We start from the raw sequence: 72,089 nt of genomic DNA, 5'->3' as shown, positions 1-72,089 counted from the left end.
AAGGAATAAAAAGGTTTTGCTAAACTCTTTCTTTTAATTTCCTTTTCTCATTCATTCTTCTGGTCTGATTGTCTGATTGAGAACATATTTTGAACTTAGTTGATTGTTTTCTTTGTCACAACCTCCCATTAAATTTGATTGGAAGTTATATATTATTTCCCATCAATAAAGTAATTAAAATTTAGTTTTGAAGGAATTATTCCCTAGAATCTTGACACAGAAGCAATAATAACCTAATCAAATGAATAAACTGAACTGATTAATAATAAGCAGGAAAGTGAAAGTTTTAGAAAAGTTTAAGTATTACTTCTGCTCCATTGTCGATTTCACTGTACCTCAAAAGAAAGGGATCAAAAGTGAATATATTTGTAAAGTTTAGAATAGAGCTTGTAATTTAATTTTCACTTGAGGATAAGGCCAACAACTAGGGGCTAACAAACTGGCCAAGGGTATTAAAATTGTCTTATATATTTAGTTATATTTCATTTGTTAGTATACTTACAAAGTCAACTGAGGGAGGTTTTCAATCTTCAACTTGAAACAGACTAATGCATATTTGTTCTTATGCATCTAATAAGAAAAGCATTACTCTTAAGATATAATGATCACAACCCAACATTTTCTTGGGTATCTAAAATGATTAACTTTTATCTAAAATGCTTTATTGAGTGTAAAGTATTTTGTGCTTTGTTGAATTTTTTGACTTCTAAATATTTATATTATGAAAAGTGTAAGGGTGATGAAACATAGGCAATAATGTGAGGCTGACATACAAGTGTTTTATTAACTAAAGATTAGGATTGTTTAATCTTGTTGATTTGATAAGGACATTTTCACACATCCATCAAGTATCAAATCACAGTATAGAGTTTAGATATCGTTCCACTGGAGATGGCTCTTGTAATGTTAGGAATTGATGTAAAGTGGAGTTAAACACAAGCTAAAACTGCCATTTTAGAAGCTAGACCTATCGATAAGGAGTTGGTTTGATATGATTAATCTAATAACAAATAAGACAAGTAAAACAAAGGACCGGGACTTGGTTGATTCAAGCTAAGATGCCAAATATTGTACTAAGGACTAGAGAATTAAATCGAGGCATAGGGTAAGTGAGATGCACAAAAGTGTCCAAATACCACTCTCGTAGCTATTTGGACTTGCAACCTCACCTTAAACTCCACTGTCGTGGCAATTCAACCCAAGGTTGCCCAAGCAAGAACACAATGCAATAATTCTCCTTAATACCCGAAATACTCTCGTATTAGGCATTAAGTGTGTGAATGTGTGGCTAGTGTATAAGCTCTACTCTCGTAGCAACAAACACACTCCAAATCAAGCATATAATTGGGATCCAACAATTATACACAATTTCACAACATACCCAATTCACACAACTAACCCTAGAACACCCAAATAATCCCCTTTATGCAATCCAACTCAGATAGGCATCAATAGCAAGAAATCAAACCAAATCCTAGTCCCAAAACACTTCGCTACTCATAATATAACAATGGAAACACAATATTAAAAGAGAAATTGAAAGCATAGATGAAAAGTTAAGAAGAGATAAATAGAAAACTTCTCTATTCAAGTCTTGAAATCCAAGATTTGCAATGTTCTTAAGCTTGGAAATGGAAAGAAACCACCAATCTACACCTATCTAAGCTATTCTAAAGTTAACCCTAGCTATGGAGTGAAAGAGAAATGAAAAAATGTAATGAAAGATGTGTTTTCAGGTGGAAAAATCCTCTTAAAAGGGGTCAAAACGCGCTGCAAAAAGTTGCAGAGGGCTGGCCACGGGTGTGGCCACGCCCTTGGCCACACCTGTGGCCAGAAAGGCCGTGTGTACTGCCCAGTGGCCACGGGTGTGGCCACGGCTGTGGCCATACCCGTGGCCACCAGGCAGTGATTTTTCTGTGCACTGTGACTGTCTTCTAGGTACTTTTTGACCCTCTAAACGTTTGAATTAGCCTTTGGTTCTTGAATCAAAGTTGTAGCCCTTCAAGTTAGCTTTCCAATGATATAAAATTCACTTGGTTTAAACATTTCTGTGCAGAGATATGATCAAAAAACCGAGCAGTGGACGATTTGTGCGGGAATTTCAACTTCTTGCTCTTTTGCTCCACTTTTGCCTTTGTTTGTCCAAATGACCAAGACCAATAAACACACCATAATTTGGCTCTCTAAAAGGTGTTTCTCCATATTCATAGCTTCTCATTGACTCCCATTGACTCTACATGCATCCGAAATAATCCAAAAACCATTCAATTCATCTAAATCATCAAGAATTACTCATAAGCACACAAATGAATCAAATGATGATACTTTGGGCAAAATTATAACAAATAACAAGGAAAATAAGCTTAAATGCAAGGTGATATTATAAACTTTTAGACTCTTATCAACTCCCCCACACTTAAACCTTTGCTTGTCCTCAAGCAAAAATAAGAACTAAATCACCAATATAGCACTGAAGTTGATCATACTCCCACTTTGCACAACTTAACAAACCACAATCGAACTCGACACAACACAACTTGTTTCAAGAATCATCTTAGCATTCCACACAAGTTCCATTCTCAAGCCAATAACCAAGCACCAAAATTATTATAAAACGTGAGGATCAAGTGTGCACAAATACTAAGTTGAGATTATGCAAAACTTGGCTTTGAATGAGATTCCATAGGCTTGCCCTTCATACTCCCACTAGTTCAACTCTAAGATTGCATGCTAAGATCAAGTAGGACTTTTATTAGGCTTGTAATGGGGCTAAGGGTGAATGGTTGACAAAGAAGGGGTAAGGAAATCAAACAAAAGAGAGAACTTCACACTTATTCACAATTGAGATTGGAAGAGATATGGCATCAAAGAACTAAGGAGCAACTAACAACTAAACACAAAGCAACACCCTAAAGTAGTGGAGGTTGAGAACAATTTTCAAAGCAAACTATCCAACTTTTATTGAACTTCTTCTTTTTCATTTCTTCATCTCTTTTCAACATTTTCATGACTTTTTTTTTTCAATTTTCTCATCATTTGTTTCTCTCTTTTTTTTTTCTTTTTTTTTTTTTTTGAAAACAACAAAGAAACTTGATCAATAAATCAAGACCACCACACTTAGATAACATTAGAGAGAGTGTTGCTAACAGAACAAGCTCCAAAAAGACAAAGAATCACTTCCAAGAAAAAGAACAAGTGCACTATTCTCTCAAGGGTGGAGGGAAACATTTTGGCTAAGGTTTAAGGGTTAAATAACAAGGGTTAACACAAGAAAAACAAACACAAAGGGGATTAAGTGCTTAGCACTTATAGAACAAACACAAAAGGCTCAACGGGGACAACTAGGGGTAAACAAATATGTACAAGGGTAGGTTTAAAGGCTTGGGCTAAACAAAAAGGGCCTAAATCATTTCAAAACAAGCAAATCTTAGATTCCACTTGGAGAGTAATGAGGCAAGTTCTAGCAAAACAACCATTACCGGAATCTCACATAAGCCTTCACTAGCAATGCACAACACAAAAGATCAAGAATTTATTTCATTATTAAGTGGTTAACAAGACCATTGGCAAGAGAATAGATCAATCATGTGTTACACATTGACTCATCAATCACAAGTTGCGTTGTAACAAGTTCCACCAAGCAAACCACAATCCAAAAAAGAGAGAGTAATCACAACTTCCAGGGCCGGATTTTAGGCTGTGCAAGCTGGGCTACCGCACAGGGCCCCCAATTTTAGAGGGGCCCCAAATTTTATAGGTCCAATATTTAATTTTTACCTAGCTAGTTTAGAAATAAAAATTAAGAGTTTTCAATTAAACTTAAAAGGTTCTATGAAGAGATGGTAAAAATGTATATTTATTGTATTTTAACTTGGAGGTCAAAGGTTCGAAACTTGCATGTATTGATTTTAAAAATTGTGATTTTGGTAGGGCCACATTTATTTACCAGAACAGGGCCACCAAAATTTAAAATACGGCCCTGACAACTTCAAGTGTAGAAAGGCAATTTATCCAACACAAAGCACGATGAGTCATCGAAGCAAATTTTCAAAAATTTCCCCAATTTGTCCACCCCCCACACTTAAAAATTACATCGTCCTCGATGTGAAAGAAAAGGAAGAACAAGGGGGGAAAGGGTAACACAATAAACACAAGGAGCACAATCTCTACTATCTACACAAAGTAAAGCATTATACACAACTTAAAGAAAGTAGAGAAGGTAGATGAGACTTCCCTAATGAATCTCTTGTGCCAAAGAATCATCTTGAAGCCTTCTTGGAAATGAGCATACTCCTTAGTGTCATTCCTAGAGTCAATAGAGTATATACATGAAAGCACAAGTGAAAGCATAATAAATCAAAATTCAAAATATAAAGAAAAAAAAAAAGATAAAATGCAATAAATAAAAGATAACATGGGGTGCCTCCCATGAATCGCTAAGTTTAACGTCGTTAGCTCGACTCAACCTCTCAAGTGTTCAACCATCAATGGATTGGAGGAGAAAAATTCCCATATTTCTATCAACCTTTGCTTCTAGGTATTTCTTCAAGTGGTGGCCATCAATAAATTCCTTTAAGCTCATCTTCACCACTTGAAAGTTTAAGACACTAAGTTCATCCAAATCAAACTCCAAGAATATCCCTTCCTCAAATCCATTTTTGATCCATAAATCAAATGAGGTCTTCTTCCTAAAGATTGGGTCTTGATAATACTCAAGAGCTTGATCATTTCCTTGGTCTCCACTTCTTTTCTCTTCTTGACTTTCCTTTTCATTTGCAAATAAGGAAAGTCTTGGATCTTTCTCATGCACTAATAATAAGTGGGAATCCTTTGATTCAAATATAGGCCAATGCGGGCCTCCACTTTTAAGAACATCAACTCCTCCCGGTTCCCACACACTTCTAAAGTCTTCACTAATGAGAGTATCATCCATGGGAGAGCATTCATCAAATTCATCTTGCATGTTATCAACTTCACTCTCATTAACTTCTTGTTCTTCTTCAAACGGGTCATATTGCAAAGGTTCCTTGGCACCATTATCTTCAATCTCAATTTGATCTCAATCTTGTCATCTTCTTCATTCAAATGATTGGATTCAAGACACTCCTCAAGCATTTCATTTTCAAGATTTTCGCTTACATTCTCATCTCCATCAACCTCATTCCATTCATTAGATAAGGGAAACTCTTGTTGAACCTCTTCGTTGGACAATGAATCTTGAATCGGCTCTTGAGTTGCCCAACATTGTACTTGAGCCATCATGTTTTCCGATTGAGTTTGTAACTCATCCACTCGTGAAGACGTTTCCATTATCAAACTCATCAACTTGGACATCATCTCGGGCTCTTGATCAAGGGATTGAAATCCTTGTTGAGGCTCTTGGTAAGAGGGCTCTTGAAATTGGCACAAATGTTGGTAGTTAGGAGCCAATATATAGCAATTTTCGGCATCATGTGCTCCTCCACAAATGGTGCACCATAAAGGTTGTGGCATAGTAAATGGTGGTGTGCCTCCTTGAAAAGTTTCTTGACTCATGTAGGCAAGATTGAGATGTGGTTCTTGTTGTTCCATTCCTCCATATGTTTGGCTCATATTCCAATTCATTTCGTATCCATGAGGAGAAATTTGAAATGGTGGTAAGGATCCTTGATACTCATACCCATGCATATCGAAAGTTCTTCTTTGGGTGGATAGAGTACTAACTACTCCTTGATATAGAATAAAAGCACCAAACTAGGTATCTTCATCCGAAAATCCCAAACAAGATTGAGCAATTAGCACTTGAGCACATAAAGCAAATAAAAACAAAGGAAAAAAAAGTCTAGTCTCCTAGAATAGTCATTAACCAATGTTAACTACCACAAAACAATCAAAACCAAGCCATCCCCGGCAACGGCGCCAAATTTGATAAGGACATTTTTCACACATCCATCAAGTATCAAGTCACAGTATAGAGTTTAGATATCGTTCCACTGGAGATGGCTCTTGTAATGTTAGGAATTGATGTAAAGTGGAGTTAAGCACAAGTTAAAACTACCCTTTTAGAAGCTAGACCTATCGATAAGGAGTTGGTTTGATATGATTAATCTAATAACAAATAAGACAAGTAAAACAAAGGACCGGGACTTGGTTGATTCAAGCTAAGATGCCAAATATTATACTAAGGATTAGGGAATTAAATCGAGGCATAGGGTAAGTTGTAAGACTTTCCCGTATAATATATATTATATATTATGGGTCTTACTTATGTGGTGCAAGTGGACTAGGCCCATTAAGTAATTGGTTGGGTTGGACCTTTAGGTTTAAGTCTTATATCCACCAATGTGCCTATATAAAGCTTGTATTGATGGGATACAAGATACATGAATATTATATGGTACTCATACTGCTCAGAAAATACCAATACACCATCTAGGGTTCTGAGTCAAGTATGAGACAAAACGGCTAACCCTATTCTGCAGATCTACAATACAACAGGATATCAACTATGGCTGGAGATCTACAATGCTTCCGCTTCCGCTGCTACAAGTTAAGTTTCTCGTAGATTATGCTTTGTATATTTAAATCTCACATTTGGTATCAAGAGCCTTTATTAATCTCTGTCTGGTTGATTGTTGTGCCTAAAACAATATCAATTTATTTTCATATACATTAAGTTTTTGTATATGAATATTTGGACTGCTGAAAATTATTATTTTTAGCATTAATAAAATACTTTTTTTTGAAAACATTTGTTTGGCTCAATGAGATATACGTTGTATGAAATTTCATTCTTCCCTTCACAAAAATTTCATGCTGATCCCATTTATTGATGATTTTATGGTTGTTGCCTAACCGGAATTACGAGTGCTGCACCATGGGGCGTTGTTGGTGGGAGACCGACTCTCAATCACAAAGAAACTTTAGCCATTGATTTCGCGGCTACATGAGGAGGAATAAAGTCACTGGTTTTCCGGAGAATGGGCAATGGATGCAGTAGACGGTGACCGGCAGCAAGCTACGGCTTTGCGATTTGCAGACGACGGCGGCTTCAGACTCCAGTGGCGTCGTAGCAGCAACGCCATGGGACGCTGTGGGGTGGCAACTTCTTCGCCTAAGCCACGCACGGAATCGATGGAGAAATCACCGGTCAGTTTGTTCGTCCGGTGGCTTCCCTGCTTCTTCGCTAGTTTTCCGGCGACGTCCTGCTTCAGGTGACGTTGGCTCCGGGCTGCGGCTGCTCCATCTGCGCGCTGCTATTAAGGTCAGCGACAGTGTCCTCCTTCAGGCGGTGTCTTCCGTGGATGGTGATGGTCCGACGAAGGCATGCAGCATTCCAGGAAGAAAACGGATGAGTACTACTGGTACATTTCCTTTTTCAAAATTGCAATATACCTTTACTTTTAGTTTTTTATCATATTTAGTTGCCTTATTTAATTAATATTACATATTAATTTTGGTAAATGGTAATTATGTGGTTTAATTATTACCGTATTTATATTACCTAATTTAATATGGTATATTATATTATTTTGGCAAATGGTAAAAATATGGTAATTGCTTGTTTTTGGATGATGCCCTTTAGTTTTCTTAATTTTGGCATTGAATTCATAATTAAATTATCATTCAATTATGGGAAAATATTAAGATTTAAAGTTTCTATGTGAATCTTAATTTAATATTAAAGTGTCTATTAAATTGCCTGAAGTATTGCAATTTGTTTAGGATATTCATGAGTTAATATATATTAATATGTAAAAATCCAAGCATGCTATGTATATTCATAAATTATTTTATTATAATTGTACATTCATAAAAGCATGCATTAAAGTTGGATTAAAATATTATCAACTCATAGTCTCTATATTAAATGTCATTCAATTTTTAGGATCCTTAGGTCAATATTTGACATTATGGTCTGTTAAGACAGCTTGTTTGGTTTCTTATTTAATTCTGAGCATATTTTAGTCCTATTTCTGACTTAGGGCTTTAAAACCTATTTTGAACAAGTTTTTTGGGACCTATCTTGGGTCATTAAGTTTGGATCCCACCATTTTTGATTGATATTTTAATAATAATTATAGCTATTTTATTTTGACTTATAACATGTTTATTATGGTAATAATATTGATTATTATGCATAACATGTTCACTAAGTCTTAATTATTACTAACTACCATATTATGTTAATGGTATTCTTGGTTGGTAATAATATTAATTATTAAGTTTGGATATATTTCAGTACTAGACCATTTTATATCCATGTCACAACTCACTTGGACCATTGAGTTTATGAGTCTAATTTGAGTGATTAAGTGCTATAATTATTATATTGGGTCTATTTATGAGCCATTAAGAATTTAAGGATTATAATTGTTATTTTGGCAATTAAGAATTATAACTATTGTTTAAGTTGATTATATATATTTTAATCTATCAAATAGTTTTCAGGGCCTTAATAATAATATTAATTCCTTTAATGATATAGTAAGCAATATAGTTGGTATATTGCCTTTACAATGGTAATTTGATTATTACCATAATTTCAGTCTCCCTGAAAGACATTATAGTCTTGGTTAATTATTATGTGGTAATATGAGATTGACATTCAGTATCCCCTTAATTATGGTTTTGCGGTTTTGCCATTTATTAAGTTATATTTGGCATTATTAATTACTATTATTAAGTTTAGGGGCTAATCTCGTTTATTACCTTTCATAGTAATTATTATTTCTTGGAAAGATTACCTATTTAGTGTTTATTGTTACGTGACGTTGCATTGAGGTTACTGACGATGAAGATGGAAGAATTATAGCACTATGGGAGATGCAATTTGCATCATTAAGGTTAGTCATTAAGTTTTATCATTATTCATTTTTGGTAATTAGTGCTATAGTTATAGTTTGACTGCTATAATTTTGAAATTGTCACATTTTATTTCTTTAAGAAAAATGGAAACATTAAAGAAGGTATATTACCATACTTTGGTTGTTATTACCAAATATTAATGGTGATTATAAGGTTATTTATTTATTACCATTAATATTTTAATGAGAACAATATTATTATGGTTTATTTATGAATCCCGATTTGTTTCCAATTATGTTTATGTGGCAATGCTTCAGATAAGAAATTTTTTTTTTCTAAGGCAACTGACTATTGTCATTACTGTACATTTATTCCATAATTCATTCAGTCTTTGAATTATGATTAATGTTTTTGCCCATATTTGATTAAGTATGAATAAATTAATATTTGGTGTGATTTCATACTATTTAGATTATTTTATGCATTTGATCATATTAATTAAGTGCATAATATTAAGTTTAATTATGCAATTAGGTTTTGTGAGATTTTGAATTACAAATGACAGCATATCATTTTGGTTTGATATTGTTAGAATTTGTAAATTCAGTTATTTCTCATAAATTTGATCTTTATGCATTAAAACATTTTGTCATGGGTTTACAGTTTAAAATTTCAAAATTATTGAAATCTCATATTGTAAATTGCTTTAAACTATGCAATTTGTTTGAAATATATGAGTTTAATGTCTAATTTTATGCATGTTTGTCCTAAGCATATTATTTTGTTTTAAATTATGCAATTTTGTCTTATTATGCCTTTAGAAATGCATAAATTTAGGATGGAATTATATTATTCCTAATTAAGTTGGACTAATGCATAAACTTTAGTTGCGGTAGTGCCTGAATTTAAGCACGTTTAGTCCGTTAACTTAATTCATCAATTTAAAGCCTTATCCATATGTGAATCTACAATCTTTAGATCTTCCAAACGATTTTACTTCAAACATGAGAACGCATGACTTAGGGAAGTTTCTTGGGGAGGAATACTAGTTCTATGGCCCTGGCTTAAAGGCCTTGTTGCTACTAGTCCCCTTGCGACGCTACTCTGTCTAAGGAGTTGGTATTTAACCGAGCTTCGTCTCGACCAACTTTCCTGGGAGTATATACCTAATAATTGTCTATCATGTGTTGGTTTAATTTGTTTGTTAGGCTTTAAATTCCCCTTTTGCCAAGTGATTACAATTTTAGATTAATTAAAGAGTAGCCTCAGCATCTTTAATTTACTAAAATTGTCTAAGGTTTAAAATACATAAAGATGGCAATGATAATTGTCTAGTGATCTTATAATTTTAATGAGTTGGGGAGTAGCCACAGCATCCTTAATTAGTTAAAATTATATATTAAGCAGTTTATCTTGATCACATACAGTTTTAGACATATCATTTGTGATTAATTGTATGTAATATGATGGAATTTAGCCCACAGGCAATTTCGTTATATTTGTATAGTTAATCAGGATGAAATACTGGACTACGGTCATAATTTAGCCCACAGGCAATTATGTATCGGAATGTGGTTTAGTAGTTTTATCAGTGATGATAGAAATAAATTAATTTTATTTACTTTATGGTTATTTGTAAATAATTCTCATCTCTATCATAAAGTTTAATTTTATGATGTAAATTTTTAAATCATATTTCTTAATTTACCCATAGGGATTAAGGAAATGAACATGATTTCTTAAGTTTTTTTATCATAATAGTTGTTGTGAATCTTATTGAGTAAAACTTTAGCCTACAGGCAAGTTTTATGTCACTTGATTCTTCAACTTATTTGATAATTGTTTCATCATAAAATTTCAGTTAGATCTAATTGAGTAAAACTTTAGCCCACAAGCAAGTTTTATGTCACTAGATTCTTCTGTCTATTTAGTAATTGAGATAACATATTATCATAAGGGTTTAGTTGGACTTAATAGAATTAAAACTTTAGCCCACAGGCAAGTTTTATGTCAATAAATCCTTTAACCCATTAGGTAATAATATTATCACAATTTCTTAGAATTTATAAATTTAGTTCAATTATAATTCTAAGTTTCATGGTTTGCATTGGCAAAACATGTATTCAGTCACTTCCCAAAATTTAGCCGCCTTTATTAATTGCTTCACGAACTTACTTGGTTATTTGGATCAACTATAGTAAGTTATGTGATGTGATATACCTCTTTTGGATTCCAAGACTAAAATATACCTTTTGAGCCAAATTCTAACTTGGTTTTGGAAGGTGTGTTTTATTATTTTAGTATGTCCAACTAATGGTGGGGAATTAATACCTTCATTATTTAGTTGGACTTTAATTGGAACCAAAAATTGATTATTTAGTATGTCCAACTAATGGTGGGGAATTATGTCTTCATTTGTTAGTTGGTCAAATCAATTACGAGTACGTATATCATTAATTTTGCTAAAGAATATCTTAATCAGTGGGAGTGATCATTTAGAAAAAGATCATTAAGATACTCCATAATCAGTGGGAGTGATCATTTAGAAAAAGATCATTAAGATACTCCATTAAAGATTTTGGATTTAATTGGCTTCATGCATCCCGTATTGGATTGTATGTAAAACAATAAGTCCAAAAGATTCCACAAGTATTAATATTGTATTTGTTCATATAAATTCATATTGGTTTAGCAACATATTTATGAAAAATGTTGTAACAATATTGAGGAGTTTATTAGAACAAAACATATAACTTGTGGTGCACTGTTAAGTACTAAATTCTTCAGCACGCATTTAATAGTCTTTAGTTTCTTCAAAATTGATCCTGGGCCATTTTGGTTTGTAAGGCTCAAGACAATTTTGAGAAACATAAAAGTAAGACTCATAATGTTCAGTTCATTTTGATGTGGACCTTAAAGATTATTTGGGAAGTTATGGTGTATGTTTAAGATTCCAAATTTATGTACTTAGAGTTTTGGTTTATTGTCTAAGTTATTGGAATGCTTCTGTGACTTGACTATCTTTTGGCTATTTTGATGAGTGGGAGTGACAGACGTGTCAACTCCAAGCTCTTAGCCGTTAGAGGTAGTACTTATGTTAACTTATAAAGAAGTTATGGAATATATAGTTAGCATTATGCTAATTAAGAGATCTCTACTTAAGGCATGCTTTTAAGGATATTAGAGATCATACAATGAACTCTTTTGTACAATTTGGATGATTTTCTCTCTTAAGTTGCGCATATACATTTTATTTTGAGAAACATCCCTTCAAATACCAAGAATAAACATTGGGTTTGTTCATAAAGGATTCAAGTTGGGGAATCAAATATGCATGTGATCATAGGAGATATTACTCACTTATTCAGTAGATGACATATTACTATGATTCATGTGTTTTGTTCTTTAATGCGAATTGTGCTATTACTTGCACCAAGTGGATACTGTAAGAATTTCCCGTATAATATATATTATATATTATGGGTCTTACTTATGTGGTGCAAGTGGACTAGGCCCATTAAGTAATTGGTTGGGTTGGACTTTTAGGTTTAAGTCTTATATCCACCAATGTGCCTATATAAAGCTTGTATTGATGGGATACAAGATACATGAATATTATATGGTACTCATACTGCTCAGAAAATACCAATACACCATCTAGGGTTCTGAGTCAAGTATGAGACAAAACGGCTAACCCTATTCTGCAGATCTACAATACAACAGGATATCAACTATGGCTGGAGATCTACAATGCTTCCGCTTCCGCTGCTACGAGTTAAGTTTCTCGTAGATTATGCTTTGTATATTTAAATCTCACATAAGTGAGATGCACAAAAGTGTCCAAATACCACTCTCGTAGCTATTTGGACTTGCAACCTCACCTTAAACTCCACTCTCGTGGCAATTCAATCCAAGGTTGCCCAAGCAAGAACACAAGGCAATAATTCTCCTTAATACCCGAAATACTCTCGTATTAGGCATTAAGTGTGTGAATGTGTGGCTAGTGTACAAGCTCTACTCTCGTAGCAAAAAACACACTCCAAATCAAGCATTTAATTGGGATCCAACAATTATACACAATTTTACAACAAACCCAATTCACACAACTAACCCTAGAACACCCAAATAATTCCCTTTATGCAATCCAACTCAGATAGGCATCAATAGCAAGAAATCAAACCAAATCCTAGTCCCAAAACACTTAGCTACTCATAATATAACAATGGAAACACAATATTAAAAGAAAATTGAAAGCATAGATGAAAAGTAAAGAGAAGAGATAAATAGAAAACTTCTCTATTCAAGTCTTGAAATCTAAGATTTGCAATGTTCTTGAGCTTGGAAATGGAAAGAAACCACCAATCTATACCTATCTAAGCTATTCTAAAGTTAACCCTAGCTATGGAGTGAAAGAGAAATGAAAAAATGTAATGAAAGATGTGTTTTGGGGTGGAAAAATCCTCTTAAAATGGGTTAAAACGCGCTGCAAAAAGTTGCAGAGGGCTGGCCACGGGGGCCACACCTGTGGCCAAAAAGGCAGTGTGTACTGCCCAGTGGCCACGGGTGTGGCCACGGCCGTGGCCATACCCGTGGCCACCAGGCCGTGATTTTTCTGTGCACTGCGACTGTCTTCTAGGTACTTTTTCACCCTCTAAACGTTTGAATTAGCCCTTGGTGCTTGAATCAAAGTTGTAGCCATTCAAGTTAGATTTCCAATGATATAAAATTCACTTTGTTTGGACATTCCTACGCAGAGATATGATCAAATAACCGATCAGTGGATGATTTGTGCGGGAATTTCAACTTCTTGCTCTTTTGCTACACTTTTGCCTTTGTTTGTCCAAATGACCAAGACCAATAAACACACCATAATTTGGCTCTCTAAAAGGTGTTTCTCCATCTTCATAGCTTCTCATTGACTCCCATTGACTCTACATGCATCCGAAATGCTCCAAAAATCATTCAATTCATCTAAATCATCAAGAATTACTCATAAGCACACAAATGAATCAAATGATGATACTTTGGGCAAAATTATAACAAATAAAAAGGAAAATAAGTTTAAATTCAAGGTGAAATTATAAACTTTTAGACTCTTATCAAGTCACAAAACACAACAGTTAAAAGCAATCCGATGGCAATGTCTTCTCTCCTCTCCAAACCAAGTTTTGATCTCGCCATACTTGAGCCACTCAATGGCTTGAATTACCGCAAGTGGTCTGCAAAGATATTCATGCATTTCGAGCAAACTGAAACGGACTACGTGCTGCTTCAGGATTCTTCGATATATCTTGTCCAGCCTTCGTCAACTGCAACGCAGAAGTCCACGTCCACGGCCCATCAGATCTCAGACTCGCAGGCTGTGGCTTCAGCTAAAAGCACTGCTACTGATGCATCTTCTTCTGCAAAAGAAACTGCAATCAACGAAGAAATGCGTAACAAATACAACAAGGACAACAAATATGTACGTGCGACACTGCTACAAAGTATGGTAGACTCTATCTTTGATATCTACGAAAAGCAAAGGTAATGCGCAACAAATACAACAAGGACAACAAATATGTACGTGCGACACTGCTACAAAATATGGTAGACTCTATCTTTGATATCTACGAAAAACAAAGGTACGCAAAAACAATCTGGGATCTCTTACAAAACAAATACGGTTCTGATGATGTTAGGCGTCGAAAATATGCCGTTGCAAGATGGCTTAACTTCAAAATGACGGACTCGAAGCCAATTCTGGAGCAGGTCCATGAATACGAAAATCTAGTCACAGATATGCTCTCAGAAGGTACCCAGGTAAATGATAATTTTTTGTGTGATGCACTAATAGAGAAATTGCCCGAATCTTGGTAAAGTTTCCAAAACAAAATGAAGCATAATTCAAAGGCAACTACATTGGAGGATTTGCTGAAATCCATCAACATTTGTTAGATATATTAAATATAATATATTTAATATAATATATATTAAATATAATATAATATATCTATAATATATATATAATATATATTTGAGAAGAGAGAGAGAAGGAGAATTGAATTAACTTGATTGATATTTGAAAAAGATTGATACACAGCCTTTTTATAGTAAAGGAGAAATAATAATAAAGCTAAAAATTAGGAATGTATGCTCCATGTACTCCACATACACTAAGCCACATACTGCATACACACCACCCACTACTTAATTTAATTAATAAACTAATTAACTCTTGGTTTAACAATTATAATAATAATATTATTATAACATTGCCTCCTTTAAACCAAGTTGGATATATTGGTCATCCCAATTTCCTTCTTCAATTTAAGAAATGTCTTCGTCTTCAAGTTGGATATACTGACTTGTACTTCGTTCTGTAAACCCACTTCACTCCAATTGGCTTCTTTCCAGGAGGTAAATCTGTTAACTCCCAGGTACCATTCTTTTCAATGGCATGTATCTCCTCATCCATCGCCTTAAGCCAATGAGTTTCTGTAGCAGCCTCCTCAAAAGTTAAAGGATCACAATCTGCAAAGAGAGCAAATTGAACAATCTCTTCATCAGACAGGTCACTATCATGACCCAAAACATAATCTTGCAAGCGAGCCGGTAAGTGGCGCTCGCGCTGAGATCGCCGAACTGACGACTCTGGCTGTGAAGGAGACTGGACATGATTTGGAATCGGTTTCTCATCAACAATATTTTCAACAACAGGAATAACAACTGAACTTTCATCTTTAGCTAACCAATCCCAGGCACCATATTCATTAAAAGTGACATCACGACTTATAACAACCTTTTTAGTTTCAGGATTATAGAGTTTATAAGCCTTTGAAGCATCACTATAACCAATGAATATGCACTTCTCACCTTTATCATCCAACTTCTTTCTCAATGGATCCGGCACGTGTGCATATGCCAAACATCCAAAAACCTTGAGATATTTGATAGAGGGTTTTCTACCACTCCAAGCTTCTTCAGGTGTCTTATCACACACACTTTTAGTTGGACACCTATTCAACACATAGACAGCACAAGTAACAGCTTCTGCCCAAAAAGGCTTAGGCATATTCTTGGATTTCAACATGCACCTCACCATATCCATGATTGACCTATTCTTCCTCTCAGCCACTCCGTTTTGTTGTGGAGTGTATCTAGCTGTCATTTGGTGCTGAATACCCTTTTCTTTCAGAAAATCATCACAGGCAATATATTCTGTACCTCTATCAGTTCTCAAGATTTTTACTTCATAACCACTTTGTTTTTCAACAAAAGCCTTAAATTGTATGAAAACATCACATGCTTCAGACTTTTGCTTCAGAAAGTAAAGCCATGTTTTCCTACTGAAATCATCAATGAAAGTAATAAAGTACTTACAACCTCCATGTGAGGGAACCTCCAACGAACATAGGTCTGAGTGAATAATCTCCAACTGTTTTGTAGCTCTCCTTGACTTGCCCACGGGAAAGGGATCTCTATGCTTCTTCCCAATCACACAAATCTCACAGATACGATCAGGGACATTCAGAACAGGTAAATCAGAAACAAGTTCCTTTCTCGCAAGACAGTTTAATCCATAGAAATGGAAATGCCCAAATCGCATATGCCATAACCAATTATCATCACAAACTTCAGAATTAAAGCAAGCAAGGAGAGTATGCTTAATTTTCAAAGGAAATAGTCGATTTTGGGACATATTTACCTTTGCAATCAAAACTCCCTTAGCATCTGCAATGATACAACACCCCTGAGCAATATCTATCTTATATCCTTTTTCTGACAACTGTCCCATACTCAACAAATTTTGGTGTAGTTCAGGAACATAGAACACATCGGATATAAAATTGTGAGTACCATCCTTCAACTGAATAGAGATTTTACCTTTTCCCAAAATTGGCACCTTTGATTTATTGCCAAATGTCACTTCAGACCGGATTGATTCATCCAGTTCAGAAAACAATTCTTTCTTACCACACATATGGTTACTACACCCAGTATCCAAGAACCATATGTTTTTATCTGCAGAAAAACTATCACTGGCCAAAAGTAAGGTTTCAGAATTCTCACCAGACTTTTCAGCAGTATTTTCAGCAATGTTTGCTTGATTTCCACGATTGTTGTCCTCATTATACCAACAATCTGCAATCTTGTGCCCATACTTGCCACAATTGTAGCAATGAAATGGAAATTTACCTTGTTTGGTATTACCTCCACCTCTTCCTTGGTTGGAGTTACCACGTCCTCCTCCTTGGTTGAAGTTACCACGACCTCTTCCACTAGAACCTCCTCTTCCTCTTCCACGACCTCTACCAGATCCTCCACCTCTTTGATTAGTGTCAGTCACATTAAGGGTGACTTGGCTCTTCAAAGCTTCTTCTGCTAGTGGTTCCGATTTTGACGCAATCCTGTCAATATGACTTTCTACCATACCTTTCAGCTCTGCAATTGATAAGAGCTCGGTTTTGTGTGACTCTGTTATTGAAGCCACCACATGGTCATACTTCATCGGCATAGTTCGAAGAACTTTTTCAACCACTGCACCATCTTCAATCGTATCTCCATATAGCCTCATCTTATTCACCATATCAATAAGACGAGTGAAATACGCATCTACTGTTTCTGTAGAGGTCATCTCACAATTATCGTACAACCTTCTCAACGACTGCAACTTAGACTTCTGTGCCCGATCGACTCCTTTGTGTGACACATTTAAGATGTCCCAAGCTTGTTTTGCTGTTTGAGCACGAGCTAATTGCCCAAAAATGGAATAATGAACACCTTGGTGAATCTGACCCAAGGCCAATTTATCTCGCCGTATAGCGGCTGCATCAGCTCCTTCGGGTAGACCGGGATCAACAAAGCTCCAAAGATTTTGAGCTTGCAAATGTGTGGACATCATAATTTGCCAATAATTGTAATCGAGTTTCCCGTCCAATTTGGGACCCGTCCATACAATATTGAAATTTGCAGCCATATTTCACTACGAAAAATATCTCGGGGTTGAAAGGTTGACTGGCTCTGATACCAGATGTTAGATATATTAAATATAATATATTTAATATAATATATATTAAATATAATATAATATATCTATAATATATATATAATATATATTTGAGAAGAGAGAGAGAAGGAGAATTGAATTAACTTGATTGATATTTGAAAAAGATTGATACACAGCCTTTTTATAGTAAAGGAGAAATAATAATAAAGCTAAAAATTAGGAATGTATGCTCCATGTACTCCACATACACTAAGCCACATACTGCATACACACCACCCACTACTTAATTTAATTAACAAACTAATTAACTCTTGGTTTAACAATTATAATAATAATATTATTATAACAACATTGAAGTGACAATTCGCGAAAACAGGTCGGTTAACTTTTCTGGAAATTTTAAGGCTAACATTGTTGAATCGAGTTTTAATCAGAACAAGGCAAAACCTGGAGGTCAAAACAAAAATAACAAGAGGAACAACAAGCCCAACAACAATGATGGTTCGCTCAACGAAACAACGGCAAAGCCATAGGAATGGGCGCCATGAGAAAACCTAGACTGCTGATACCATATGAATGATTGTGTTATGTGATAAAAATAATATGCAGTACAATACATGATGATATATACAATACATTATGTAATAGTATGAAACTCAATAGAACTAGAGTTGTAGAGTTCTAACAAGAATAATGGTTTTAAAGAGTTGAAGTTAAAAAATGATTTCATGTCTTTACACAGAAAGGGTAGCACAGTCGTATTTTTCATAGCAAGAATGGTGCGATGGGATTTAATAGTGAACTCTCTGTGTCGTGGTCAATTGAAATAGAAAAAAAAAATGAGTGAAATAATCAATGATAAAAAAAATTTCATGTGGGCTTCATAACAATGAACCACAACAAAAACAAAAAAGTTAAAAAATATATATATTCCTGACCACCTTTAATTGGTGGTCGGTAGTTCTTACCACCTTTAAACAAAAAGCCAAAGGCGGTTTGGTCCACTAATTTCTCAAAAAAATGCTTCTTTAGCTCTTAATTTTAGTTTTTTATGTATTTAGATGGTTTAAACAATCTTTTGAACAATTTTACAACCACTTTTGTAAATAGTTTTTAAGAAATAACTATAGAAACCTTATGTTTTAGTACTAAATTTTGAAAATTTTTAATTTTAAATTTTTTTAATTAAAAAATAAAAATAAATAAAAAATCTGCGCCTAGGCGCCCCCTTGGCGCCTAGGGGGCGCCTAACGTTTTTTGCAACATTGTAAAATTTTGAGAATGATGTGTGTACATGTTCAATTGGAACCAATAGGGTGTCAACATTGTCAATTCTTTAGACAATGGTCCTATGTTTAGAGCTCATGTGTAGTTGTATTTCTGATCAACAACTTTGTAGTTAGGTCATGCAGGTCTGACAATGATGTAAGAACAATTTTGCCCGATAAAAAAATAACAGTAAAATATTTGTAAAGTAATTTACAATTGTACCATTATAGAAATATAGACAAAAAAAAAATTAATAAAATCTAACATATTCGTAGTATATGTTCGACAATTATGCCAACTATGGTTGGGACGGGGTTCGAAGCTAAGACATTTCTTATCGAAATCAATAAGTTAAAAATAATAAATAGTTAATGAAATATCCCGTTACTAAAAGTCATATTAACGGAATGTGGGGTTTTTAAGGGAAGAAAATAATATAATAGAACATAAAATAGGAAAATAAAAAAAAATACTAAAATCAATATAATATGAACCATTCATTTCATCAAAAAGGTAAACTAATGAGTTGATAATGGATGTTGAAGAATTTGTAAACTATGCAAGCACACTTCCTATATAAGATGCTTCAATGAATATTAGATGTCCATATAGTAAGTGTAAGAATTGAGTACACTTGTCTGCAGATGATGTTCGTGTTCATTTTTATAAGAAGGTTTTTGAACCAAATTACTAAGTATAGACGTGTCGCGGTGACCTTGTGTTAGGATCGATACGGTTCACAACACCTAATTACAATGGCAACTTGGGCGGAAATATTGAGAATATTTCTAGTGTAAGATTTAGAATAAATCATACACACAATAAGGCAATATTGAAGAAGGATTTTTTTGTATTGGCAACAAGAAAATAATAGGAGTTACAATATACTCTCTATTTCTCTCTACTAGCACTCTCTATGCTAAACTACCAAGAAAGGATACAAGATCAGGAGAGATGGGATGAGATGGGATGATTCAAAATGGCAAATCAACTCCCTATTTATAGAAGAAGGATTAGGGGTTGTTTTGTAGATAGCCTAGAATCTTGGGACTAAATTGCAAATGTTTATGTCAACAATTGTGGCTTGCCCATCCAACTTCATTATTTTGTCTACCACTTTGTTGAATTCAAGTTGTTGCTATCATTGCATAGTTCACATGCTACCATGCTCCCATGTGTTCCCATGTTTGACTTTAATTACTTACAAATCTCCCACTAAAGTCAAATCATGGATCTTTATCCTTTTTTTGCCAATCACCTGCTGCTTGCATACTTGTTAGGCCAACTGAGGATCTACACCATACGAACTTATCGTTGGTAATCGGCTTTGTCAACATATCTGCCAGGTTATCTTTAGTATGGATTTTCTGTATATCCACACTTCCTTCTCCCACCTTTTCACGAACAAGGTGATACTGAACTTGTATGTGTTTCGTCTTGGAATGAAATGCTGGATTCTTTGTTAAGTACAAAGCGCTCTGACTGTCACAAAATAGAGTCATTTTCTCTACTTTGTGCCCGAGCTCCTCCAATAACATTTGCAACCATATAGCCTCTTTACTAGCTTGAGTAGCTGCTATATATTCTGCTTCTGTCGTTGACGTTGCCACAACAGACTGCAACTTCGAGACCCAGCTTACTGCTCCGCTAGCAAGAGTAAACACATAACCCGTGGTGGATTTACTACAATCGAGATTACCTGCATAATCTGAATCAACATAGCCTTTAATAATGAAGTCTAATCCTCCATAACACAATGCAATATTTGAGGTACCCTTGATATATCTAAGGATCCTCTTAACAGCATTCCAAAAAAAAACTCCCTATTTATAGAAGAAGGATTAGGGGTGGTTTTGTAGATAGCCTAGAATCTAGGAACTAAATTGCAAATGTTTATGTCAACAATTGTGGCTTGCCCATCCAACTTCATTATTTTGTCTACCACTTCGTTGAATTTGGGTTGTTGCTATCATTGCATAGTTCACATGCTACCATGCTCCCATGTGTTCCCATGTTTGACTTTAATTACTTACACCTTGCCCCCTCAATACAACGACATGAACAAGTGTCGTCTTAGTGAAAACAATCGGTATGATCAAATGGTTTTTGATGTATATGATCCATCATTTTTCCATTAAATGTTGAAAATGACCAAGACAAAGAGCTACATAGTAGTACAAAATTTTTTTATGATTAGTTAAATGCTACGAGACAACTTTATCAATGAATGTTGATGAAGAAATAGAGTTGACATATACGTTGATGATTATGAATATCAAGACAAATTGTAATATACTGCAGCTAGCATTATATTTAAATATTCCCCCTAGTATCCTTTTACCTCCTCTCTACAAAATATACTCATCATAATATTTTATATCCAAACACGAAGTCTTATATTTGTGTTCATGTTCGCCAATTATATATTTCGTGTGCTTAATTGATAACCTTGATTTATATACCATAATTTATTGTATCATTAGAAATTGAAATTCCAATACTCCTAGAAGAAGCAAATCAATTTTAGGAGTTTTTAAAATTTTTCGGGTGTATATTAATCAACTACCTTAGCGCGGTATTTGAAGAAAGGGAATACTTTTCTAAAAATTAATTGGTGCAGTGAACAATATTCGACACGAAATATAAATTGCATTACTTCCGATAAGAATACGAAACACAAACACAACATGTTAATACATATATATGTAACAACCAAATCCAAACAACATGAGAGGATCGGAGCTTGCTTGCTTGCTACCAAAGCAGAAAAGAAAAACTCCAGCATGCATGCATCTTTGGATTATATTATTTGTGACCGACCTTTATTTATTTATTAGCTATATATATAAGACTGATCGAAGTTGAAGGAAGCTAAGCAATATTATTATATTAGATAAGGTAGTTAGCAACGTCCCTTGATGCAGATGCAGACGAAACGGAGGCAGATCCCTCCGGCAAACCTATCAGACTTGCAAACTTTATTGCATTTGATGAGATTCCCACGAAGACATAACCCCTTCAACTTCAAGATCTTCCTCACGCATTTTTTGGGACGACTCGCAGGAGTCACAGCAGCACCAGCCATTATTCCCATCTCTGTACAATTAACACTCACATCATCAAACAACAAGAAGAAAATGTTAGAGAATTAAAGCATCATCAGATGCATGAATTGAAGCATGTGATCCATCTCAACTAAAAGCCAAAGTTGATAATTGTATTGGAATTTCTGATACTAAATTAAAGCATGTGATCCATGTTAAAAAGAAGAAATATATAATGGAGAAATTAAAGGGAGAGAGCAAACCAGAGGCTATGAGGAGCATCACCAAGAGTGAGGCAGTTGCAAACAAACGAACAGAAGAAGAAGAAGAAGCCATCTTTGTTAATTGAGAACAAAAGTAGGCTTTAGCTTAAGGGAAATGGGAATTCTGTCAGTGATTCAATGAGTGAAGTCCTTTTATAAGTGACAATTTTGAGACTGGGCCATGCTGTCATCACTTATACCTCACATCCTTCATCATTACTAAAAAGAAATGGTAGTGTGTGAGTTCGAATCCCACTGAAAACATAAATGGGAAAGGACCCCGAATGATGGAAGGAGTGGTTTGGCTCTAAATATGATTTTTGTTTTAAAAAAATAAATAAATTTATTTATTTATTTAATAGATGAATAACAGCTATTGTGAAATGAGGGAATTTGATGACAGCTGCTGGACTAATCAGATCTAGACCTCTTAAACCGGTTACTGTCATTTGACACTGTCTGCTGAATCATTAAGTCACTGTAATTTACATATTCTCAAATGCTCGAATTGAGATTTTGGGACTCTTGAAATTGAGAATTTAACTTTTTAAGAGAAGATCTAGACCATTTTAAACTGGTCTATCTTTTTTTGGTTTATCTAGGTTGGCTAACTTGGGACATATGAGCAAGGTAGGTCCGAAGCCTAACTTGGCTATAACTATTTTTAAGATAATAATGACAACTTGTCCTAAGTGAATTTTATTATTATTATTATTCTTTTCTTTTTATAATTTTATTGTGTCTTTTTTCTTTTTCTCTCTTCTTCTCATTGATCATTTATTTAATTGAGTAAAACATGATATTAACTAGTTATTATTTGAATATAAATTACTAGTATAAATTAGTGTGCAAAATAGTCTTTTCAATTCATCTAAGTTCTCGTTTGGCAATTACGGATTAATAATTAGCAGTTAGCGAGTTGTATTAGGAGTTAACTATTTATAAATTGTGTTAGTGATTTTAATTCTTCGATTGCATTAGCTGTTTTGTAAAATAAACAGTTTACCATTAGCAGTTAATATATAAAAAAAAAAAAAATTAATAATGATATGAGTATATTTTAATTTTTTTTTTTTGTTAATGGCAATAATGTTTGAATAATATCATTCTAACTACTTAGAAAATACAAATTTTTCATATATATATATATATATATATATATATATATATATATATATATATATATATATATATATATATATATATATTAATAATTTACAAAGTCACTAAATAATAATATAACAAAAAATTTTAATATTAATATAAATCAACAGTGCGTTTCAAATTAAAAAAAAATTAAAATTAAAGAATAAATATTAACATAAACTTTTTCAATTTCGAAGTTAATCCACCGACAACTATATATGTAATGTAATATAACCTCAGTTCTCAAAAAAAAAAAAAAAAAAAAAAAAAAAAAAAAAAAAAAAATCCTCAGTCACCATTCCAAATGAATAATACAGAATAGATACTATTGATAAATGTACATCCTAAACATGTAAATAAATTATAAATAATATAAATATATAATAAATAAATCACTAATTAATTAGTCAACAAATAAAACAAAAGAATACGCCAAATACTTTATCAGAGCATGCATGTTTGGACTAATGACCAAGCTGGTCCTTTTATAGGGAAGCCTAACTTGGACATACCTATTTTAAAGATAATAACGACAACATTTTCTTGTCCTAAGAGAATTTATTATTATTATTATTATTATTATTATTATTATTATTATTATTATTATTATTATTATTATTATTGTTATTATTATTATTATTATTATTATTATTATTGTTGTTGTTGTTGTTGTTGTTGTTGTTTTTGTTGTTGTTGTTGTTGTTTTCTTTTTATAATTTTAATGTCTTTTTTTTTCTTCTCAGTGATCATTTAATTTATTTAATTGAGTAATGCATTATATTTAACAATATATATATATATATATATATATATATATATATATATATATATATATATATATTAGGGTATTCAATTCGAATTCAAGAAATAGTGTTTGATCACGATATTGGAATGTATGATATCACTCTCATAGACCTACTCCTGTTATACTATTTCAAATGCTATTGTCAAATCTATACGACCTAATTACAAAGTTGTTGATCATAAATACAACTACACCTGGACTTTTAACGATAAGACCATTGTCTAAACAATTGATAATGATGGCACTCCACCAGCTCCAATTGAACAAGTTGACACATCATTCTTAAAATTTTATCAATGTATAGTATGAATACTTCTAAAGAAATTTGTAAGTTAATTTTTACTATATCATTATAAGAATTTCATTATTTATATTGTCTTTATTTTATCCAATGTAAAATTTTCTGACATTCAAATTCATTAATTGATTATATTCACTACCTTGTCTATTGTATTCTTTTTACACTATCTTGTAATTATATATCAAAGTTATAATACAAAATAATGGAGTTAATTACCGATTTGGTCCCTCGACTATGAGGATTTCACCAATTTGGTCCTCGACTACAAAAATTCTTCAATTTGGTCCCTGGCTATACTTTTTTTTTTTTACCCGAATTGGTCCTATAGTCAAACCAACGTTTTTAAAGCAAATAAACTGAGGACAGGCTTGTAATTTCACTTTATTTCCCTTCTCTCCAATCTTTGGTCCACAAGTTTGAACACTAATCTTTGGTCCTTTATGCACCCACACGCTTCTCTCAAGTCGCCGCCTCATTCGAATTCTTCTATCTAGAAGCTTCCCGATCTTGTCTTTCACGTCGTCGATGCTCCATCCGTTGATGCAGCTCCCCCCGCCACCCCAGCATCGGAGTATTCTCTTGCCGGAGAGTCGAGAATTGAGGAGAGATTTCTCCATTTGGACGACTTTGTTGCCTATGGAGTTTACTTCCGAGAATTGGCTCTCGATTTCTTCGAGATGCTGCGGGGCGAGGATTTCGTCTACCCCTAATTGTAGTAAATTTGTAAACAAATAAATACCCGGAGTACGGGTAGTCGATCCACAGGGAAGTGGGGTACTAAGCACTAGCTACTAGACTATTCACGTGAAGCTAGTCCTAACAAAACAGATGATTTTGGCAATTGTAAGCGAGAAAATAGCTAAATAATAAACTAAGCAGATTGATGAAGACAATAGAGCAAAATAGGATTCCTGGGATCTAACAGGGCGTTTGGTTGGAGAGGGGGAATTACGTGGGAAAGGAATTGCAATTCCATGGGAGATGAATTACTGGGAATAAAGTGGAATGTAAATTCTAGTGTTTGGTTTACAGGAATTGAATTAATGGGAATTTCAATTCCAATGTTTGGTATACATGGGAATTGAAAGGGAGTAAGTAGTATAAAGTCCAAAATGTCCATTGTTGTTGTCAGGCATTCATTTTAGGTTAAATAAAGGGAGGGGTAATTTTGACTCATTACTATCTTTTTTTCATCCTAAAATTCCAGGAATTAAAATCGTGGGAGGGGGGGGGGGGGGGGGGGGGGGGGGATTCCATGAAAATGGGGGAATTGCACCAAACAAGGAAATTTTGTGGCCTTTGGAATTAGGTGTAAATTAAGTGGGAAGGGAATTTAAATTCCTTTCAACCAAACGCCCTGTAAGTGTTAAATCCCCTAGTGCCAATCAAAGATGTAATATTTAATTCAAATTTAAACTTGTGTGAGAATGCAGATGTGGAATTGAATTACTCTCGTAATCTCTATCCCTAGTGAATATCCACTCTCGTGCGACAAACACTCAATAAGAACAAGAAACGGCATTCGTTAATTCCTAATTACTACGATCTCTCGAACTGGCAATAATTATTAATTAAATTCCCTAACAAAATTGCCTTTTGTCAAGACGCAACACTCAAGTGCAAACGAGTGTGCCCTAATTTATGCCTAACTCTCGTTCAGACATGAATATGGCTATGAAGCAAGCAATATAGGCCTTTAATTACTAGCAACAACAATAAGATACGCGATTGCAACACAAGTAATAAAAACTGAAATAAATATATTAAAGAAATTAAGCTCTTGGCACATAGGTTCATAAACACATTCACCCAGAAAATCCCTAAGGTGTTTTAGCCACTCAACCAGGCGTGTGTGGTGTGCGGTGCGTTTTGTGCACATACAGCACCCAACCAGGCGTGTGCGGTGCACGCGCCAGCTGGCGCATTAACTGTTTTTTTTTCCTCAGACCTGCTTTTTATTTTTTTCCTCTCTTTTTCTTTATTCTCTCTCTCATCTCTTTCCTAATTGACACCTGAAAATCACAAAAAAATATTCCTATTGAAGTTGCCCTAAAATCGTCAATTTCATACTCCCTTAGAATATCAAATTTGTTTAAAATATTTTTTATTTAATAGTAAATATATAATGAAATGAGAGACTTCCATAATAGTCATGAACTGATTAGATTCGGAGTATATTTTAATTAAATTGGACTATATATCTAGGTTGGGTAGCTTGGACCAAAGGCGTAGTCAATGTCCTGTTTTATGCATGTAAAGCCTAACTTGGCTATAACTATTTCTAGACAATAACGACAAACATTTTCTTTCCTTAAGCCAATTCAATTATTTTTATTGTTATTTTCTGAATATAATTTTATTGTTGTTTTTTTTTTTAAACCCTCATTTCGCACTTATTCAATCCCACAATGCATGACATTAAATTATTTATTATATAAATATAAATTAGCGTTCAAAAATAGCCGTTTGAACTATGATTTTGGTTGGCAAAAAGGGTTGAAGGTGAGCTATTAGTGGGCTTTGACCTAAACGGGTAATGAGTGAATAAAAAATTGATTTTTAAAATATATCTATTTGAGTTGGAAAACTAAGGTGAAAAGGCTTTGTAAAACCACTTATTCCACCTTGATTTGGAGAATGTATGGGCTTGCACCACTATATATACAAGAGCCTTTTAGATGCACGTTGAATTGAATAGTATAGATACTCTCTCTCATGCACAGAGGGATGCAAATCAAATCTCAAAATAAGCCTAAAAACGCTTCACTCGTGTACACTAGCAAAAAAATAGAAAACATGTTTACTAGTACATCACATATTTTCATTTTAAAAATAGGAAACAATTCCAGTTTTCTAGAAAGCTAGAAAACTATATTAAAAATTATTTTTTAAATGGAAAACAGAATCATCTATTATCTATTTGGATATATATTACTATAATCACATTTTCACCATTATCTACTTACCTATTTATTCAATTCATTACTATATGCATGATTATATTCATTATCGTCTTCTTTTACTTATCATCATCTTCCATCTTTTTCAAAGTGAATCAATTTTAAGGAAATTGTGTACTATGTTAAGCATATATGTGATTAATACTATTTTGTGTTTAATTAGTTGTTCTAAATATGTTCCTGTAGACTAGTCAGTAGTTGTAACTTCTCTCTATTTCTCCTCTCATATATTTATACACTGCCTTATATATTCTCATTAATAAACACAGATCCTTTTATAATCTCACATACTTACTACCCAAGCTAAGCTTTATTTGTTTTTCTCATTTATGTTAATCAACTAGCGTCGTATTCGAAGATAGAAACTGAATGTTTTCGTAACACAAATTAAATATTTGTACGTGCGTATAGCAAAAAATAAAAAATTATTTGTTGCAGTGGACAGTTTTCAACACGATATATGTATAAAAATAGGTTAGAACGAAAACACAGATCAGAAATTGCATAACTTCCGACAAGAAAACGAAACACATACACAACATACATGTTTAACAACCAAATCCAAACAATATGAGATCGAGGAGCTTGCCAGCTACCAAAGCACTGAAAGCTGCAGACAAATTAAACTCCACATACCATGCATGCATGAAGTGGTTTAGTGACATGAAGTGGCTCTCGCAAATGGAAAGTTATGATAGTCATCGAATTACTCTTGCAGAACTAACATGCGGACTAATTATTTCATTCGCCCATCTATCTAGAATAATCAAGAACTGAATAGAAAAGAAAAAACGTGATGATTTTTCGATAATTAAAATTATGCATTTTGAAATGATTGATTGTGCATTCCAAGATAGTTGATTGTGTATTTGGAGAAGATCGAGTTTCCAAATGAACAGAAGAAGAAGAAGCCATCGTAGTTGAGAACAAAAGAGGGTTTTTGCTTAGGGGAAATAATGGGAATGCTGTCACTATATCATCAGTAAGTGAAGTATTTATAAGTGGCAATTTTGAAACTGGCCCATGTTGACATCACTTATACCTCACGATGTGATGTCATCAATATAATCCATAAAAAAAAATGTTAGGTTTAGAGTATTGACTTGTAAAAACAAGGTTCTAAGTTTCACACAACATAAGTAATCTTTGATTTTCTTTGTTTGACATGATCAACAATGAGAAATCTAATTAAGTTTATTTATCTTATTGGAAAAGAAACGTACAACTGAATATTTTTATAAAAAGTAATGAAAATTAATTGGTGCAGTGAATAATTTTTGACACCGATATATAAATTGCATAACTTCCGACAAGAATACGAAACACACAACATGTTAATACATATAAATGTAACAATGCAACCAAAACAAAGTCAAGGTGAAGCTAAGGAGGTGGCTAAAATGCTTCAAAGAGAGTCAAAGAGTGGTACTTTCAATGAATTTGATCACACAAACAAAATAGGGAAAAAGTAGAGCAAAAGACCAAAGTGTTTTAATTCCCGCTGAATTTGGCGACACCTTAGTATTTCGATCATATCTCACTCTAGGAATGTCCAATTCATGTGATTCTTACGCCATTGGAAAGAGGATTCGAAGGGCTAAAACCTATGAGGCTATGACTCAGCTAAAAACTCGACGCGTCGACTCCCAGACTCGACACATCAAAAATTTCCAGTGAAGTTTCATCACTTTTCAAATGAGCAAGATTCTCGCACAGATTGGCGATAGTTTGATTTTTGGACAATATCTCAGCCAAGGAATATCTAAATGAAGTTATTATTACACCATTGGAAAGAAGACTCAAAGGACTACAACTCTTATGCAGATATCAAAGTCTATATCAAAAGGGAAAAGGGTCAAAATAAGCTTGCAAACGACCTACGTCATTGGGCGAGTTTTGGAAAGTTGTGTGGGAATTTCCTAATCTATTCCTATTGAGGTTCAACTATAAAAAGCCCTTCTTTGTTCAACCCTAGGGAAATTATGCTTAGTTTTGGAGACAAGAAAAAAGAGAATTGAGAGCTACAAGTTGTCTTGGGAAGCAAGAAGAAAGCTAAGAAGATTTGGGAGAATCACTTGGTTTAATTCTTGTACTCTTTTAGATTATTTGTAAACTCTAATTTGCTATGTATTGCATATTAGCCATGTGTGACTAATTTAATTTAGAGATTTTTGGGTGAAAGTATTTATGAACCTATGTGCCTAGTTCTATAATTCTTAATATATTTTTATTTGGGATATAACTTGTGTTGCAATTGTGATTTTATTGTTTGATGCAAGTAGTTAACGCCCGTAATTACTTGCTTCATAGCTTTCTCTGTGTCACAACAGGAGTTGGGCATAATTTAGGGCACACACAATTGCACTTAACTGTTGCACCTTGGGAGAGGGAAAATATGTTATGGATCAGAGTTTAATTCTTGATTGTTGCACATTGGGAAATGGTAGTAATTAGGGATTTATCATGAATTCTTGTTCTTTTATTGTTGGGTGTTTATATCACGGGAGTAAATATTTACATATGATAGGGATTACAGGAGTAACTCTATCTACCGTTTGCATTCTCACACTTGTTAAGCTCAGATTTTAATATTGTTCTTGAATTTGGCACTAGGTGAATAAATACTTGAATCCCAGGAATCTAGCTATTTCTCAATTGTTTTCCCAAACGTGCATATTTGTTCTTTTGTTTAGTTTTGCAATTAATCAACCATCATGTCTTTCGTTACGATTATATTCTCGTGAATAAATTAGTAGCTAGTTCTTAATACCTCACTTCCCTATGGATCGATAACCCAATACTACGTGTATTATAATGTGAGCCAAATTGTATATGTTTCTAGTGTTAGTTTGAATCTATTTGTGAGGTTTAAGTTCATGAAAATGTTACTTTAAATGCAAAATTCCATTGTTTTCTCATTAAGATATGATTTTACACTATATTTAAATGTTTTACGGTGTTTGTTGGTCCCGATAGGGTGGTAGAAAGTCTAGAGGGGGGGGGGGGGGGTGAATAGATTTTCTAAACTTTTTAACAAATTAAATAACTCTTTGGTAACTTCAACTCTAAGTAGCAAGTAAATAGAGCAAGTTTAAACTGCACAGCGGAAAAGGTAGTATGTAAAGAGTTATGCCCAATTAATGAATTAAATACGCATGTAAGATGAATAAAGTGACAGAGGGATCTTGAATATATAAAGGAGATGGTTCACTCAATATATAATAACAATATTCAAGATTGTAAATAAATATCGTATCACGTCGACCGTGTGATGAATGTTACATGCAACACGTCAAACTTGCTTAGAATAATTCAATATTTAAGCTTGAGAAGTTTGAATCACATGCATACGTGAAAACACACTAAACCCGAACGATTAAGATTGATTGTGAATAGTAAATGGGTTAGTCGGATAAGATAGATAGATAGAGCAAATTATGTAAGTGCGGTATGTAAATGAGAGAGGCAATTTATAGTGGTTCAGAAGTGGCGTAATCTTCCTAGTTCACTTTTCTCCTTTCGCGTCTAGGAGAAATTCACTATTTTTGCACACATAGTTACAATAGTGAATAAGCGCTACACAATCACTTCTTCCGGATGTCTTGCACACAGTTACACCCAACTCCAAGTGTCTCGCACACAGCTACACTCAACTCCGAGTATCTCGCACACAGCTATACTCAACGCCAACTAAGTGTCTTGCACACAGCTACACTTAGCAACTACGAGTGTTTTGCACACAGCTACACTCACTAGAGTATTTTGCACACAGCTATACTCTTTTTACAATTACAAATACAAAGGTAATTGTATCTCTCTCCAACTAGATTTGAGACTATTCAGACTAAGTCTCTAAGAATATTTGAGCACTTGCACTTTTTGTATTTTCGTGTGTATTGCACTTCTATCTCGTGTCTATCTTGTTCACCTCTGTTCCACACACTTTTTGTCTTCAAGTCTTCATGGCTTTTTATAGGCAATCAAATATATCCGTTGGAGTGGGATAATTTGATATTTGAAATTTGAATCTTCATAGCCTGATATTGTTGACAATAGTAGGTCTTCAATTTTGATTTGATTGTCAACTTGCCTGACAAAATAATATCTTATCTCCAATTGATTTGTTCAAAATATTATTTTGTTGTCATATTAAATATCCAACGTATCTTTGAAATAAATTCATCTGATAGAATTAATTTCTAGGATAAGTTTTTATATTCATGTCTTCATAAATATTTTTCCGTTCTGATCAAATGTCTTTCAAGCAATTTTGGATTCTTGTGGCATGTGGGTAGACTTGGAATAAATTCCTTCGAATTGATTCAATTTCTGATCATCTTGCTTCTTTGCCACATTGTGCTCCTTTGACTTTGAACATCGTGCTCCTTTGACTTGAACATTGTGCTTTTCTGATTTGGTCACATTGTGCTCTTTCGGACACATCGTGCTTGTTCACATTGTGCTCCTGTAGAACATTGTGCTCCTTTAGATACATTGTGCTCCTTTTGATACATTGTGCTCCTTAGCACACATTGTGCTTGTCAGCACACATCGTGCTCTTTTTAATACATTGTGCTCTTTTGATAGCATTGTGCTCCTTGGTAGCATTGTGCTCCTTGGTGAACATCGTGCTTGTCCGAAAATTTGACTAGTAAAAAATAAGTCTTTGGGGGAAATCAATCTCAAGTGTGATCGTTTTGAGTAAGGACTTCTACCATTTCACCGTTAGGCTCATCCGGTCATTCTTTGCAACGCCATTCCTTTATGCTTCTTTCTCGGATGAATACTCGTAGGACCAAAATTAATTTCTCAAATTAATTTTGTTCTTCCTATGGTAGATTCCTTTTGATTCGCTATTCTGATTTATGATGCTTATACTCAAAGACCTAAAAACTAAGGGGATCTAAAGTACATTTGGCTTCATTAAAACTTACAAAAATATTCCTATCAGTGTTTGTTAGTGTTTTCGAACCATTGTAGATCAATTGCAAAAGCAATGGAAGTTTTAGGACGAGTTTGGAGCCAAAACAAAGTCAAGGTGAAGCTAAGGAGGTGGCTAAAATGCTTCAAAGAGAGTGAAAGACTAGTACTTTCAATGGACTTGATCACAAGAACAAAACAGGGAAAAAGTGGAGCAAAAGACCAAAGATTTGTAATTCCCGCTGAATTTGGCGACACCTTAGTATTTTAATCGTATCTCACTCTAGGAATGTCATATTTAGGTGATTCTTGCGCCATTCGAAAGAAGACTCGAAGGGCTACAACCTAAGAGGTTATGACTCAGCAAAAAACTTGACGCATCCAAAATTTTCAGTGAAATTTCATCACTTTTCACAAGAGCAAGATTCTCGCACAGATTGGCGACAATTTGATTTTTGGACCATATCTCACCCTTGAAATATCCAAATGAAGTGATTCCTATGTCATTGGACAGAAGACACGAAGGACTACAACTCATATAAAAACATCAAAGCCTATATCAGAAGCGAAAAGGGTCAAAATAAGCTTGCAAACCAGACCTACGTCATTGGGTGAGATTTTGGAAAGTTGTGTGGGAATTTCCTAATTTATTCGTATTGAGCTTCAACTATAAATAACCCATCTTTGTTCAACCCTAGGGAAATTATGCTCAATTGAGGAGATATGAAAAAAGAGAATTGAGAGCTACAAGTTGTCTTGGGAAGCTAGAAGAAAGCTAAGGATATTTAGGAGAATTACTTGCTTTAATTCTTTTACTCTTTTAGATTATTTGTAAACTCACATGGCTAATTTAATTTAGAGATTTTTGGGTGAAAGTATTTATGAACCTATGTGCTTAGTTCTATAATTCTTAATGTATTTTTATTTGAATTATAACTTGTGTTGTAATTATGATTTTATTGTTTGATGCTATTAGTTAATGGTCGTAATTACTCGTTAGGCATTGAGACTTTCAGATCTCCTAATGGAATCAATATCTTTAAGGGAAATTATATACCTTGGAGATCCTATAAGAGAATGGCATCCTGGAACATTAATTGGTGCAGTGAACAATATTCGACACGATATATAAATTGCATAACTTCTGACAAGAATACGAAACACACAACATGTTAATGCATATAAATATAACAACCAAATCCAAACAACATGAGAGGATCGGAGCTTGCTTGCTACCAAAGCAGAAAAGAAAAACTCCACCATGCATGCATGTTTGGATTATATTATTTATGACCTTTATTTATTTAGCTATATATATGGATCATATATATATATATATATATATATATATATATATATATATATATATATATATATATATATATATATATATATAACACTGAAGTTGAAGGAAGCTATGCAATATTAGATAAGGTAGTTATAAGCAACCATCCTTTTTTTTTTTTGGTAGATAAGCAACCATCCTTGATGCAGGTGCAGATGAAATCGAGGCAGAGACCTCATACCCATCAGACTGGCAAACTTTATTGCATTTCTGATTATTCCATGGAAGACATAATCCCTTCACCTTCAACCTCAAGCATTCTATAGGACTCTTAGCAGCACCCACTATTCACAGAAGAAGAAAATGTATGGGTTTTTTTTTTTTTTCTTTTTTATTTGAGTACTTTACAATTCTGTATCTGTTCATAATTACACTGCCCCACCGAAACTCGAACCCATGACCTTCTATATGAGAGAGTGCCACGACTCGAACCCATGACCTTCTATATGGGAGAGTGCCACTTCGTGCCACTAGGCCATAAGGTGATTGGCAAGAAAATTATTAGAACACATAGACGAAGGGTAGTCCTTCTTTATGGAAGGGGCTTTTTTTTGTCTTTTGTATTGCAATTAGTTGCAACGGCTTTTGGCGCCCAATCTTTCCCCTTAGCTTGTATATAGGCTCTGTCATCTTTGTTCAGAACAGTTAGTTGTTCTTTTCTTGTTCACCAAAGCAGTTACCAGAAATGATTCACAAGCTTCCGTTCTAAACACTGTGTTAAACCTTTCTCATCATGGTATCAGAGCCATGGAGGGCCACCTATGCTGCAGCAGTCTCCAGCAACGGTGAATCGCAACCGGCGAATCCAGTTCGAGCTCCATCGATGAATCCGCCACCGGTAGCTGCAGTTCTGCAAAGTGTTTCACAGAGAAACCAACTTGAAGACATGGAGAACCCTTTCTATCTCAACGTCAATGAAAATCCAAACAGTGTACTGGTTAGTCCACCTCTTGTAGGGAGTGTCAACTACGGATCATGGAGCATTTCTATGCAAGTTGCATTAGAAGTGAAGAACAAATGGTCTCTCGTTGATGGTAGCATTGAGACGCCGGACAGAGATCGAATTCACTATGGCGCATGGAAGAGGTGCAACTTAATGATCAAGGCATGGATTCTCAAAGCTATCCATCCTTCGATCGCCCAAAGTGTGATGTACATGGAGACCGCGAAGGACGTTTGGAACGATATGAGGAAGCTGTTCTCGCAGCGCGATCCGCATCGCATTTCGATCCTTCAGAACGAGATTTACGGACTCAAGCAGGGGAATCTGTCCGTGAATGAATATTACACCAAGAGCAAATCTCTGTGGGAGGAGATGAATGAGTTGCGTCCGCTTCCGATCTGCAAATGTAACCCTCACTGCTCGTGCAACTTGATCGATGAAGTAAGAAAAGATCGTGAGGTCGATCAGATAATCCGGTTCCTTCAGGGACTGATTGAGGATTACAACTCACTTAAATCTAATGTCCTGGTCCTGGATCCTCTACCAGAAATGCACAAAATATTTGTTATGGCAGAGAAATTCGAGAGACAGCTGAACATAACCAATCCAAGCCTGGAAATCAATTATGCCAATGCAGTTCAAAACAATCAAGCCACTACAGAAGAGATTGTTGCCATGGTGAACCAGTACAATAGTAAGAAGAATATGAACCACAATGGTGGAAATAAAAATGCCAAATGTACCTTTTGCAGAATGATGGGACACACCATAGAGAAGTGCTATAAGAAGCACGGGTATCCACCGAGGTGGATACCGGGGTTCAAATCAAGAGGTAAACAGCACACCATAGCAGCTGCCAGTTCAGAAGATAGCTTGGTGACCTCTGAGCAGTTGTAGAAGCTCATATCCCTTCTGTAAACTCAAGCAGGGCAAAGCCAGAGCCAGAACCCTTCCTCTATGACTGCAGTAGTCTCTTTGGTCCCCAAGTTCGACAAAGCAGAGTCACATAATGAAGGCAATTACAGCTTAAATTCTCACATATATTCTGTCAACCTTTGTGCTTCTACATGGATATTAGATTCGGGAGCTACTGATCATATAGTATGCTCTCGCGAATTTTTTGATGACTATCATATTATTGAAGGAGCTATGGTAAACCTACCAAATGGGGAGGCAATCACAGTTCAACATAAAGGAAACATCAAGTTAGCAGATGGCATATGGTTGCAGAATGCCTTGCATATCCCAGAGTTTAAATTTAATATTGTATCAGTTAGCAAATTGCTTCAAAATTCATCTTACTCTTTGATATTTGATTATGGCCAGTGTCTACTTCGGAATCTTGGGAAGACCACTGTTTTTGCTAATGAAGATAAAGGGCTATATCTGCTGCTTCAACCACCAGAGATTAACCATTGTAAACATTTTGTTTTGTAGTGTGATAGTGATGTACTTTGGCACAAACGTTTGGGGCATTTTCCCCTTAATAAAATTCGTCTTATAAAGAGCATAACTACCTCTCATTCCAAGCATATGCCATGTGATGTGTGTCATTATGCAAAACAGAAGCGGTTATCTTTTCCTCTAAGCAGCACCTCATCAAACTGTTGTTTTGAATTGATCCACGTAGACATCTGGGGTCCTTTTCTGGGAGGAGAAAGGTATTTTTTAACCATGGTGGATGATTATTCAAGACACACCTGGATTCATCTAATGAAGAATAAGCCCGAGACAAGAGCAGTTATAAAAAGCTTCCATAAACAGATACAAACTCAACATGGAATGGTTATAAAGACTATTCTAAGAGATAATGGCTTGGAGTTCAAGATGACAGAATTTTTTGCTGAAAATAGCATAGTCCACCAAACTTCGTTCACTCATACACCTCAACAAAATGCGGTGGTTGAACGCAAGCACCAACACATTCTAAGCGTTGCCAGAGCTCTCAGATTTCAGGCTAAGCTTCCTCTTGAATTCTGGGGTTTATGTGTCATATATGCTACATATATTATTAACAGGCTTCCATCCCCCGTTACTGAATGGATAAGTCCTTACCAGAAAATGCATGGCAGAGAGCCAAATCTTGATAACATCAGGGTATTTGGATGTTTGAGTTATGCAGCTACCCCCTCTCACTCTCGACATAAAATGGCATCCCGTAGCAGACGATGTATTTTCATTGGTATGCCTGCTAATATCAAAGGTTATTTGTTGTATGACTTGCAGGACAAAACCACATTTATATCAAGAGCTGTTATCATCTATGAAGATCACTTCCCCATGTATGATCATACTTATCACATGGAAGACCAATCTATGCTCAATCCACCTCTGCCAAATATCCCCATCTCTGTTCATGAAGAGATCATTTTTCCAGATCTGAATCATGCCTAAAATGAACATGTGCATGGTGTAAATGATAATAGCAGTGAAGGACCATGCCACAATGTGAGCAGAAATACAAGGATGCATGAATCTGTTGAGCATCATGAGCTGGATGAACCAGCATGTGAATTCCAAAGTGATGTTAATGACATGAGAACTTTATCCCCTCATGGTGATGGTGAAGAATGCAGTACGGAAGTAGATGCCAGTGAGCTCCCACAACCCAGAAAGTCAAACAGACAACGCAATGCTCCAATCAAACTTCTAGATTACTACTGTGATGCTATTGTGAAGAACAGAACCTCCCCTCACCCTCTATCAAAGGTGATATCTTATGACAATCTCACCACTGCACACAAGAGTTTTTCTCTGGCAGTCTCATCAATCAAAGAGCCTCGAACATACAATCAAGCCACCAAACACGAGTGTTGGAAAAAGGCCATGAGTGCTGAAATTATGGCTCTTCAAGACAACAACACATGGGAGCTAACTGATTTACCCCCAGGGAAAACACCCATAGGATGCAAATAGATCTTCAAAGTTAAGCTTAAATCTGATGGCACAATAGAAAGACACAAGGCGAGGCTTGTGGCAAAAGGTTACACGCAGCAACTAGGGGTAGACTATCTTGAAACATTCTCTCCAGTGGTAAGATTAACCACAATTCGATCTCTGCTGGCAGTAGCAGTTTGCAAAGATTGGCAAATCCATCAAATGGACGTCAACAATGCTTTCCTACACGGTGATTTAAATGAAGAAGTGTATATGGTTCTACCTCCCGGATTCCAAAGTGAAAAGCCAAACCAAGTCTGCAAATTACTTCGGTCCCTATATGGCTTAAAACAGGCAAGTCGCCAATGGAATGCAAAACTTAGTGCTGCGCTTGTCTAGATTGGCTTTCAATAATCCAAGTCTGAGCCCTCTCTCTTTACCAAAGGTACAAATGACAGCTTCATTGTTTTGTTAGTCTACGTTGATGACATAATTGCGGCTAGTCCTAGCATCTAAAATATCAATTCTGTTAAGCAGTTTTTGGATGACACATTCAAAATAAAAGATCTAGGCCCTATAAGCTACTTTCTGGGGATTGAAGCACAAAGGGCCGAAGGTGGTTTAAACTTCTGCCAATGCAAATTCGCCTTAGATATCTTGGATGAGGCAGGATTCCTTGAGTGTAAGCCAGCAAACACCCCCATGACTCAAGGTTTGAAATTGTCATAGAATGATGGCACACCATTGGAGGATCCTAGTAGTTACAGAAGATTGGTGGGAAGAATGTTGTATCTCACAGCTACAAGACCGAACATTGCCTACTCCTTTCAACAACTAAGTTAGTTTGTAGGCTCTCCTACGGATAAGCATATGTTAGCTGCACACCGGGTGTTGAGATACATCAAACACTCAACAGGACAAGGTCTGTTCTTCTCCAAAGATTCACAGCTGCATCTGAAGGTTTTCTCAGACTCGGATTGGGCAGCATGCAGTGAAAGCCGAAAATCCATCACTGGATATTGTGTGTTTCTAGGTGATGCTCTTGTCTCATTGAAATCAAAGAAGCAAAACACAGTCTCGAGGTCCTCATCCGAGGCTGAATACAGGGCCTTGGCTGCCACAACATGTGATATACAATGGCTTGGATATCTTCTAAGAGACTTACAAGTGGAAATGAACAAGCCAGCTACCCTATTCTGTGACAATAACTCGGCCATAGCCACTGCCGAGAACCACATTTTCCACTAACATACTAAACACATCGACATAGACTGTCATGTCGTGAGAGAGAAGCTGCAGCAAGGGCTCATAAAACTGCTACCAATATCAAATGAAAACCAAGTGGCTGATGGTTTCACCAAGGCACTGGCTGCTCCACAGTTTCGGCTGTATGTGTCTAAGCTGGGAATACAAAACTTGTATATGCCAGCTTACGGGGGGGTATTAGAACACATAGACGAAGGGTAGTCCTTCTTTATGGAAGGGTTTTTTTTTTTGTCTTTTGTATTGCAATTTGTTGCAACGGCTTTTGGCGCCCATTCTTTCCCCTTAGCTTGTATATAGGCTCTGCCATCTTTGTTTAGAACAGTTAGTTGTTCTTTTCTTGTTCACCAAAGCAGTTACCAGAAATGATTCACGGGCTTCCGTTCTAAACACTGTGTTAAACCTTTCTCATAAAAAATGTTTGGGAATTAAAGCATGCATGCCCATGAGCGATCTGAGGCCTGGCCTTGGAAAATACTTTATTCAAGATTAACATTATATTTTCACTATAAGTTATTACCATAAACTTAACATCTTTATCTCTTTCAGAGTAAAAAAAAAAAAACCCTCACCAATGATACATCGATTCGAAATAATTCAATTCATCGCATACATACCATGTTAAAAAGAAGAAATATATAATGGAGAAAGGGAGAGAGCAAACCAGAAGCTATGAGGACCATCACCAAGAGTGAGGTTGTTGCAAACAAACGAACAGATGGGGAAAAAGCCATCTTTGTTAATTGAAAACAAAAGAAGGTTTTAGCTTAGGGGAAATGGGAATGCTATCACTGTTTTAATGAGCGAAGTCCTTTTATAAGTCACAATTTTGAGAATGGACCATGATGTCATCACTTATACCTCACATACTTCATCAATACATGCATACAAAAAAAATTTATTACTTCTACTTTTGAGAATTTATATATGTCAGCTCAATTAAATCCATGTCTTAACGTGCGGCCGCACCGTTACATATGTAAAATCGCACCAATAATGTTAGAAAATGCACAACAATAAAATACACCAATGCACCACAAAACGGACCACATGTGATACCCCCTAAATCCAAACTCTAATCAAGGATTAATTAGAGAATTAATCCTAGTCTCTTTGTTAATTTAATCCTAAAAATCATGAAATTCAATAGTCGAGGGACTAGATTTTGACTAGTCACTTAAGTCAAATGGTTGTACCTTGTGCTTCTTGAGTTGTGTCCTTGTTCCCTTGTCTTCCCAACTTTAGTAAGGGTAGGGATATCTTTCTATCTAAGGTTTGTGGTTCAAGCTAACCTAGCAACACTCCTTCATTTCATTCACCCTACAATCTAAACACAAAATCTCTAGCTTCTCCCTAAAAAGGTGTAGCTTCTTCTCCAAGCTAGGATTTGAGCACCCAAGTCTTGCAAGTTTGTCTTCCAAGATTCCTACTTTCTTCATCTTGAGCATAGGGGAGGGTAAGATCCTTGGTCTTTTGGTGTTTTTAACCTCCTTTTAGGTGTCTTTTTCTAAAGATAAAATCTTTGTTGTCTTTTGGTTTGTGTATGAAGTTGGTGTGGAAGAGGAGCTTTAGGAAAGGCTTTCTAAGGGTGAAAAGAAGAAGTTATTAGGCTACAAAGGAAACCCATGCTTTACAAAACATATTTTCTTACTTATACGATGATTCTTGGCTTCTACTTGTGATCCTTGTGTTGATTTGTGAGATTTGATGCATTGTCTTGTGGTGATGCATGTTTAGAGCTTGTTCTTAGGGTTCTTGAATGCCATTGCTTGGCTATTTCTTGGGTTCAAGTCATATTGTTGTTGTGTGTGAGATTTTGGGTGTTTTGGACTTGTTGTTGAAAATCCCCGAAGGGATTATTTTGGTGTACAGGGTGGTACCCGCGGGCGGAACAGTGGGCAGAGGCCTACCCGCCGCCCCACCTGCGGGGAATAGATGGCTCATGGGTTATGTACCCGCGGGTGGAACAGCGGGTGGAGGTCCACCCGTGGCCCCACCCGCGGGGAACAAGTATGGTTGTTGGCGGGGATTTGTTCCCCGTGATTCTTTTGACTTGGTATTGATGTTTTGACCTCCCAATGTTGTTTTATTGGGCTATTTGTGAGTCTTCTTGATGTCTCGTATGTCTAGAACTGTATGTTAGGAATACATGTAGGATTTGGTGTCTTGAATCGTGTTAAAGGTCCAACATTGTGATTCGTTGGGCTAATTGTGAGTCTTGAATGTTCTTTGGAACTACTTTTGGTTTAACCGTTTGATAAGCATGCTAGTTTGATGTTGAAATGCTAGTATGTGTGGTTTGTTCTTTCCTATTGGGATTGGCAACTTGTGTTGACAATCGTTTGGTGTTGGATTGTGATCCTTCGTTGTTGAGTATGGTTCCATGTCTTTGTTGTGATCCATTGATTGATTCCTATGACGTGAACGTATGTAATCGTTGTACCCTTTGATTGATACTTGATTAAGGTTATTGTGGAACCTTAGTCTTCTTGGTAATGATGATGACTTGTGTGACTATGATCTATATGTTGGTGGTTGTTACTTGAGCTTAGCTCACGTGTTGGTGGTTGTGTGAAATGAATCGTACCCTCGTGTACTGATATGTTGGTGGAAATGTTGGTGGGGGAACGACGGTTCTCGGAGGCATAAGGTTGGACTCAGAAGTACAGGGGTTACTCGGAGGTAATGGTTGGAACTGAAATAAGGCAAGGGGTAGCCATAAGGTTGGAACAGGGCATAAGGTTGGAACTTGGAACTATGTTACTTGTGACATGTAGTTGTCACTGCGGCATGTAGTTGTCGTTATGTGAATGTGTAATCTTTGCTTATGAGCATGTGTGTATTCTACTTTCTGATCAGTAGAATGCATCTTGAGTTGTATTGTCCTTCATGTTTCTTGTCTTGTTGTTGTTGTAAGGATGGTGATTCCTTTTCCTTTTGAGAGTGTTAATGAGTCCTTGAAGTTAACTTCTCTCTATGGCTTTTGAAATGATATATACTGTATTCCATTTCAAAATGGTTTTGACTTATACTTATCTATATATGCTATTTAACGCATATTGATGGGTTACCAGCAATGTTCTCTGACCGGGTGTTATCCCCATGTTTTTCCCTTGTTCTACAGGTATTGAGTAGATGTTTGAGAGCGCTAGACGTGGATCGTTAGATAGCTTAGTTACCTTGTCTAGACGTTATGTTTTGATGGCCTGTGAGCCTTATGAGCGGCCTGTGTGCCTTGACTCGTTATGACTTGTTGAATTGATTAGTTTTCCCGCCTGTGCACCTATATCTGAGATAGGTGTGGCATAACATACCCTAGTTTTATATAGCTTCCATTGTTTTATGTCTTGATATTTAGGTGTTTGCTTGTGCATTTAAGTTTTAAAAATATGGTAAAAATCGGGGGTGTTACACCACACACTCAAAAAAAAAAATGCAATGTATCTTTCACACTTAATTGTGCATTTTCGAACACTGTGTAGTACATTTATGCATACGTAACGGTACGTTTTGTGGTGACACACACCTAATGGTGCCCTTTTTGGTGCATTGCATCATTTTTTTGTTATGCATTTTCTAGCACTATTGGTGCGTGTTTGCATACCTAATGGTACGGCCGCACCGACCGCACGTTAAGGCTTGGCCGCACTAGAACTTGGCTATACATATACATACATACATATATATATATATATATATATATATATATATATATGTGTGTGTGTGTGTGTGTGTGTGTGTGTGTGTGTGTGTGTGTGTGTGTGTTTGTGTGTGTGTGTGTGTGTGTTTTATATACGTTCAACGTATGTTATACATATGTACGTATTGCGAATACAGGAGCCATACATGATTGAGTTGTTAATAAATTATGGTGCTAAATTTTAAATTAATTAGTTTTTAGGAAATTATTATATTAATTATTTTGTTAGTTAATTTGGAATTTAAATATACTATTTATTGTTAGTTAGTATTAAATTAGATTTAGGAGTTTTTATTATTATTATTATTATTATTATTATTATTATTATTATTATTATTATTATTATCTTAGGTTTCATTATTATTTGTTATTCATGTTTATCATGATTAATTTGTTTGTAGTTTGTTAGAATTTCTAGTTATCTTGGGAATTGTCCAACGAAACTAGGATTCTACAACTATAAATACAGTTGTCTTATATGAATAAAAACAGAGTTGAGAATTTTTGAATTAGAAAACTGAGTGTTTTCTGAAACTCGGAATGAGTTCGGCCGTGAGTTGGTCATTGCAAACCTGACTTATCAAGTGTGGAACCTCACTTGTGGCGTCATTCTTATCCTACATATCACCTTATAACCCGGTGTCATCCAAAAATTAGCCCTTTTCCTAGCCCAAGCTAAACCTTCATATCCGATTTCACCTAGCCTAATAAACCCATTTTAAAATATTCTTTAAATTAGAGTGCGAAGAAAAGATCGGGCTAATAAGATTCGCATCAGTACGTTATTAGTTTTACATGCGCATTATGTGAATGTGTTAATGTCCAATGTTTATATTTAAATAAATATTTAAAAGTATATCAATGCAAGATCATATAGGAGAAGTTTATACATACGTAATTGAATGTCGAATTTGTTTAATTAAATATGTAACTCAAAGTATATGAATGTAAGATAATATAGGAAATTCATTATAATTGTCACTACGATAAATGTTTACAACTTTATAAAATCGATAGTCTACCTAAATATTCGGTGTAAAAATGATAGCCTAAGTAAATATTATTTTTGGTTTGAATGTTTCTAAATATTCTTAATTCTCTTTTGAGTAACATTGGCATTGTTTTCATCTTCACTATTTTTATTACAGAAACACTAAAGTATCATTTTAAATATATTACAATTTCATTTGACAATATATGTTACTTAACGAGCTCTGTATTTTAGTTTCATTTTTCACATATACTAGTTTCATTATAATAACACTAAAGTATCATTTTAATTCTAATAAAATTCCATTTGACTACTACGGTCCACAAAACATTGCTGAATTTTAAATTGAGTAAATACCAGCTAAGGTCCCTCGAGTTTAGTGGTTTCACCACCTATAGTCCCTAACTTCCGTAATTACCATCCGTGGTCCTCCGAGTTATGAAAACTGACGTGATGCCATCCTGCTGTTAGTTCCTGCCGTCTAAGCCGACAAAAGCAGGGGTAAAAATGTCATTTTCCATATTTTATTACTTTTTCCTGCCGTTTAAGGACTTCATTGACGGGCAAATGCTAAAGCTAATGGAGAAGCATCAGGAAGCGTGGTTGGATAAAGTAATGAAGACGATTGAGCACAAGGAGCCTGGATCAAAGCTCGCGATTCTGCTTTAATGGAGGCCTTACACAAGGTAACCGACAACGACTTCATCCTCAAGTCGCCATCAACTTCCGAGGATGCTGCAGTTCCCTAGCCGGAGAAAGAAATGAGAAATCACAAAGCTTATCCAAATCAGAAACAACATGGAACCCAAGTTTCAGAACCCCCAAATTGGGTGCTCCCATGATGTTCTGTGGGAGGAAATAGCGATTGGAGTTCTCTGTTCGCCATAACGATATGGTGGATTTGGAGGTGGCGTAACAGTGCTGTGTTTAATGGTAAAGAGTGGGAGTTGAATCACAAAATTCGCTGGATTTTTCTCCATGAAAAAGAGGTCAGGCCAGCATTCATTAGAAATGAGCGAAGGGATGGGATAAGAAGCAATGCAGGCAGTAGTGCGATGAACCGGACTCCCCCTAGATGGATGGTTTACGATCAATAAGGATGTGTCATTCGTTAGCCCCAATGTGCCTACTGGCTATGGTGCAGTTTTAAGGGACAGTAAAGGAAATTGTTGGGAGGCTTCAGCTGCAGGGTAAAGGCTGATCACGCTACAGAGGGGGAAGGTGGCACCATCAAGTGTGCTCTTAGTTGGGCTTGGGGTAAAGGCATCATGAAGTTGTGGATCCAAAGTGACTCCAGAGGTGTTGTTAACTGGATTAACGAGGGCAGAGATCTCCTGGGACCATCCAAAGATATCATTGACGCTTGCAAACTCTGGCTCGAGAGAGATTGGGAGGTGAAAATTACTTACATATCTCGTGAGCTTAATAAAGTCGGGGATGGGCTTGCCAAGATAGCCGTGCGAGAACAGCAAGACTGGATTGAGTTTGGTAACCCCAGAGTTGTGTTCGTGAATATTTAGAGATTGACCGGCAAGGCGCTTTGATGCGCCCAGAGATCTGGAGCAGGAGCTAACCTGTGGGGCTTCATCCCCTTCCTTACGATCAAAAACCATAAAAAAAAAAAAAAAAAGATCCACATTAACAACTACCTTAGTAAATGCAACAAGAAAAGAAAAGAAGAAGACGAAAACAACACAGGAAGCTGCTACTCTTTCCAGAACAACAATGGAGGCTCATATGCCCAGAACAACATCAACCCAATGATAATCATCACCCCATCAACCCCGCCATCAACGACAGCTGTTTTAGGCTTCTGCCTTCTGATGGGGGACAATGGGAGAATTATGGGTTGAAACTCAGCATGGGAGGTGGAGATGATGAAAAATAAAGTTTTATTATTACCAGACAACAATAATGATAAGCTAAGGCTAAGGCTGCACAGTTTGTAAAATATTTCTCAGGATTATTCATCAGGCTTGGGAGGGTATTGTAAGAGTAGTTCATCATGATTAGAAGAGGTCAGTAGATCGATGGCTGACTGTGGCTAGAACGGAATTGAAGGTAAGTTCATTTAGCTCCAAGTGCTGGCTTTCTTCATAGGGTGTCGCCGTCGATCTACTGGGTTGCCGTCGTGCCCTGCTCGCTGGGAAGAATGGAGGTCCCTGGAGGAGATGAAGTGTCGCTATATCTGTTGCTTCCTGCTGGCCGGCCGAGAGAGGAAAGGAGAAGAACGAACGGTGGGTGAGAAGAGAAGAGGAGACATGGATGGTGGTGTTGTTGGTCTTCTGATGTTGCCGCCATTTTGATGGCTCACCGGGAAGGAAGGTCGTCGGCTGCTGCTCCTCTACGTCAAATACGTAAAAAAGAATTATATATGCCAAATGACATTTTTACCCTTGCTTTTGATGGCTTAGATGACAAGAATTAACGAGAATGACAGCAGGTCAGTTTTCGCAACACGGAGGACCACAGATGATAATTACGGAAATTAGGGACTATAGATGGTGAAACCACCAAACTCGAGGGAGCTTGGCTGGTATTTACTCATTTTAAATTTATCGAAAGTTTGAATTTTAAATTGGTGTTGTTTTCCGACCACCACCAAAAATAGTTGGAAATACCTTTATATATATACCTCCTCTGTGCATTTCCTGACCATTTTTCTCTTGTTTTTTACCCCTTTTTACTGGTTTTTTCATTGTTGCTTGTATTTTTTTTTAACTAATAAATCATTCATAATAGTGCTAAAATCAACTTGTACTACATATCTAGCTAAGGTATTTGTATATATTCTTAGATCTACTATTTAATAAGTCATTTTTTTTTTTTTTAGATCTAGCGTTGATTTTTTTGAAATATATTTTTATGAATACTTATTTAGATTATTTATTTTATGATTAAACCCTGCTAGAAATTGTGCAATTTCTGAGCACCTGAAAGTGATTTTAAATCAAGTTGAAAGTAAAAAGTGGTCGGAAATAGCAACAAAGGTTTTTCCGGATACCAAAAGTGGTCGGAACAAGGCTTTCGACTTGATTTAAGATCACTTTCAGGTGGTCGGAAATTCCATAATTTCTAGTAGTGAAACAATGTATAGTGTGCATATATGTATATATGTGTGTGACTGTGTGTGTGTTTATAATTATTTGTATAATTATGTTTATTTAACATTGCATTTTATATGTGTATATGTTTGTATATAATTATTTAAAATATTTATATTATTTGTAATTTATTTATATATGTGTTTGTATTGTATATACTTTTGCAGTTGTTTTACATGGCTAATATACCTGAATATTGTAAATGGATGTATAACCGATTGTTACTAGAAAAAATGGGTACACTGATGAGTTCTTAATAGGTGTTGAGGAATTTGTAAATAATGCAAGCATACTCCATTTATATGAGGCTTCAATGAAGATTACGTGTCCATATAGTAAGTGTAAGAATAAAGTACTATTGTCTATAGATGATGTTCGTGTTTATTTGTATAAGAAGGGTTTTGAACAGAATTATTGAAATTGGACGTGACAGGGTGAGCTTGCCCCTTCAATGCAACCACATATGAATGAGGGCCTTAGTGAAAACAATAGGTATGAACAAATGATTTTTGATGTATCAGGTCCATCATTTTTTCCCATTAAATGCCGAAAATGACCAAGACGAAGCTAAGAGCCACACAATAGTGCAAAAAACTTCTATGATTTTTTAAATGCTGCATGAGACAACCTTTATCAATGAATGTTTGTGAAGAAATAGACTTAGCATTTACATTGATGATGATGAATATCAAAACAAGTTCTAATATACCGCAACTAACAATGGATTAGATATTTCAATATAATAACCGTATGATGGATCCTGATAAACAAAATAGCGACGAAAATTTTTCTGAATAATCAAAATGATCAAATAAATAGTCAAACAAGTATTTTCACCAGATTGAAGTCATTTCCGATCACTTTCAAGTGGTTTCCAACCGTGCCACTTGTACATAAGAGACATAGTTGATCTCAGGATTTTGAACAGTGAAAAGTTGATCACTTTTAAATATTTCCCCAGCTATCTTTTTACCTCCTCCCTACAAAATATACTCATCATAATATTTTATATCCAAACTCGAAGTATTATGTTTGTGGTCAAGTTCGCCAAGTATATATTTCGTGTGCTTAATTGATAACATTGATTTATATACCATAATTTATTGTATAATTGAAATTCCAATGCACTTGTGAAGAAGCAAATCAATTTTAGGAATACTGTGCATTACACACATGTTTTAATTTTTTTTCTTGTTTATATTAATCAACTAACGTGGTATTTGAAGAAACTGAATACTTTTCTAAAACATAATGAAAATTAATTATAAATTGCCTAACTTCCGACAAGAATACGAAACAAACAACATGTTAATATGTATATATGTAACATCAAAATCCAAACAACATGGGAGGATCGGAGTTTGCTTGCTACCAAAGAAGAAAATCTCCACCATGCATGTTTGGATTATATTATTTGTAACCTTTATTTAGGGTGTGTTTGGAAACCCTGAAAATCAATTTTGTTTCGAGTGTTCAATGTTTGGGAGATGGTGAAAAATTGAAATCAACGAAAAATGATTTCCTGTATGTCAAAGAAAAAATAGTTTGGGGGAAGTCATTTTTCGGATTCAACAGTTTTTTCTTCCTAGCTTCTTTCGAGAATGATTCCTCAGCTTTCATCCGCCATCCTCCCCTTTCTACCTTGACTAGTTTCTGACGAAACCAGACTGATTTTCGCGGGAACAAGTACAAACCAGACTAATTTATTCGGAAACTAGTAGAAGTAGGAAACCAGTCTAGTTTCTATTGGGTTCCGATGAAAACCAATCTAGTTTGTACTGGTTTTCGTCGAAAACTAGTAGAAACCAGTACTTTTAACAAATATTTTGTTTGTTATTTGGAAAAAAATAGCTAGGTAAAACATAGCTGCTGTGAAATATTTTTTAGTTAGCAACAATTAAAATTTTAATTATACAACTCGGCTTATTTTTCAGAAAATTAACCAAAGATAGTTTTTTGGAATGTAACCAAACACCAGAAAATTTTCTAAAAAACATTTTTGAGAAGTCATTTTCGTGTTTACAAACACGCCCTTATATATATATATATATATATATATATATATATATATATATATATATATATATATATATATATATATATATATATATATATATACTAGTATTTCATATGCGCGATGCGCAAAAATATATGCCCAATATTAATATTTAATATTAAAATCTTAGTTATATATATATAATTGTCGAATTCATATTAATATTAATGAAGTAAGAATTATAGAAATAATATATTACTAAATATAACTATGGTAACATTTAATTAAATCTAAATAAAATCAACCTTACCAATTGAAGAATGTAAGAAAAAGATATTGTGTATGCATGTGCATGATAATAATAATGTGAAAGATAACAGAAGTTATAACGGCAGGGATATTTTTATCCAAATAATTATGTAGTACAAAATTTATAGCATAAGGTACAAAAAAAGTTAACTGAAAAAACGGACATAAAACCAGGGACATAACTTGGATTGAAGCTTATTATGTTTTTAGATATGTATATCCATGTTGAAAAAATCGCTAGGTGCACTCTAGGTGCCAGGGGACCGCCTAGGGTGCCTAGAGCGCCTAGGAGGCCGACCGCCTAGCGCCTAGGCGCGATTTTTGCAACACCGATTTCAATAGCAAACCATGACCACAAGACACGTCCATGTTCCAACCTTTACACCGCTCCATCCTCATAACAATTCCAACATGTACTTTCGAGACCACCCTGTACACCAGTCCAACCTTATCCCTCCGGAGCAATGCTCCCCGCCTACTTTCCACCAACTTGCCCACCGATGTTAGCACACGCAGCGCCATAAACCTGATTGTACCGCAGCACAATAATCTAAGCACATGCAGTGCCATAACATAAGTACCGCAACACCATAACATAAGATAAATGCACCGCAGTGCAATATCATAAGCACATGTAGTGCAGTATACCACCAATCTCATATCTTTTATCATATATACCTCCAATCTCATATCTTTTATCATACATGGACACCCACATGACATTTAAGAGACTCAACAATAGCTTCATCAAGGGATAGCCAGGGAAGGGTACGACATACTACAAACTCACAATGACAAGTGACATCAAGCCAACCATAAGACTCATAAGGAACATCATAGACCATACTTTGAACCAACGAGATACAAGTTTAGACCACATGCATAATTCAAGACTCACAAATCCTATTACGGTACTTAGGACATCATTCTAGACGTACTAACATCAAGGAAGACACTTCGGGGCATGGGGATCGACCAAACAGAGGCCAACCGACCACCGCGCCGCATGTACCAGCGGGTGGACAACCACCCGCCTACCTCCCGCCGGCAGAACACTAATGTTCCAGCGGGTAGACGGCGGGTGGTCGTCCACTTGCCAGCCGCCCACTGGAAACTCGCCGTTCGGCGGGTGGTTAGGTGGGGATTTGTCCCCCCACCGACTACCAGCTGGAAAAATCCTTCTTGGCAATTTTCCCACTTCGGGAATTCACCGATTTTGTCCAAAATCAAGTCCAAACACACCAAAACTCACATCAACAATTATAGGGACTTGAATACATAGAATAACCCAAAGAATAACATAATTGGACCCTAAGCACAAATTCTAAACATGCATAGACACAAGAATATGCATACAATCACCCCAAGATTATCAAGAACATCAAGAATATCAAGAGATCACAATATAAACCCTAAATACAAGCTCTAACAAGGAATAATCGCAAGATAATGCATTCAACCACTCATGGATGCCAATAAATCATAATATACCAACGAAAATAGATTTTGTAAGACATGGGTTGCCTTTTAGCTTAATTAAACTTCTCACCACTCCTAAAATTCTTCTTCAAGGTCCTTTTCCAATCAATTTTTCCTAAGCTTGGTGGTGGGAAATTCTTTGACTATGTTTTGGGGAGGGATTTTCGAGCAAGGGAATAAGGATGGGTGAAAAGAGTTCTAAATGCTTTCTAATTCCCTTTAAATAGGTTTAGGATTCCCAATTAGAATCTGAAAGGTAGATGGGCCCTCCTTGTTTATTCTAACGGGCTCAAAGGCTTTATTATAGACAAAGGTCCACGGTCCACCATGGACCACATTAATTGGGGGATTTGGGTCAAATTAATTCCATTTAACCACTCGTACTGCGCATCATTAAAATAACGATGGGGCGACTTTAAGAATTAGTTAAATAATTAATTGGGGTTTGGAGGGTAAAATTACGGGGTGTTACACTTTCGACCAGAATCTAATATTTTATCCAAAGTAAAAGTAGTGTCCATCATCTTGATGTTATTCTTTAGATCTTCCAATTCCTTTATCAGCTTTCTTTCTCGAGATCTGATCTGAGCAATAAGATAATCCTTCATTACTAAATCAACATTCAGTTTCTTCAGTTGTTCATCACGCTGTTTCAGATCTTCATTCAGATTTTTGTTGACTTTCACCAGTTGTTCCCAACTAGTAACAAGTTTAGCAAATTCCAGCTCAAGAAGAGTATGTCTTTCTTCAAAATCATCAGAAGACAAGTATGCCTCATCATCGTCCTCACAATCTGAGTGAATTTATGTTGCTGTGAAGAACACAATGAAGTTTCCAGTGTTTTCATCAGACATGTGATCTGTGCTTTCCTCCTCATCATCACTTATGGTTGACACGGACATGGATTTCTTTTTCTTCAGGTCAATCGCACATTCAGACTGTATATGCCCAAATCCTTCACATTCACGGCATTGAACTGAATGATTCGGAGTTTTATCTGAATTATTCGAAGAATTTTTGGATTGACCAGATCGATTAGATTGACCTGACTTTGTAGAAGTAGAAGTCGATCCAGATTTTTGATTTGTGGAATTTCCACCTTTCGATTGATTCCTATTTGACTTCCCTTGGCCTCTAAAGTTGAATCCTTTTAAAATCTTCTTGAAATTCTTTGTTAGCAATGCCAGGGATTCATCATATAGATCTTCAGTGTCTGATTCCTGATCAGCATCAGTAATGAACTGTACTGATTTTCCTCTTCCGCTGGAACTAGGGTTATCATCAGCCAACACTTCAAGCTCATAAGTGTGTAGACTACCCATTAATTCACTAACACCCTTCTTTTCCCAACCATCATTTTCCTGTATAGCAGTCACTTTCATACGAAAGCTTTTGGGTAAAGAGCGAAGAATTTTCTTGACAACTCTATCTTATGAAAATGGTTCACCATGAACAGACGCTCTGTTCATTAGATCATGAACTCTACTACGAAAGTTCGATATATTTTCATCTTCATTCATCCTTAGCACCTCAAATTTTGACAGTACCATCTAAAGCTTAGATTGTTTTACATCACTAGTACCTTCATATATGGTTTCAAGGATTTCTCATGCTCGTTTAGCCCCTTTTACCCTAGTAACTTGGGTGAAAACAGATTCATGTAGAGGCACTACAATGGAATTCAGCGCTTTATTGTTGAGATCTAACGCAGTTATCTCATCCTCAGTTCAAGTTGCCATGGGTTTAAGCGATTTAGTTCCATCAGCATTCTGAATTGTTGGAAGAGTCCAACCAGTGAGAACAGTACGATAAACCCTCGTTCCTTGTGCTTGGAGATAGATCTCTATTCGGGATTTCAAGAATAAGTAGTTGTGACCATACAATTCAGGAGGTTTCATATTCGTGTCCATCCTGTTACAACCCGAAAACCAGCCAGAAAACACAGCCAAAGAGAAAACAAACCACAAACAGATAACCTATCAAGCAGATTATCAAGAATATTGCAAAACGCTTTCCCTTACGGTTCAAATCACTATGTAGATTTAAAAGCTCTGATACCACATGTAATTTTGCACATTCTGATTATCTACAATATTAACCTACTTTCTTATCAAACAGTTAGTGGGCAGATTGACACAAATAGTTAATCGGATAATCACACAGATAGACTAACAGATAAGACAAAGTGCGGAAAAGTAAAACAGAAAGTAAATCAACAGACATGTTTGTTTACCCAGTTCGATAGTGTGTATCTACATCTGGGGGACGATCACCGATGCGTCCAATCCACTAACTCAGAATCCAATGTACAAAGGTAGAGAAACGATCTCACCCATTAGTGCTCCACACTAGGTCAGTACCTCATCTACAGATGTTTAGTGGATTGTAGATGACGGAGAGCCATGCATTCAGATGTCCATGAAATCCCTTCAATGGAGAGCTAACTCTGATGCAGTCCGCTTCAATGACGCAGTCCCACGCTGTTCCCATAACTAAGTGATCTTCGTGTCCACTGTTTAAGCACAATTGATTCTTCTCAAGTTCATCTTCGTAATCACCATGAACTTTAGATCTTGAGAAGAGATGTAAACCAGAGAGAGACTTTTAGAACGATGAGAGAACTATTTCATATTCAAGACAAGTATTGAATGAATGCGTGGTCTTTCTTGAATCAGCTCTCATAATATGTATCTCTGGTTGAAGGGTGTAGGGCACGTAATCATAAATTTAAACAGCACCTTAATGAGATTACGTCCATACCCTTGAGGTGTCCAACTGATTGGGGAATTTCGTGTAAATTCACCTCATGACATAACGGCGTCTGCCAGCACATACGCTCCTTCAATAAATGACTCCCAACGGCTTTAATCTTCAAAGACGCTTTTGACAAATCACCTGATCAATCAGGTCTTCATACTTCAAAGACTGATTGACTCTAAACTAAAACCTATCTAATTTGACAAATCACGCTATTTAAAACACTAACAAATCCATTGCCGGATGACGAAGTTCAGCTGACCACAACACTCATGTGCCTGCCACGCTCTAGTGCCCACCGGAAAGCTCATAGAGGTCAACAACGTAGAAGTCGATTTCCTAATGAAATGGAATTTGGACGCCACCGTCGTCGATGACGATATGCCCTCTATGCAATCCATTGCTCCTTTCGTTAATATAAATGTCATGAAAAATTACAATATAGTTGCACTAACAATTACACATTTATAATTATGAAGTTCACCGCAATACAAGTAATAAAATAAATAAATAAATACATAATAAAAATATTTAAAATTAAATCATTCATTAACACGTCAAGGGTGGGGATCGGAGGAAATCAAACGTGAGAGATTCTAGCATGAGCAAAGCATTTTAAATTGTTTTTAAGCTTAGTTAGCAAATATAATTGTATTTCATACTAATAACCAAAACTTGAGCTTGAAAAAGATGTAATGTATTAAAAAGGACAAATGACACTTTTAATCGAATAATTATGATTAATTCGGTATAGCTTTAGGTTCCTAATTTTGAATTGTAATTTCTAAGATAAGTAACATTTTTTGAATGCCTAAGATAAGTAACATGTAATGTATTCGGCTCAAATGGTGAAATAATATATATAATTCTATTAGGTGCATTTGTTTCAAGTTATTTCACATGACGTCAAAATTTTGAATATTATAATATCATCATATTTCTTTATTTAGTTCAAGACCGAAAACGTGATCAATGTAGGGAATGTGCAATTGTCAACCTTTGTTATTAGTTCATTTTGGCAATTAACATCCATAGAAATTACAATCCCTTTACATTTTTAGAATGTAGGAACTGTACGTGAAGTTGTCACCCTTCCATAACGGTCACTGGGGACCAATCTAGGTTGGGTAACTCGCGACTTTTTAAGAGACTTACGGAAGTCACTGGGGACCAATTGTCACCCGATCAGGACTTATTAATGACCTAACCTAAGTCCTTTTTAAGAGAAGCCTAACTTTGTTATAACTATTTTTGAGATAATTTTTTTATTTTTTGGTATACCCAAAATTTCCACCGTCGGACACAGTGACTAATCCCTTCGCTGAATTGTATGCACCTCTTTTAGGTGGGATAGTTGACCTGGAGATTTAAGTTTGCTTCATTCCCAAAGCCAACGATCGAACCCTTGACCATTGATTACTATGAGATAATAATAACATTTTCCTGTATAAGTGAATTTTATTACAGTATTTCTTATTGTTCTTTTCTTTTAGCTTTATAATTTTTTTTCTATTTGATATTTTTTTTATTTAATTTTTTTAGGAATGCATGAAATTTATTACGGAGTATTTAACTGTGTAATGTAAAAAATAAATTAATAGTATAAATTACTGCGAAATAGTCTTTTGAACTAAGTGAGACCACCACTTCTCATGAGTTTGTATGGACAGATCTGGTCCATTAAAAACTAGAGATTAATGGTCAGATCTGGTTTATTTTCAACTATGCTACTCATGTTGCACAATTAATAATGGACCAGATCTGACCATTGATCTCTAGCTTTTAATAGACTAGATCTGACCACACGGATTCATTGAAAGAGGTGGACTCATTTGATCATTGAGTATCTATATATATATATATATATATATATATATATATATATATATATATATAGAGAGAGAGAGAGAGAGAGAGAGAGAGAGAGAGTGAGAGAGAGGGGGAGAGAGAGTAAGGTTCAAGTGCAGCGATGTCCTTAGGTTCAACTCCGGAGTGTACGCAATGCGTCATATGGAGTCATTCACTGGCCAAGGTTGTGCAGAATGGGAGTGCGGGTTGATAAAAGGGGATATGACACCTTCAAAACCTTCAAAAGCGTTTCATGCATAACATTATTATGTCGGATATAAATGAGCACAAGCCGTCAATATCCACTCACGTTGCATAGTATGACCGTGAAAGGTCAGGTAAGGCTACATAGCATAATCGGAACACTTCTAAAAATATACTACATAATAATCTTAGTACTAAAGGTATCACTATCTAATACTATTACAACATGTTTGCTTCATGGAATGAATTTGGAGAGAATAGGAATGTTATTCCACAGAGAATGGAATAAGTAAGTAATAGAATATGAATTGTATTCTGTTGTTTGGTTGGCTGAAGGAATAGACTTTAGTAATTGTATTCCAATGTTTGGTTGGTTTAAGGAATAGAAATGGAATAAGTTATAAAGGCATAAATACCCTTATACAAAATAATAATAATAATAATAATAATAATAATAATAATAATAATAATAAAAATAATAATAATAATAATAATAATAATGAATATGGTTATGATATACTGAATGTTATATATATATATATATATATATATATATATGTGTGTGTGTGTGTGTGTGTGTGTGTGTGTGTGTGTGTGTGTGTGTGTGTGTGTGTGTGTGTGTGTGTGTGTGTGTGTGTTTATTTATTTATTTATATTTATATTTATATTTATATACATGTATATGCATGTGTGTGTGAGAGAGAGAATAATAATAATGATAATAATAATAATAATAATAATAATAATAATAATAATAATAATAATATTATTATTATTATTATTATTATTATTATTATTATTATTATTATTATTATACAATACAAATACATATTTATATTTATATTTATTTTCCCACATCGGTTGGAGAAGTAAGGAATGTAGCCTTGAGGCTCCTATAAAAGGAGCCTCAAGGCTCCATAATTTCAATTGTAATGCTTATCCGCTAGGCAAGCTTGCAATGCCCATTCGCTAGTCATGCAGATGTGAAGCTACTTAATTTAGGAGCCAAGGCTCCATAATTATATATATATATATATATATATATATATATATATATATATATATATATATATATATATATATATATATATATATTAATAGATTGATGGATAAAAATTATAATTAATTAAATATATTTATTTATATAATACATTATATTTATTAAATAAATATAAATATTATATAATGTGCAAAGGGTATTTTTGGTATTTGTGATATAAAAGCTATTCCCAAGGGCACCGGAATAGCTAATACCAATTAAGGCCGCCCCCCCTAGGAATGGCTATTTCCCTTGCGAAGGTAATAGCTCATTCCTAGGCATGTTATTCCCATGACAAAATGATCAAACCAAATGATGGAATAGGTCTATTCCAAGGAATGTTATTCCATTCTTGACCTATTCCATGAACCAAACATGCCATTATAGAGCTTTGTTGATCCCAGTCTACCCGAAGGAGCTAATGCTGCCGCTATCCGGCGAGACAGATTCACTAAGGTGTTCATTACTCAATTTTTGGGCAATTAGCTCGTGCTCAAACAGCAAAGCAAGCTTGGGACATCTTAAAGGTGTCAAAGAAAGGTGTCGATCGGGCACAGAAGTCTAAGTTGCAGTTGTTGAGAAGGTTGTAAGATATTGTGAGATGACCTCGATAGAAACAGTAGATACATATTTCACTCGTCTTATTGATATGGTGAATAAGATGAGGTTATACGGAGATACGATTGAAGATGGTGCAGTGGTTGAAAAAGTTCTACGAACTATGCCGATGAAGTATGACCATGTGGTGGCTTCAATCACAGAGTCACACAAAACCGAGCTCTTATTAACTGTAGAGCTGAAAGGTATGGTAGAAAGTCATATTGACAGGATTGCGTCAAAATCGGAACCACTAGCAAAAGAAGCTTTGAAGAGCCGCAAGTCACCCTTAATGTGACTGGCACTAATCAAAGAGGTGGAGGATCTGGTAAAGGTCGTGGAAGAGGAAGAGGAGGATCTAATGGAAGAGGTCGTGGTAATTTCAACCAAGGAGGAGGACGTGGTAACTCCAACCAAGGAAGAGGTGGAGGTAATACCAAACAAGGTAAATTTCCATTTCATTGCTACAATTGTGGCAAGTATGGGCACAAGATTGCAGATTGCTGGTATAATGAGGATAATCGTGGAAATCAAGCAAATATTGCTGAAAACACTATTGAAAAGTCTGGTGAGAGTTCTGAAACCTTACCTTTGGCCAACGATAGTTTTTTTGTGGATAAGAACATATGGTTCTTGGATACTAGGTGTAGTAACCATATGTGTGGGAAGAAAGAATTGTTTTCTGAACTGGATGAATCAGCCCGGTCTGAAGTGACATTTGGCAATAAGTCAAAGGTGCCAATTTTGAGAAAAGGTAAAATTTCTATTCAGTTGAAGGATGGTACTCACAATTTTATATCCGATGTATGTGTTCTATGTTCCTGAACTACATCAAAATTTGTTGAGTATGGGACAGTTGTCAGAAAAAGGGTATAAGATAAATATTGCTCAGGGGTGTCGTACCATTGCAGATGCTAAATGAGTTTTGATTGCAAAGGTAAATATGTCTCAAAATCAACTATTTACTTTGAAAAATTAAGCATACACTTCTTGCTTGCTTTAATTCTGAAGTTTGTGATGATAATTGGTTATGGCATATGCGATTTGGGCATTTTCATTTCTCTGGATTACACTATCTTGCGAGAAAAGAACTTTGATGTTATCACATCTGTGCTTGTTTTTATGGTTATTTTGAATCACCATAGTAATTTAGTTCTTTAATTTTGCTTATTTAATACAGGTTTTCCTTGCTATTATCATTTAATTATGGTTCGTACTTGTTTTGAATGTTTTACGGTGTTTGTTAGTGTTTTTGAACCATTGTAGGTCAATTCTATGAGCAAGGGAAGTTCAAGGATGAGTTTGGAGCAATTTTGGATGAGTTCGGGGCCCAGTGGACTCGACGCGTCGAAATTTTCCAGTAGCTAACTAATTCGCGCACAGGAAGTCTCGACGCGTGGAGAAAATTCTCGACGCGTCGAGAGAATAGGCGTCTATTTCTGGGATAAAAACAGACGCCTAAAGTGGCGCAGCTGGGCAAAATTCAATACAAGCGCGAGATTTCTTTTCCTAATATCAATTGCGCGGACTTCAAGGCTCATATCTCCATATTAAAAGTTAGCAATTCAAGGAATCTTCCAAATTCTAAATATCATTAAAGACGGCAATTTCTTTATTTAAATATAGGAATTAGAATTTGAGTCCAATTTGGTACAAGATTCCTATTTCATCTCAACTTTGTACCCACTATAAAATCCCTCCTTCCTCAACCCTAAGAACAGAGACCGGGGACCGAGAGAATTCAGAGATTCTTGGAGACAAGAAGGAGAGAAATCAAGAGCCACAAGTTGTCTTGGAAAGCAAGAAGAAGACTAGGGAGATTTGGGAAAATCGTCTGGTTAATTCTTGTACTCTTTTGATGATTTGTAATTCTTTATTTATATTTGCTATGTATAATTTAGTCATGCTTGGCTAAATTCTTTAGAGATTCTTGGGTAAAAGTGTTTATGAACCTATGTGCCTGAGCTCTCAGTTTCTTTAATATATTATTATTTGGGTTTAATACTTGTGTTGCAATCGTGATAATATTGATTGATGCTTGTAATTAATGGCCATAGTTACTAGCTTCATAGCCATGTTTGTGTCACCAATGGGAGTTGGGGCATAAATTAGGGCACACACGATTGCACCTAATGGTTGGTCCTTGGGAAAGGGGAACTTATTAGGGGAAGTTTATTCTAGATTGTTGCCAATCGGGAGATGGTAGTAATTAGGAATAATTGAATGCTGATCTTTGATCTTATTGGGTGTTTAAGCCATGGGAGTGGAAATTCACTAGGAATAGAGATTACGGGAGTAATTCGATTCCACTTTGCATTCCCACACAAATCTTAATTCCAAACTAAATATTGCAAACGATAATTGGCACTAGGTGATTAAATACTTGAATCCCATGAATCTCAACTTCTCTCTAATTGTTTTCAAAATCCTGAACCTCTGTTTTATTTTATTTATTTTATGCCAATCAATCATCTAAGTAATTGTTAGGATTAGCTCTAATGAATAAGTTAGTAACTAGTGCTTGATACAACCACTTCCCTGTGGATCGATAACTCGTACTCCGAGAATTATTTGTTTGCAAATATACTACGCATCAAATTGGCGCCGTTGCCGGGGAGGTGGTGTTTCCAGTATTAACATTAGTGAAATCTTTATTCTAGGAGACTAGTCCATTTTTATTTTTTTTTTATTTTATTTTGGTTTGCTAACCCATAACAAGTTCATTGTTTTGAGTGTGATTTAGTTTATGGATAGATATGCATTCCAAGGAACCATGCCACCGTTTTACCCTCCTTCTCAAGGTTATGAGATGAGTTGGAATATGAATCGAGAATATGGAGGAATGGAACAACAATTCCCTTTCTCAAATTTTGCCAACTCTAGTCAAGGATATTATCAAGAAAGTTCATATGAAACATCACAACCCCAATGGTGCTCATTTTGTGGTGGGAATCACTTTGTGGAAAATTGTTACATGCTCAACCCCACCAACCATTTCCATCAACAATCTACTCAAGGATTTTGTGCCGACATGAGTCAAGCTACTTATCAAAGATGCACACCACCTACTCCACAACCCTCACAGTGCATGATATGTGGTGGATCTCATGAGGCGGAAAATTGCTTTATCATGGATCCCAATTACAAGTATCAAGGGCGAGCTCAAGAGTTGCCGTACCAAGAGTTTCAACAAGATTGTCAATCACTTGACCAAATAATTGAGATGAAGTCCAAAGAGACCAAGATAATGCAATTGTGCTCGAAATATCTGGAGTTACAAGATCACATGAAGGCTCAACTTGATCGCATGAATGCTCGACTCGATCACATGATAGCTCGACAGCAAGATTTGACAATTCAAGAGCCACTTCAAGATTCATTTAATGGAGAGGTTCTAGAAGAGTTGCTCTTGCCAAATGAAGGTCATGAAGTTGAGAGAAATAAAAAGGATGATGAGGATCTTAGAGAGGGAGATGAAGAAATATTTGATAAATGCATTGAGATGGAGACACCAAGCTGGGAGGAAAATGTAGAGTTGCAAGGTAATGATGGCAAGGAACATATAGAGAGTTGCCCATTAGATGAGGAAGTTCTTAATGGAGCACATGATTTGAATGAGGATGTCTCACCAATGGAGAACACTTCCCTTGGAGAGAACTTCAGAGAAATTTTGAATTTGGGAGGCATTGGAGTTCTTAAGGATAATGACACACATTTGCCTATCTATATATCCAATGATTCCCAATACTTGCTGGTTCATGTGAATGATCCGAGACTCTCATTACTTGTTGAACAAAAGAGTGATGAAAAAGAAGGAGAAGAGAATGGAGGCATAATTCTTGATTCGGGCAAATGTGGTTCCTTACATGATGACGTGAAGAGTTCGAGCTTAAGAGAGTTTATAAATGGACACCACTTGATGAAATACTTGGAAGAGAAAGTTGATGGAAAGAAGGGGATTTTTCTTCTCCAATCACCTGATGGCTAGAGAGGTAACGTCGAGCTAACGACGTTAAATTTAGCGCTTCATGGGAGGCACCCCATGTTATCTTTTATTACTTTCCCTATTTATTTATTGCTTTCTAGTTTCGTCTTATTTAGTTTTATTATTTTCTAGTTCGTGATTATTTTATTGCTTCTTAGTTTTCTCTTTTCTCTTGTTCTCCTTTTCTTTAATTTTGCATCAGGGATGATGCAAAGTTTTAAGTGTGAGGGGGAGGAATCATTAATTTGGGGATATTTCTAAATTTTTAAAATTTTTTGCTTTTGCTTGGATGACTCATATGCTATTTTTGGTGAATAAGCTACTTGTCTTAGCATGCAGTTACAATTACTCTCTCTTGTTGGTTTGTGGTTTGTTTTAGTGGTGCTTGCTGCATCTCAATTTGTGATGGATGATTTGAGGTGTAACACATATTTGATCTATTCTCTTGCCAATAGCTTTGTTAACCACTTAATAATTGGATTAGTTCTTGATCTTGTGTTTTGCATTGCTAGTGAAGGCTTATGTGAGATTCCGGTCATGGGTGTTTTGCTAGAACTTGCCTCATTACTCCCTAAGTGATGTCTAAGTTTTGCATGTTTTGAAGTGATTTAGGCCATTATTGTTTAGCCATAGCCTTTAAACTTGTCCATATATATATATTTTTATCCTTCGTTTCCCCATTGTGCCTTTTGTTTGTTCAAATAAGTGCTAAGCACTTATCCCCTCTTTGTGATTGTTTTTCTTTGATTTACCCCACTATTATAACCCTTAGCCCTTGGCCAAATATTTCACATCCACCCTTGAGAGAATGAAACTTTTATCTTTATCTTTTCTGTAAGAAGAGTTTTTATGGAGTTGTGCTACAAAAAAAGAAGCAGCTAGTGTTACAAATGTTCAAGTGTGGAGGTCATGAAAGTTTGGATTAAAATTATCTTGCTATATCCAAAAGAAGTCCAAAGACAAAGAAAAGAATGAAAAGAAGAAAAAAAAAAAGATTGAAAGTTTTTGAGTTTGGATCCCCACTTTACCAAAGAGTTGCTAAGTTCTTAAAAGAAATTTGCTCCTTGGAATTATGATTATCTCATCTCTTCCAAATTTTGAAAAGTTTAGATAAATTGTGACATTCTCTCTTTTTGATTAATTTTTCCATACCACTTCTTTGTTAGCCATCACCCGTAGCCCCATTACAAGCTTAATAAAGTCCTATTTGATCTTAGCATGCATTCTTAGATTTGATCTAGGGGAGTATATGAAGGGCAAGCCTATGGGATCTCATTCATGAACCGTGTCTTGCATAATCTCAACTGAGTATTTGTACACACTTGATCCTCACACACTTTAAATTCTTGGTGCTCGGTTATTGGCTTGGAAATGAGTCTCTTATGTGCCAAACTAATTTGATTCTTGAAGCTTGTTGTTTCGTAGCAAGTAGGTTGGTGGTTTGAAAGGTTGTGCAAGAGAGAGCATGAGTAATTTGTATGTTTTGACTTGTGATTTTATTCCTTAGTTTTGCTTGAGGACAAGCAAAAGCTTAAGTGTGAGGGGGTGATGTTATCACATCTGTGCTTGTTTTTATGGTTATTTTGAATCACCATAGTAATTAAGTTCTTTAATTTTGCTTATTTAATACAGGTTTTCCTTGCTATTATCATTTAATTATGGTTCGTACTTGTTTTGAATGTTTTACGGTGTTTGTTAGTGTTTTTGAACCATTGTAGGTCAATTCTATGAGCAAGGGAAGTTCAAGGATGAGTTTGGAGCAATTTTGGATGAGTTCGGGGCCCAGTGTACTCGACGCGTCGAGCCCTTGGCTCGACGCGTCGAAATTTTCCAGTAGCTAACTAATTCGCGCACAGGAAGTCTCGACGCGTGGAGAAAATTCTCGACGCGTCGAGAGAATATGCGTCTATTTCTGGGATAAAAACAGACGCCTAAAGTGGCGCAGCTGGGCAAAATTCAATACAAGCGCGAGATTTCTTTTCCTAATATCAATTGCGCGGACTTCAAGGCTCATATCTCCATATTAAAAGTTAGCAATTCAAGGAATCTTCCAAATTCTAAATATCATTAAAGACGGCAATTTCTTTATTTAAATATAGGAATTAGAATTTGAGTCCAATTTGGTACAAGATTCCTATTTCATCTCAACTTTGTACCCACTATAAAATCCCTCCTTCCTCAACCCTAAGAACAGAGACCGGGGACCGAGAGAATTCAGAGATTCTTGGAGACAAGAAGGAGAGAAATCAAGAGCCACAAGTTGTCTTGGAAAGCAAGAAGAAGACTAGGGAGATTTGGGAAAATCGTCTGGTTAATTCTTGTACTCTTTTGATGATTTGTAATTCTTTATTTATATTTGCTATGTATAATTTAGTCATGCTTGGCTAAATTCTTTAGAGATTCTTGGGTAAAAGTGTTTATGAACCTATGTGCCTGAGCTCTCAGTTTCTTTAATATATTATTATTTGGGTTTAATACTTGTGTTGCAATCGTGATAATATTGTTTAATGCTTGTAATTAATGGCCATAGTTACTAGCTTCATAGCCATGTTTGTGTCACCAATGGGAGTTGGGGCATAAATTAGGGCACACACGATTGCACCTAATGGTTGGTCCTTGGGAAAGGGGAACTTATTAGGGGAAGTTTATTCTAGATTGTTGCCAATCGGGAGATGGTAGTAATTAGGAATAATTGAATGCTGATCTTTGATCTTATTGGATGTTTAAGCCATGGGAGTGGAAATTCACTAGGAATAGAGATTACGGGAGTAATTCGATTCCACTTTGCATTCCCACACAAATCTTAATTCCAAACTAAATATTGCAAACGATAATTGGCACTAGGTGATTAAATACTTGAATCCCATGAATCTCAACTTCTCTCTAATTGTTTTCAAAATCCTGAACCTCTGTTTTATTTTATTTATTTTATGCCAATCAATCATCTAAGTAATTGTTAGGATTAGCTCTAATGAATAAGTTAGTAACTAGTGCTTGATACAACCACTTCCCTGTGGATCGATAACTCGTACTCCGAGAATTATTTGTTTGCAAATATACTACGCATCAAACTTCCTTCTGATTTACCTGTTGTGAATGTCCCTGATCGTATCTGTGAGATTTGTGTGATTGGGAAGAAGCATAGAGATCCCTTTCCCGTGGGCAAGTCAAAGAGAGCCACAAAACAGTTGGAGATTGTTCACTCAGACCTGTGTTCGTTGGAGGTTCCCTCACATGGAGGTTGTAAGTACTTTATTACTTTCATTGATGATTTCAGTAGGAAAACATGGGTTTACTTTCTGAAGCAAAATTCAGAAGCATGTGATGTTTTCAAACAATTTAAGGCTTTTGTTGAAAAGCAAAGTGGTTATGAAATTAAAATCTTGAGAATTGATAGAGGTACAGAATATATTGCTTGTGATAATTTTTTGAAAGAAAAGGGTATTCAGCACCGGATGACAGCTAGATACACTCCACAACAAAACGGAGTGGCTGAGAGGAAGAATAGATCTATCATGGGTATGGTGAGGTGCATGTTGAAATCTAAGAATCTGCCTAAGCCTTTTTAGGCAGAAGCTGTTGCTTGTGCTGTCTATGTGTTGAATAGGTGTCCAGCTAAAAGTGTCCGTGATAAGACACCTGAAGAAGCTTGGAGTGGGAACAAACCCTCTATCAAATATCTTAAGGTTTTTGGATGTTTGGCATATGCACATGTGCCGGATCCATTGAGAAAGAAGTTGGATGATAAAGGTGAGAAGGCCATATTCATTGGTTATAGTGACGCTTCCAAGGCTTATAAACCGTACAATCTTGAAACTAAAAAGGTTGTTATAAGCCGTGATGTCACTTTTGATGAATATGGTGTCTGGGATTGGTCAACTAAAGATGAAAATTTAGTTGTTATTCCTGTTGATGAGCAACCGATTCTAGATAATGTCTAGTCTCCTTCACAACCGAGTCGTCAGTTCGACGATCTCAGCGCGAGCGCCACTTACCAGCTCGCTTGCAGGATTATGTTTTAGGTCATGATAATGACTTGTCTGATGAAGAGATTTTTCAATTTGCTCTCTTTGCAGATTGTGATCCTTTATCTTTTGAGGAGGCTGCTACAGAAACTCATTGGCTTAAGGCGATGGATGAGGAGATACGTGCCATTGAAAAGAATGGTACTTGGGAATTAACAGAATTACCTCCTGGAAAGAAGCCAATTGAAGTAAAGTGGGTTTATAGAACGAAATACAAGTCCAATGGAGAAATTGACCGTTTTAAGGCATTGTTAGTAGCAAAAGGTTACAAGCAGAAACCAGGTATTGATTATTTTGAGGTTTTTGCTCTTGTAAGTAGACTTGATATAGTTCGAATGGTTATTTCTCTTGCTGCTCAAAATGATTGGAAATTGTATCAAATGGATGTCAAGTCTGCCTTTTTGAATGGTTTTCTTGAAGAAGAAATATATTTTGAGAAACCTGCAGGATTTCTGAAGAAAGGGGAGGAAAATAAAGTGTACAGGTTGAGAAAAACCTTGTATGGCTTAAAGAAAGTGCCTAGGGCGTGGTATGGTTGCATTGAGTCATATTTTGTTGAAAGTAGTTTTATGAGATGTCCTCATGAACACACTTTGTATGTCAAATGCACGGATTCTAGTGATATTGTTCTAATCTGTATATATGTTGATGATCTGATTTTTACTAGAAACAACTTGAATCTTATCTCAAAATTTAGGGAGGCACTCATTAAGAGGTTTGAAATGACTGATATGGGCCTTATGGCTTACTTTCTTGGCCTTGAGGTTATTCAGGTGGATGGTGAAATCTTTATTTCACAAAAGAAGTATGCTGCTTATATTTTGAAAAAGTTCAAAATGGAAAACTCCAAACCAGTTTCAACTCCGTTAGTTGAAAAGTTAAAGGTGTCCAAAGATGAGTGTGGTAAGAATGTGAATGTTACAACTTATAAAAGCTTAATTGGAAGTTTGAGGTATCTGATGGTGACAAGGCCATATATTTCTTTTGGAGTTGGAATACTTAGCAGATTCATGAAAGAACCAAAAGAACTAAAAGAATCACAATATCCGCAACTTGATTTAAAGGAGGCAATGTTATAATAATATTATTATTATAATTAATTAAATCAAGTTGTGGGAGCATGCAGCATTACGTGGTGTGTAGTTGCTTAGTACGTGGAGCATTTCATGGAATAATGCCATAATGGCAGTACATGTGCTTACATGCATTTCCTAGGGTTTTTTTTTTTTTTTTTTTTTTTTTTGCATTGTTGTTATCTACATTTGCTATAAATAGGCTTTGTATCAATCATTTTTAATCATCAATCAAATTACGAAGCATTTATCTCCCTCTCTCACTTCTTCTCAATTATATATATATATATATATATATATATATATATATATATATATATATATATATATATATATATATATCTTATATAGATATATTATTATTTAATATATCTTACAGTAACTAACAGTATTACACATTTTACGGTGAGACGGTCTCACATAAAACTTATTCATTATCAAGACTTATCTTTATAATATAAATATAATCTCCTCATCATAAATTGAAAATATTATAACAATTATTAATATATAAGGAGTAATAATAATTACTATGTACCCATATTGTATCTTGAAAAATTGATGCTCTAATACTCTTAGCACACGCGTAGAGAAGTGAATCAATTTTTTAGAAATTATTCTTATTATTATTTTTGTAGTAATTGTTTTTTTTTTTCATTTGTACTCTCTCTGTCCCATTTTATGGGTCATACTTGATGGTTTTTGGGTTTTCAGGCCCAAGGAGGTCCAACACAACCTTTAGCTGGAGGATACACCTTTCAATAAAATGTGTGTCTCAAAAGAAAGAAAGTGCTTTGTTTAGAATCTCTTCTATTCCTTCTCCGGGTCCTCTTTCGTGTGTCTTCTACAAGAGTGGAGGAGCCTTTATATAGCGGCTCCTCCCCCACTGACTTGAAGGCCCTTAATAGCCGACCTCAAGACTAATTAAAGTATCGAGCCGTTGGTCGCCTTTACTGAGTCGGCCAACGGCTCTCTGAAGCTCGTAACAGCCGGACCAAGTCCGGCCTTTTAATGCTCTAACGGTTCCCTGTTTAAGAGTCTCTTTGATGATCTCAACGGCTCCTTGAGCCGAGTCTTTCTCTGGGCTTGGGGCCTGGCCGACTCCTCGCCCTCGGCCCAAGCTCCTGCTGGGCTCTTCTTAGCAATCCTGAGCTAGGTCCCCGTACTTGGGCCTGGGCCGGTTCCTGGACTCGGCCCAAGCACCCTCCGGGCTTCTCCTGATGCTAGCCCACCTTTCTTGTCTTGGGCTCTCTTCTTTGGGCCAATCTTTCTTGGGCCGGGGTCCTCACCCCATCAACTAGTCCCTCACTTTTCCATACCCGGTCCGCTAACCTGGGTTTGGAAAAGTAGTAACTGTCCGTCTCCTTCAATCACCGTATCCGTGCCTTGAATGGCCTTTGTAACGCCCGGATTCTCTGCCCTTCTCCCGGATTTTGTGGGACCGTTTGGGTCCTCCCAGCTTGACTTGGCACCTATAAATGGCCTCCTTTTCTTCCTCTCGTGCATAAGTCCAACATGGGTCGTTCACCTCTGAAGGGGAAACGAATTGACTTTGGGTCTCCCTGGCGTCCGCTACCCTTAAAGCGGACTCGTCCTGAAAGAGAGCACAAAAAGAAGACTCCTCGCCCGGCTTCTCAAAGGTCTCCTGCCGGCGCCACTCCCTCGGCTCCTCAGCCGCCGACTCCTTCTCGACGCGAGGTCGCCCCGTCATCACACCATCCGCCTACTCCCACAACTGCCAGAGTGACTTCTCAGGACGGGTCCTTCGTTGAAGTGGCCGTTCCAGAGCAGCTAACTTTCCGCATGACCTTCTCCATCCCGCTGGATGACTTGGACGGGCCGGTTACAGGCCTAATGAATGATGAGGATTACGTCCGCTAACTGGAGACGTATCCGGATGATGAGGAGCCGATTGTGCCACCACTTATGCCAGCCTTCTGGGACTCGTTCTGTCCATCTCCACCTGGACCATCGGGGGGATCCTTCGGGAGCGGCTCTTCCTCGCCTGGCGAGTGATCATCTTGGCCGGAGTCGGCCTCATATTTCAGAGGGGTCTTCTTTAGGAGCATTTTCATTTTCATTATTGTAATAAGCTCCTTACCGCTTGTACCCTTCTTCTTAATAAAAATGCTATTTTTCGCCCTATGTTATATATCGTGTTTTGTCGTGTACCCATCCGGACGACTGGTCAAGGAGTCGGTCACATCATCAGGCCCTTTTCAGTCTGACATCTGCAAGATTCCCCATATCTCGGGTGAATCTAATCTTCTCTGCGTGACGTGCGAATCTCGCTCTTCCCGGGCGGATTTGATGGAACTAATCTCTGACAGAGATTCGCGCTATCCATCTAATCCGGCTCAGTTATGTCAGTTACGATTCCTTCCGTGATTACCGCCTAGATATTCGCTTCCACTGGGCTATATAAAGACCCTTCACGGTTGATGCCAATCGCAACAGCCTTCATTTGCGAAAGCACGGCGCTATGAGTTACAGAGATGGTGATCGCCGCTGGTCCATCCGCAACCAGGAGCATGCTCGACTGGAAAAGCTGAAGCAAAAGAGGCTGGCTAAGGGGGGACGTTTGGTGGGCGACTCGGCTTCAGACCCCATTGTGGTGCCCCCAGACATGCTGGACCTGATGTGTAGGGAGCCTATCGATGTGGAGATGGAGCCGGTGGTGGAGGATCCAGAACCAGGGGTGGAAGAGAAGTGGGAGGCTCCTCCCCTTTTTGGTCTCGCTATGTCGCGGAGTGCTCTGGAGAGGCCTCTGCAAATGATCGATGACGGGAAGCCAGCCGTGTATCTGGACGATATGCCGGAGCCTGAGCCGAGTCCTCTGCCTTTCCGCCCCCAGTACTTCCTGGAAGGCCCTCCGACTGCTCGCCAGTCGGCAGAGAGGGAAGCCAAGCCTTGATCCGCCTTTCCTTGTAATTTGCATCTGGTCGAGTTCTAGGCCTTGTACTTTCCCGTACTTATTTAAATAAACTGCGCGTTTTCTGGCTTGTCTTTTACTCTTATTTTCTACACTTTTTGGACCGACCTCCGGTCTATGTGGCCGATTCCTGGTCCTTTTTACGGCGAGACTTTCTTGGCGTGGGAGTCGCCAAATCTGATTGCCGACCTCATGACCGAAGTTTCTTTCGCGAACTAGACCTGTACCATCTAATGGGCCGGGTTCTACCGGGTCGTTCTAGAAGTTTCCAGCTCGTACCCAGTGGGCCCAGAGGCCATGGCCTACGATGGGCTTCCGGCTTAGCAGGCCGGGTCACAGACGCCCGGCCCTAGCCTAGGGCAGACGCGCCGCTTGCAGGCTAGCCCTAGGCCTGAACCGTCGCCCCGCCTTTTGAGGCGTTAAATGCGGCGTCTCTTCACATCTTGTCACCTCCGCTTCTTCCAACGAGAAGGTGGCACGTGGCCGTCCCTTGGAATTCCTCCCCCTTTAAATAGCCACTTCGTCTCTCGTTCCATCCTTTTCTCCAGTCTTTCCTTTCAACCTCAACTCGAGCTTCTCCGGCCACTCTGCATCTCCTCCGATCTCTCATCTAACTTAGGTAATGTCTTCTTCTTCGCACTCTTCTTCTTCCCGTCGTTACTCGGTCGACAACCCAGCGGCGACTTCCCCATCTTCTTCTTTTCCTTCTTCGTCTTCTTCTTCTCCTCCCGTCGTATGGAACTTCCGGCGGACGTTCCATCGACGTCTTCTCTTCCTCCGACCCCCTCTTCTTCGGGGGCGGTTACTTCGATGAGCCCTGCTCCTTTAACGACGGTGGCGGCTCTGCCGGGCGGCACCGGACGGTCGCGGGGCAAGTTCGATTCAATCGTCCGTCCTTCCGGGCCACCGTCCGTCGTTACTGCGGCGGACCTGGAAATGGCCCAATATCTTCTTGGGCCTTCAGTCGTAGTCCTCGCCCCGGAAGGCCGGCAAATTTACGACCCACCCGAGGGTTATGTCGGCATTCATTTGCACTCGGTTGCCTTTGGCTTCCGAGTTCCTCTGTGTCCTTTCCTTTCCCTTTTTTATCGCCATTACAACTTAGTTCCGGGCCAATTAGTGCCCAATTCTCACCGACTCCTCACCTGCTTCGTCAACCTCTGCCACTAGTGGTTGTGCGAGCCGGATCTAGACCTGTTCCGGTATCTTTTTACCGTGAACAAGGTCGGCTCACACTCGCCGGGCTTTGTTCAAGTTGCCGCTCGTCCGGGGCGACAACTTTTCGAGGGGTTGTCCGACTCCATTAAGGACTGGAAGCTCCTCTATTTCTTTGTCCAACCTGCTTTCTCTTCCTTCACCTTTCCGACCCTGTGGCCGGTTGCTCTATTCAAGCCTTGCTCTCGGCGTGCCGTCCCTACCAACGATGCGGTCCAGGGCGGCGAGTTCTTGAAGGGCTTTGGGCCGTACTCCGTCAAGTACTGGTCCCGAGTCCGGGCCATGGCTAAGCGTGGCTTGCTGCCGGAGGGTGCGGCCACCGTAGGTAGTTTTCATTGCCTATCGTTTCCCGCTTCTCTTTACTCTGTCTCATTCCGACTCGGAATACTTATGACTTTCCTTTCTTTCACAGGTCCGTACGACTCCGACTCCTCCAGTTCCGACGAGGCTGCTGTACCGACTCCAGAGATGACGGACAGAGCGGAAAAGATGAGGCGTCGGCTGACCCAGCGCGCTTCCGGCACTGCTGCTGCCTCTTCCTCTCAACCGTCGCCGGCTCCAAGGTCGACTCCTCCACTAACACATAACGTGGTCGACCTGACGCCGTTGCCCGTCGTGTCGCCGACTCGACAACCGCCTCCTCCTCAATCTGAGAGTCCGAGCTCCAAACGGCCGGCCGAGCAGACGGACTTGCCGGCTCCGAAGAAGATCCGGTTGAGCCACGAGGTGGACGAGGATGCCCAGATCTGGCAAGGCAACTCCTCCGTCCGCAAGTGGGCCGCGAACGTCCTTCTCGCCAAGGACGTAGCGGTGACTGGTGGCCTGGGGGACGAGGTCATCATTGAGGCCTCGCTACGCCAATCATACCGCGTAAGTGTTTCCGACTCGCCTCTTTTTCCATTCTTTTTTCTTTCGCTATCTGACTTCTGGTCGCCTTGCAGAACCTCACCATCCAAATGGAGGTGAGTAGGCGACTGAGGGAGTACAAGACCGGGCTGAAGTCTATGGCTGTCCGGGTGCACCAAATGAAGGAGGCCTTCTTGGAGGAGCAAGCTAAGCACGCCAAGGCGGTGGAGGTGCATAACTCCGAGATGCTAAGGGTCACTCGTCAGTGGGAAGAGGAGCGAGACAAGGTGGCGACCATTGCCGCGACCTCGGTGGAAGACTACAAGAAGTCGGCGTCCTTCGAGGCGGACGTGAAGGCGGCGATAGAGGCCCGACAGAAGGAGATCGCCAAGGCGTGGCTGGCGACGCCGGAAGGTGACGACTTCTTTCTGGATTTGGGCGAGCGCGACTATCGCCTCGGCTTCCGCGAGGCGCAGAAAGAAATCCACTCCGCCCTGCTGGTCCGCGACTCCTCTGTTACCCCCGAGAACTGGGGCCTTCAGCCGGTGATAGACGCTCTCCCAGCGGCTGAAGGTCCGGCGGCGGCTGCTGATCCGGTGGCTCTCCTTTCGGCGGCTCCTCCCAATCTCACTGAGTCCTCCCCTCAGGCAGAGGACCTTTCTCCTGTTCCTCCAGCTGGACCAACGGCGGGGGCACAAGTTGAAGGGGTCGATGTCGACACCCCCTCCCCAGTAGTTTAGGGCTATTCTTTTAGGACAGTCCCTTTTGTAAAGGCTGGCCTCCTTCTCGGGCCTTTTTTAATTTTAATGAAATTCACCTTTTCTCTTTCTTTCCGTGTTATCTTGGACTCGACGCTCTTTTAACCTTTTTATGGTTCTGTAAATCGAAGAAATATTTTTAAGGCATCGGGCCCTGCTAACTCTGAGGGACGACTTAGGATCGATGCCTTGTTAACTCTTCGGGTGCTCGCCGAACCCCGCAGTCGAGGCGACTCCTTTTAGCCTTTCACGGAAACGACTAAGGGTCTGGGCCCTTGTTTCCTAACTTTCTCTCGCCGAGTCCCTCAGTCGAGGCGAC

General features: G+C 36.9%; 3 protein-coding genes across 3 annotated transcripts; 2 read left to right on the top strand and 1 right to left on the bottom strand.

The window, feature by feature from the left end:
- Positions 1–21,686: 21,686 nt before the first annotated feature.
- Positions 21,687–22,457, bottom strand: LOC109150035 (defensin-like protein P322). The gene is made up of 2 exons (XM_019298007.1): positions 22,353–22,457; positions 21,687–22,141 (listed from the first exon to the last, which is right to left on the bottom strand). The coding sequence occupies exons 1-2, from the start codon at positions 22,423–22,425 to the stop codon at positions 21,948–21,950; spliced, it is 267 nt and encodes an 88-aa protein (XP_019153552.1). The 5' UTR covers positions 22,426–22,457; the 3' UTR covers positions 21,687–21,947.
- A 12,105-nt stretch (positions 22,458–34,562) lies between these two features.
- Positions 34,563–36,209, top strand: LOC109150021. The gene is made up of 2 exons (XM_019297998.1): positions 34,563–35,604; positions 35,701–36,209. The coding sequence occupies exons 1-2, from the start codon at positions 34,563–34,565 to the stop codon at positions 36,207–36,209; spliced, it is 1,551 nt and encodes a 516-aa protein (XP_019153543.1).
- Positions 36,210–37,871: 1,662 nt separating this feature from the next.
- LOC109150020 (uncharacterized mitochondrial protein AtMg00810-like) lies at positions 37,872–38,897 on the top strand. The gene is made up of 3 exons (XM_019297997.1): positions 37,872–38,003; positions 38,187–38,361; positions 38,500–38,897. The coding sequence occupies exons 1-3, from the start codon at positions 37,872–37,874 to the stop codon at positions 38,895–38,897; spliced, it is 705 nt and encodes a 234-aa protein (XP_019153542.1).
- Positions 38,898–72,089: the final 33,192 nt, after the last annotated feature.

Source organism: Ipomoea nil, unplaced genomic scaffold (assembly GCF_001879475.1).
Source record: "Ipomoea nil cultivar Tokyo-kokei standard unplaced genomic scaffold, Asagao_1.1 scaffold2167, whole genome shotgun sequence".
In the NCBI taxonomy this organism is placed as follows: Eukaryota; Viridiplantae; Streptophyta; class Magnoliopsida; order Solanales; family Convolvulaceae; genus Ipomoea; species Ipomoea nil.
The sequence above is the reverse complement of the archived record's forward strand: the minus strand, read 5'-3'. Positions and strand labels throughout refer to the sequence as shown.

Coding starts and splice junctions, on each gene's coding strand:
- LOC109150021 (XM_019297998.1), top strand. CDS start 34,563: ATGGTATCAGAGCCATGGAGGGCCACCTATGCTGCAGCAGTCTCCAGC. Junction 35,605..35,700: donor ACCGGGGTTCAAATCAAGAG/GTAAACAGCACA, acceptor AAACTCAAGCAG/GGCAAAGCCAGAGCCAGAAC.
- LOC109150020 (XM_019297997.1), top strand. CDS start 37,872: ATGGACGTCAACAATGCTTTCCTACACGGTGATTTAAATGAAGAAGTG. Junction 38,004..38,186: donor CCCTATATGGCTTAAAACAG/GCAAGTCGCCAA, acceptor TCTGTTAAGCAG/TTTTTGGATGACACATTCAA. Junction 38,362..38,499: donor AAACACCCCCATGACTCAAG/GTTTGAAATTGT, acceptor GTTAGTTTGTAG/GCTCTCCTACGGATAAGCAT.
- LOC109150035 (XM_019298007.1), bottom strand. CDS start 22,425: ATGGCTTCTTCTTCTTCTTCTGTTCGTTTGTTTGCAACTGCCTCACTC. Junction 22,142..22,352: donor GATGCTCCTCATAGCCTCTG/GTTTGCTCTCTC, acceptor TTAATTGTACAG/AGATGGGAATAATGGCTGGT.